Raw genomic sequence first — 66,906 nt, forward strand, 5'->3', positions numbered from 1 at the left:
ATTTTTTTTGAAAAATTATCTTGAGCTAATAATAATTGGTTAAAATGAATGCTTCTTATCTCCAGAAAAATAGCAAGCGGGGCTAGAGGTTGAGATTAGAAGTGTTTGCATTTACACTGAATAGGGTTTCAGGGTACGGTTTTAGTCCAAGTGTAACGTGGAGGTTAAGTTTTCCATGGTATGAAAACCAAGGGCTCAAAACAGCAAAGACCTAGGAAGTCATTACAGATTCATTTGGAAAAAAAACTGCTTTATATATCATTTGATTTTCACCTTTTAATTTTTTTTCTTTTTTGCATTATATAGGGCTGTCTAGGTTGGCCAAACTATTTCAAAGATCTATCTTTAGGAATGAACTCAGGAGCCTGTATTTTTTCACATTGTGAAATTGACTATAAAGAACTTAGTACTTCTTGTCACTCACTTCGTGGGAACAAGTGCCAGTTTGGACTATTGAACAAGTGGGATCTGTAGCTCATGACCTAGTAGGTTGATGAGAGTTTGTGCATATTTAACTGAGGGTTAACATGACAATAACTCATCTTCCAGATAAAAATTAAGAGATTTCTATCAAAAGTCAAATGGATAAAGAAACTGTGATGTGTGTGTGTGTGTGTAATAAAATATTATTCAGCCTTATGAAAAGAGATTCTGACATTTGTCATAACATGGATAAACCGAGAGGACATTATGCTAAGTGAAGTAAGCCAGACACAGAAAAAAATATTGCACGATATATGGAAGCTAAAAATTGTCAAATATGTAAAGGTAGAGAATAAAACAGTAATTACCAGAGGTGAGGGAGGTGGAGAGATGTAGGCCATAGGATCCAAAGTTACAAATGTGTAAAATCAACAAGTGTAGTGATCTAACATACAACATAAAGATTATAAAGTTTTACTGTAGGTATTTCTGTTAAATTAATAGATTTTAGTTGCTCTTGCCACCAAGAAAGGGTATCATGAGATGATACATATATTAAATTACTTAACTATAGTAACCATTTTACTATTTATATGTATCCCATAACATCATATTGTATAACTTAAAAATACATAATAAAATTTATTTTTTAAAAAAGATGTTAATTACCTATAAATGAATTAATCTATTTGCCTATAAATGAAAATACATTTAAATTCTAAATGTATTTAAGCCAAGACACAATATGAAAATATTTCTAGATAAGTGCATTTGAAATGCAAAAACACGAGTAAACATATGTACAAATATGCTTACATATATATATATGAGTAAACATATTTTACCCAAGAAATATGAGAATGAGGAAGAATGAAGTACACAAACTGAGAAATTAATTTAGCAGCCCAAGCAAGAAAGAGGTTCAGTGGACAATACTGTGTCATTTTCTGGTGAAAGGAAGCAAACAATTTAAACTACCAAAATAACTGTTTTCTTGACACTAAATTCTAAGTATATATGGGGGAAAATGTATCTTCAACTTCTGTTATTAAATAAATACAGACATGCTTTTCAAATGGATGGTATTTAAATAGATTCTCCAGAAAAGCTGAGTGTCACATCAAATCAAATTTCAGTACAGGCATTTCTGTGGGAACAAGGGAATCTAGTTCCGGAAGACTAAATGATCATTCAATAGGGGACTAAAACTTAGAGTACTTGGAGGAGGGAGTTCATGAGCTCCTTTAGTATGTTTTTCTCAAATTTGAACCCTAGGCGTATACTATGAGTTTATTTTGGTTAATTAATAAGGAAGGGTTGGGGAGGGAACAAAAATCCACTAAGAAGCATAAAATAAGATTAGAAGCTTTTCACTTCTGTCCCAAGTATCAATATTTCCCCATAAAACTTCATATTCTTTATCTTCAAGGGTACCACAGATTGGTTTGGGTGTAGTCTGGGGACGGAAACAGCCTTTATCATGCAGAGAATAAGAGCATGGTTAATTTGAGAAGCAGTATTAAGGATTGAAGCTGAAATTAAGACCCAAACAAACAGTTGATCAGAAACATTACTCCAAAAGTACAGAAGGGAGTGTAAGTAGCCAGTATGAGGTGATTAAATACGTGATAGGTCAGAGAACAATCGGGTGCATAACAGAGTATGGTAGACGTCGGCCGGACATACTGTTAGGGAAGCTCGCAAGTTTTATATGGAGCTCACTGGTATTTTCTATATATAGGCCACTGATCGGTTTTATAATTTTCAATTTTTGTGGGTACATAGTAGGTGTATATATTTATGGGGTACATGAGATAATTGGATACAGGCAGGAAATGCATAATAACATCATGGTAAATGGGGTATCCGTCCTCTCAAGCATGTATCCTTTGTGTTACAAACAATCCACCAACTCTTAAAGGCAATCAAGTTTCCTTCATATATCAGCCAATAAGGAAACTCATAAATATTTACTTTGAATGTATATTCACATATTTAGTTTAAATGTATATTTCTCTTTCTAGACTGTGAGCTTCATGAGGAAAGAGGCTGTCTTATTTATCACTAAATACCCAGTGAGAATCACATGGCTTTACAATTATAAGATAGTAGAAAATGTTTGTTGAAGGACAAACATTTTACTCATATGTGTAGGACATAGGCTATGATGTCCTGAAGGCTGGGCTTAGCTTGGAAAGTAGACTATAGTACTATAGAAAGTATGCATAATTAGGCTTAGGCTTCGTGGGTTCCAAAAGAAAGCATCATCCCAAGAGGTAGCATCCAGAGAGCAAGTATTCTAAGAGACCTAGATGGAATCTGCCCGACTTTTTTGGCACATAGAGTGAAATCCATGGTACTCTATGGGTTGAAACCATCACAAGATAGTCCAGATTCAAGGAGTGGGGGATAATGCTCACCTCTTGATTGGGGGAGTCTCTATATCTGTGTTCATGTTTAAGAAGTGCCTCCAATTGTACCATGTTTAAAAAAATATATTTCTGGGTGATGTAAAATATTTTGTTTATGTCTCATATATTTTCTCGTACCTTTGTAGTCATCTATTTTGTATTATTGTTATATCAAAAACAATATATTATTAGGTTTTTTAATTTATTCAATATTAGACACTGCCTTTTGATTGCTTCACATTAATACAGCAGGTACTGATCCACGTGCCCAGGCCTGAGCACTATTTTAGTTGTGACTTTGATTAGTTATTTGCTTGTTTTTTTCTGCATGCATTGTTTTATGAAGGCTCTGCGTTTTCTGAAGCTAGTTGTCTGGACAGCCAGTAGAAGTCTAAGTTTGTATGTGCAATTGAGGAGGTGACCTCAAGTTCTAAGCCTGACTTATCCTACCTTGATCACATCTCTGCCTTGGGGATCTCTAGGGAAATACAGAGAAAATTAATGGGTATAAACAGAATCATCTACCTCAGCCTATCCCTCTGTCTTGGGTCCTTTTCCTTTTCATACAGAATGCCAAGCACTCTGTATATGTCTGCAAGGATTTCTCAGGCAGTTATTTCAGATGTGGAGTGTGGGTATGAGATCTTTCAATATCTTGACTTCTTCTTTGTTGCTTCTTTGGTTGGGTTTGGAGAGGAAGCCCATACTGGTTTAACATCCTGTCTTAAAATCCTTGATTTCATAGAGGTAAATTTATCTAATTTTTAAAATACTATTACTATTTATTTTATAGAGGCATTGTCTTGGTATGTTGTACAGACTGGTCTTGAAGTCCTGGGCTCAAGAGATCCTCCTTCCTTTCTATTCCAAAGTGATGTTATTACAGGTCTGATCCACTGTGCTAAGCCTTATCTGATATTTTAAAGCAGATATAAATGCAATGTTATATTATGCAAATACTCCTTAGCTTAGAAAATCTAGTCAGTATAAATGAGGGCAAATCTCTCTTACCAGTGCACAGTGCTTTATGGGTTTATAGCACTATAATAGTAATTATTAGTCCATAGAATAGTATCATTACATAGTTATAAATAAGTAAATAAAGAAGTAGAATTACTTGTCTGTGACTGGAGCTGGTAAGAAACACAGATGGGGTTCAAATACAAATCCTTTGACTCCCCAAATTTTAATTTACTACACTCTGTCAGTGCTAGCCTTAGCAGCAATTTGCTGAGTCACAAAAATAAAACCACTGATATGGTTTGACTCTGTGTCCCTAACCAAATCTCATCTTGAAATGTAATCCCTAGATGTCAAGGGAGAAAAGTGATTGGACTGTGGGGGTGGTTTCCCCCATGCTGTTCTCATGATAGTAAGTGAATTCTCATGAGTTGATTGTTTTATAAATGGCAGTTTTTCCTGTGCTGTCTCCTCTCACCTGTTGCCTTATGAAGAGAGTGCCTCCTTCCTTTTTCTCCATGATTGTATGTTCCTTGAGGCCTCCTGAGCCATGCAAACTACAAGTCAATTAAACCTCTTTCCTTTATAAATTATCCAGTCTTGGGTATTTCTTTATAACAGTATGAGAACAGAATAATACAGTAAACTTGTACTAGGAGTTTGAGGTACTGCTACAAAGATACCCCAAAATATAGAAGTAACTTTGGAACTGGGTAAGAAGTTCCAGTCAGAGGAACTTTGACTGAGGCAGAGGTCGAAAGTTGAGAGACAGAGGTTGGAACAGTTTGGAGGGCTCAGAAGAAGACAGGACGATATGGGAAAGTTTGAAACTTCCTAGAGACTTGTTGAATGGTTTTGACCAAAATACTGATAGTGATCTGGACAATGAAGTCCAGACTGAGGTGGTCACAGATGAAGATGAGAAACTTATTGAGAACTAGAATAAAGATCACCCTTGCTATGCTTTACCAAAGACACTGGCAGCATTTTGCCCTTGTCCTAGAAATCTGTGGAACTTTGAACTTGAGAAAGACGATGTGAAATTGGAACTTATGTTTAAAAGGAAAGCAGAGCATAAAAGTTTGGAAAATTTGCAGCCTTACCTGCTTGGAGAAATCCAAGCAGGCTGCATAAATTTGCATAAGTAATGAGGAGCTGGATATTAATCACCAAGACAATGGGTAAAGTGTCTCCAGGGCATGTCAGAAATCTTGGCAGCAGTCCCTCCCATCACAGGACTGGAGGCCTAGAAGGGAGAAATAGTTTCATGGCCAGTTCCAGGGCCCTGCTGCTTTGTGTAGCCTCAGAACTTGCGGCCCTGTGTCCCATCCAATCCAGCTCCAAGCATGGCTAAAGGGGCCAAGGTACAGCTTGAGGCCATTGCTTTAAAGCGTGCAAGCCCCAAACCTTAATGGTTTCCATGTGGAGTTGGGCCTGTGGGTACACATAAGTCAAGAATTGAGGTTGGGGAACCTCTACCTCCCATATCTTCCTGTCTTCTTCTGAGCCCTCCAAACTGTTCCTCAGGCTGTATGGAAATGTCTAGATGTCCAGGCAGAAGTCAGCTTCAGGGATAGAGCCTTCATGGAGAAACTCTGCTAGGGCGGTACGGAAGGAAAATGTAGGGTTGGGGCCCCCATGCAGGGTCCCCACTGGGGCACTGCTTACTGGAGTTGTGAGAAGAGGGCCACTGTCCTCCAGACCCCAGAATGGTAGATCCATTGACAGCTTACACTATCTACCTGTTATAGGTGCAGACATTCAATGCCAGCCTGTGAAGGAGCTGCCCAAAGCTGTGGGAGTCCACTCCTTGCATCAGGGTGCCCTGAATGTGAGACATAAAATTAAAGGAGGTCATTTTGGAGCTTTAGATTTAATGACTACCCTGTTGGATTTTGGATTTAAATGGGCCCTGTAGCCCCTTTGCTTTGGCCAATTTCTCCCAATTGGAATGGGAACATTTACCCAATGCCTGTACCCTGTTGTATCTTGGAAGTAACTAATTTGCTTTTGGTTTTACCAGCTCATAGGCAGAAATGACTTGACTTGTCTCAGATGAGACTTTGGAGTTGGACTTTTGAGTTAATGCTGGTATGAGTTAAGACTCTAAGAAATTGTTGGGAAGGCATGATTGGTTTTGAAATGTATAAAGGATATGAGATTTTGAAAGGGTCAGGGCCGAATGATATGGTTTGGTTCTGTGTCCCCACCACAGTGTCATTTCTAATTGTAATTCCCACATGTGTAGTCAAACTGTTGCTGTTTGCTGATGATATGATTGTATACCTAGAAAACCCTGAAGACTCATCCCAAAAGCTCCTAGAACTGGTAAATGCATTCAGCAAAGTTTCAGGATACAAAATTAATGTACAAAAATCAGTAGCTCTGCTATACACCAACAGTAACCAAGCTGAGAATCCAATCAGTAACTCAACCCCTACCACAATAGCTGAAAAAAAAAAATTAAAATGCTCAGGAATATACCCAACCAAGGATGTGAAAGACTTCTATAAGGAAAACTACAAAACACTGCTGAAAAAAATAACAGATGACACCAACAAATGGAAACCCATCCCATGCTCATGGATGGGTAGAATCAATATTGTAAAAATGATTATACTGCCAAAAGCTATCAAAAAATTCAATCAAATGTCTATCAAAATACCATCATGACTCTTCACAGAACTAGACAAAACAATCCTAAAATTCATATGGAACCAATAAAGAGCCTGCCTGCATAGCCAAAACAAGACTAAGCAAAAAGAACAAATCTAGAGGCATCACATTACCTGACTTCAAACTATAATATAAGGCAATAGTCACCAAATCAGCATGGTACTAGTATAAAAATAGGCACATAGACTAATGGAACACTATGGAGAACCCAGAAATAAAGCCAAATACTTACAGCCAACTGATCTTTGACAAAACAAACAAAAACATAAAGTGGGGGAAAGGACACCCTATTGAACAAATGGTGCTGGGATAATTGGCAAGTCACATGTGGAAGAATGAAACTGGATTCTCATCTCTCTTCTTATACAAAAATCAACTCAAGATGGATCAAAGGCTAAAATCTATGACCTAAAACCATGAAGATTCTAAATCATAACAACGGAAAAAACCCTTCTAGGCATTGGCTTAGGCAAAGGCTTCATGGCCAAGGACTCAAAAGCAAATGCAACAAAAACAAAGATAAATAAATGGGACTGAAATAAAGTAAAATGCTCTGCACAGTAAAAAAAAATAATAATAATCAGCAGAATAAGCAGACAACCCAAAGAGTGGAAGAAAATCTTCACAATCTGTACATCTGACAAAAGACTGATATCCAGAATCTAAAAGCACTCAAACAAATCAGCAAGAAAAAAACAAAAAATACCATCAAAAAGTGGGCTAAGTACATGAATAGATAATTCTCAAAAGAAAATATACAAATGCCAACAGGCATATGGAAAAATGCTCAACATCACCAATTATCAGGAAAATGCAAATAAAACTTGCAATGTGATACCACCTCACTCCTGCAAGAATGGCCATAATCAAAAAATCAAAATATAATAGATGTTGACATGGATGCAGTGAAAGGGAACACTTTTACACCATTAGTGCAAATGTAAACTAGTACAACCACTACGGAAAACAGTGTAAAGATTCTTCAAACTTAAAGTAGATCTACTGTTTGATCCAGCGGTCTCACTACTAGGTATCTACCCAGAGAAAAAGAAGTCATTACACAAAAAAGATACCACACATGCATGTTTATAGTAGCACGATTTGCAATTGCAAAAATACAGAAATGCCCAAATGTCCATCAATCAATGAGTCTATTTTAAAAAGTGGAATACTACTGAGCCAAAAAAAGGAATGAAATAATGGCACTCACAGCAACCTGATTGGAATCGAAGACTATTATTCTAAGTGAAGTAACTCAGGATTGGAAAACCAAATATTATATGTTCTAACTCATATGTGGGAGCTAAGCTAAGAGGATGCAAAGTCATAATAATGATACATTGGACTTTGGGGACTCAGGGAAAGGGTAGGTGGTGGTGAAGGATAAAATAATACACACTGAGTACAGCATACAATGCTCAAGTGACGGGTGTACCAAAATCTCAGAAATCACCACTAAAGAATTTATTCATGTACCCAAACACCATCTGCTCCCCAAAAATCTATTGAAATAAATAATAAACAAAATTATGGCGGTTAGTAAGACAGGATTTGAAGACAGATTTTCTGACTTTCAATTCTTACTCTGCTACCTACTAATTGTATAACCTTGACTAAGCATAAGGAAATGTAATACCTCTATGTTTCAGTTTCCTACTCAATAAAATTGTTGGAAGGATTAAATAAATAAATGTAAAATGCTTAGAAAAGTGGCACATGGTAAGCATTTAATAAGTATTAGTGTTATGGAATAAAAGCAAAACTGTACATATGAGAAAATTCATGGTCCAAAGAAGTTGTATTATCAAGGAAGAATGAATGAAAACAAATGAACTTGAGATGAAATTCAGAAAGTTAAAAGTACTAACAAAACAAAACCATAGGAACTGATATTGTTTGGCTCTGAGTCCCCACCCAAATCTCATCTCAAATTATAATCCTCACATGTCCAGGGAGGGACCTGGGGGGAGGTAATTGGATCATGGGGATGGTTTCCCCCATGCTGTTCTTGTGATAGTGATGGAGTTCTCATGAGAGCTGATGGTTTAAAAGTGGAAGTTTTCCCTGTACTCTCTCTCTTCTGCTGCCATGTAAGACATGTCTTGCTTCCCCTTTGCCTTCTACCATAATCATAAATTTCCTGAGGCCTCCCCAGTCATGTGAAACTGAGTCAAATCAACCTCTTTTCATTATAAATTGCCCAGTCTCAAGTAGTATCTTTATAGCAGTGTAAAAATAGACTAAACCCCAGCACTTTGGGAGGCCAAGGCGAGTGGATCACTTGAGGTCAGGAGTTCAAGACCAGCCTGGCCAACATGGCGAAACCTCATATCTACTAAAAATACCAAAAAATAGCCAGGCTTGCTGGCTGATGCCTGTAATCCCAGCTATTCAGGAGGCTGAGGCAGGAGAATCACTTGAACTTAGGAGGTGGAAGTTGCAGTGAGTCAAGATTGTGCCACTGCACTCCAGCCTGGGCAACAAGAGTGAAACTCCATCTCAAAAAAAAAAAAAATACTGATACAGAGAATTGGTACTGGCAGAGTGGGGTACTGCTATAAAGATAGCCTGAAAATGTGGAAGCAGCTTTGGAATTGGGTAACAGGCAGAGGCTGGAACAGTTTGCAGGGCTCAGAAGACAGGAAGATGTGAGAAATGTTGAAAATTCCTAGAGACTTGGTGAATGGCTTTGACCAACATGTCAATAGTGTTATGGATGATAAAGTCCAGGCTGAGGTGTTCTCAGATGAAGATGAGGAACTTTTTGGAAACTGGAGCAAAGACCGCTCTTGCTATGCTTTACCAAAGAGACTGGTGGCATTTTTCCCCTACCCTAGAGGGGCAAATTTCTGTCAAACTTTGAACTTGAGAGAGATGATTTAGAGTATCTGGCAGAAATTTCTAAGCCGCAAAGCATTCAAGAGGTGAGCTGGCTTTTTCTGAAACATTCAGTCATATGCATTTACAAATAGATGGTTTGAAATTGGAACTTATGTTTTAAAGGGAAGCAGAGAGTAAACATTTGGAAAATTTGCAGCCTGACCACGTGGTAGAAAAGAAACACCCATTTTCTGGGGAGAAATTAAAGCTGACTGCACAAATTTGCATAAGTAATGAGGAGCCCAATGTTAATCACCAAGACAATGTGAAAAATGTCTCCAGGGAATTTTAGAGATCTTAATTTCAGCTCCTCCCATCACCAGCCAGGAGGCCTAGGAGAGAAAAATGGTTTTGTGAGCTGAGCCCACACCTCTGCTGCTCTGTCCATCCTCAAAACTTGGTTCCCTGCATCCCAGCCACTCCAGCTCCAGCCATGGCTCAAAAGGAGCTAACATACAGTTCAGGCTTAAGCCTTAATGGCTTCCACATGGTGTTGGGCCTTTGGGGGCACAGAAGTCAAGAAATGAGGCTTGGGAACTTCTCCCTAGATTTCAGAGGATATATGGAAATGCTTGGATGTCTAGGTAGAAGTCTGCTGAAGTGGCAGAGCCCTCATGGAGAAGCTCTGCTAGGGCAGTGTGAAAGGGAAATGTGGGGTTGGAGCTCCCACACAGAGTCCTCACTGGGGCACTGCCTAGTGGAGCTGTGAGAAGAGGCCCACTGTCCTCTAAACCCCAGAATGGTAGATCCACCAACAGCTTACACCACATACCTGGTGAAGGTGCAGACACTCAATGCCAGCCCATGAAAGTAGCTGGGAGGTGGGCCGTATCCTACAAAACCACAGGAGAAGAGCTGCCCAAGACCACGGGAACCCACCTCTTGCATCAGCGTGACCTGGATGTGAGACATGGAGTCAAAAGGTATCATTTTGGAGCTTTAAGATTTAATGGTTCCCCTGCCGGGTTTCAAATTTGCATGGGACCTGTAGCCTTTTTGTTTGGGCTAACTTCTCCTATTTGGAATGGGAACATTCACCCAGTGCCTCTACCCCATTGTATCTTGGAACTAACTAACTTGTTTTTGATTTTACAGGCTCATAGACAGAAAAGGCTTGCCATGTCTCAGATAAAATTTTGGACTTGGACTATGGGGTTAATGCTGGAATGAGTTAAGACTTTGGGGGACTGCTTGGAAGACATGATGGCATAATTGGTTTTGAAATGCAAAAAGCACATGAGATTTGGAAGGGGCTGGGGTGGAATAATATGGTTTGCATCTGTGTCCCCACCCAAATCTCATCTCAAATTGTAATCCCCAAGTGTCAAGGGAGCGACCTGGTTTGAGGTGATTGGGTCTTGGGGTTTGAGGTGATTGGTTTCACCAATGCTATTCTTGTGATAGTGAGGGAGTTCTCACAAGATCTGATGGTTTAACAGTGGCAGTTTCCTCTGCACTCTCTCTCTGTCCTGCTGTCATGTAAGATGTGCCTTGCTTCTTCTTCACCTTTGGTCATGATTGTAATTTTCTTGAGGCCTCCCCAGCCATGCGGAACTGTGAGTCAATTAAACCTTTTTTTTTAAATTAATTTCCTAATCTCAGTTATTTTTTATGGGAATGTAAAAATAGACTATTTCAGGAACTATGAGTAATGAATTATTAACTTTAAGAACATAAATTATTGGATTGGGAGTATAGATGAAAATTAATTCAAGCACTGGCACATTGAAAAGATAATTGAAACAGACAATTTTGGAAAATCCAATTATGAATCAGAAACAGAAAATAAAATATACGCTATCACAAATTAGGAAAGAAATAAAATTACTAATAATGATAGTGATTAGTTGCTCATTTTCCATCTTGTCATTTGCCTCTAGGAAAATTAAGTTATTTGTCTGGAGATTAAAGCCAAGTGACAAGACTCAAAGTCATGTAGTAGAAACATGGTTTCCTTATAATTCTGTGAGTTAATGACAATGTAAGCAGCTGACTGACTCTCAGAGGGAAATAAAATGGCAGAGAGATGGGAAAGTAGGAATCAAAGATCAGGTGCTTGGGAAGTCCTTAGGAATGCAACATTATTTGGAATAGAAGCTTGGACTTGGTAAACTTGGCAAGTGTTCTCACTTATTCTTATGTACATCTCCTCTGTCTTTCCCTAATTGTGAATAAATATTACTTTTGAAAAAGCCATCCTGGTTCAGCTAGATTAAGGGAAGCAAAGGAACATGGTTGGGCCAGGGACTGAGAGAAGTGGTATCACAATTTTGAGTGTTGGATATGATGGCAATTTTAAAGAATCCTAAGAGTTTAGGTGAAATTGACAGGGTCTTGGAAAACAAAATTTCTTTTTAATTAGGACATTATTTGATTGTCATTTTCATAATGTAATTGTTTCCAGTACCCAGAAGTGTGCTTGGCACATAGTAAATGCCGAATACATTTCTGCTGAATGAGTGAGGCCTTCCTTATAAAGGCAAACCGGATAATTCTTTTATCTTACCCTAGTAAAGGTCTCACAGTGAAGATAACTTTATGGCAGAAGTGAGGCAAAGGTGTTTCCAGGTTGCTGTTGTTTTTTTAACAAGGTTGCCCTACTCAGTCCATTAAGTATTTCTGCTCTCCGCATCCACTGGTCTTTTGCCTTTGGTGATAATTATCAGGCACATGTGTGTAAATAGGATTATAAGTAACTAGAACTTTATTTACCAAACACATCTAATCAGAGAAGACTCTGGCTGTGGCAATCAGTGAAAAGTGTCATCCTCCTGTGATTTTCCAGGCAACAATAACAACAGCACTAATAGCTCACAGTTATTAGTGCATCCACCAGCATTCAGAGTAGCAATTTCAAACCAAGTGTGATGGTAAAGGGACTTTGCAGATTGTGCTGATATTTTCACTAATAACCTACGATTAAAAGTTAATTCAGGCCTGTAACCTTGCCTACTCTTGAGATTACTAGGCAATATTTCTGGCCAAAAATTAAAATGCACATTTGCAGTCCTTACAAAGATGTGGGAAATATCATGACTTATTTTAAAAGACATGGGCTTAAGAACCAAGTAGTCCTGGTTCAAATACTTTCTGTGCCACTTAGTAGGTATCTGACTTTGGGAAAGTTATTTTTTTTTTCTCTCTGAACTTTTTAACTGAAAACATCACTGAATAAGGAAAATAATATCTATCCTGATAAGCAATAGAAGATAGTGGTTAAAAGTATAGACTCTGTGCATGCCTCACCCATTGCAACCAGTGCACACATGTACCATCAGGGGCATTAAGGACAGGGTCACTGTGATCACTTCCATCAGTGTCCACATGTGTTATTCAGGGTTCTGGGGATGAATTTGTTCTGTTTGCTGGTGCCAGTGCACACCATCCAAAGAGCAGAGGATGGGTCCACTCTGCCCACACTGATGCCTATGTGCATCTCATGGGGGCCTGAAGACTTGCCCGCCCAGCTTGCCACTAATACCACCACTGGCATCTATCTTCATGCACCACCCAGGGGCCAGAGAACTGGGATTTCCAGCCCACTGCTGCCATTGCTAGTGTCCATGTGTAGCACTATGGGGCTTTCATGTCGGCCTGCCACTGCTTCTGCCATCATCAATGCCACATATGCCATTCAGGGGCCCAAGGAGCCCTCCACCCACCCAGCCCACAACTGTCACTGCTGGCACATAAGCAAGTTTTCTTGAGGCTCAAGGACCAGCCTGCCTAGCCTGCCTGGCATTGCCATCCCTAGGAAAGCCTCACCATAGCCTCTAATAACAAGTGCAGCCTAAGCCATTGAGAAACAGACACCGCTGACAGTGATTGTAGCTGAAGAAGTCATACAGAAACTACCTTACTATACCTACCCAGAATCAAAGCCAAAGTAGTCTACCAAGCCAACGCTATAAATAGATATATAGAAAAATGTATTTTCCTATGGAAACCATTGCATAAAATTGGAAAAAGTGACTATTACACCAGATGCACATATATGAACATAAGTACACAAGAAACATGAAAAGGAAATATGTAACTTCTAGAAGAACACAGTATGTCTCCTGTAATAGAGCCTAATGCAAAGGAAATCTATTACATGTCTGAAAAAGAATTCAAAATAATAATTTTAAAGAAATTCAGTAAGATACAACAGAATGCACATAAACAATACAGTTGTCCCTTGAACAACATGGGTTTGGACCATGTGGGTACACTTATACATGAATTTTTATTTAATAAATGCAGTCAATCTTCCATATCTGAGGTTTTGCTTCTACAACCAAATGCAGATTAAAAATACAGTATTTTGGGGTTGCAAAATCCACATATATGGAAGGCTGACTTTTCATATACATGAGTCTGTAATGCTGACTACAGGATTTGAGTATGTGTGGATACTGGTAGATGCTGGAGATCCTGGAACCAAACCCACATGTATACTGAAGCACAAGTAAACAAATAAATAATAATAAATTTGTGAACAAGATGATAAATTCAACAAATAGATGTCATAAAAAAGAACCAAACAGAAATCCTGGAACTGAGGAATTCAATGAGTAAAACAAAAAAAATACAATGCAGAATAGACTACCTCAAGCAGGAGAAATAATTTCTAAACTCTTAGACTGATCTTTTGAAATAACTCAATCCAACCAAAAGAAAAAAAAATAAAGAAAAAAGAAAAAAAAAGAATGAAGAAAGCCTACATGACATATTTGACACTATAGAGCACACAAATGTTTAAATTTCAGGAGTTCCAGAAGGGCAAGAGATGGGCAAAATCATTGAAAACTTATTAGTAAAATAAGAGCTGAAAATTTCCAAGTCTTGTAAGAGATACATACATCCAGATACAGAAAGTTCAAAATCAACCAAGTATATTTAATTCAAAAAGATCTTCTCCAAGGAACATTGTAGTAAAAATATCAAAAGTCAGAGACAAAGAAATAATTTTAAGAACAGCAAGAGAAAACCATCATGTCACATATAAAGGAATCCTCGTCAGACTAATACAGTATTTATCATCAGAAAACCTTACAGACCAGGAAAGAAAGAAATGATATATTCAAAGTGCTGAAAGAAAAATAAAACTGCTAGCCAAGTTTACTGTACCAAGTAAAGCTATACTACAGAAATAAAGGAGAAATCAAATATTTCCTAGACAAGCGTAAACTGAGGGCATTTATCACCAATAGACAAACCCTGTAATAGGTGCTTAAGGGATTCCTACATGTAAAAGTTAAAGGATGGCATCTACCATCATGAAAACACAGGAGAGTATAAAACTCACTGGTACAGAAGATACACAAATGAGAAAGAGAAAAGAGTCAAATGTTACCACTACAGAAAACCACCAAACCAGAATAATAAACACCAAGAAAGGAAAAAGAAACAAGGATAAACAAAATAATCAGAAAGCAATTGAGAAATCATCAAGAATAATTCCTCAGTTCTCAATAATAACCTGAATTTTGTAACGGGATTAAATTCTGTACTTAAAAGTTACAGACTGCCTGAATGAATTCTTTTTTAAAGACCTAACTACATGTGGCCTACATGAAACTCACCTCACCTGTAAAGGCACCTATACATTAAAAGTGAAGGGATGAGAAAAATATATTCCACATAAATGGAAACCAAAAGTTAGCAAGAGTAGGTATACTTATTTCAGATAAAACAAACTGTAAGTCACAGAATGTAAAAGAGACACAAAATGTCATTATATAATAATAAAGGGATTATTTCAGCAATATAATAATTCTAAATACATATGCACCTAACACTGGAGCACCCAGGTATATAAAGTGAACATTATTAGATCTAAAGGGAGAAATAGACTGCAACACAATTATAGTTGGGGACTTCTATCAGCATTGGAAAATCATCTTGACAGAAAATCAACATAGAAACATTGGGATTTATACTGCACTTTAGACAAAATAGACCTAAAAGGTATTTACAGAAAATATCATCTAACAGCTGCAAAAGTGCACATTCTTCTCATCAGAACATGGAACATTCTCCAAAGAGAAACCACATATTAGGCCAAAAAACAAGTCTCAACAAAAATTTTTAAAATGGAAATTATCTTCTCAAACCACAGTAGAATAAATCTAGAAAATAAAACCAGGAGGAACTTTGGAAACTGTACAAATGCATACAAATTAAACAACTTGATTCTAAATGACCTATGGATCAATAAAAAAAACTAAAAATAAAATCAAACAAATTGTGAAAACAAAAGAAAATAGAAACACAGCATATTAAAACCTATATGATACAACAAGAGCAGTGCTAAGAAGGAAGTATATAGTAAAAAAAAAAACACTATATCAAAAAAGTAGAAAGATTTTAAACAAATAACTTGAGGATACACCTCAAGGAACTAACCAAACACAAGATTATTAAGGATACACATCAGGAACAAACCAAACCCAAAATTCCTAAAAAGAAAGAAATAATAAAGATCAGAATGAAATTCAATGAAATAGAACATTTTTAGAAATACAAAAAAATCAATGTAACAAATAGAGTTGAAAAAAACCCCACAAAATTAATGAACCACTAACTAGATTAACCAAGAAAAGGGGGAAAAGATCCAAATAAATGAAATCAGAAATGAAAAAGGAGACATTTCTACTGAAAAGCACAGAAACATAAAGATTATTATAGGGTATTATTAACAACTATATGCTAACAAATTGGAAAGCCTAGAGAAAAATAAATTTCTGGACACTTAAAACCTACCAAGTTTGAATCAGAAAGAAATAGGAAACCTGAAGCCAAAAATAATGAGTTACAAAATGTAATCATTCATAAAAAGTCTTCTAACAAAAACAAGCCCAGGATCAGATGGTTTTATTGCTAAATTATCCCAAACTTATAAATAATTAACATCAATTCCTCTCAAACTATTCCATAAAACTGAGGTGGAGGAAATTCTCCCTAACTAATTCTATTAGACCAGAATTACCATGATACTAAAACCAGTCAAGAACATAAAAAAACAAAAATAGACAAATAAACAAATATAAAAAAACTACAGGGCAATATTCCTCATGATTCCTGATGAACACAAATGCATTTTTTTTTTTTACAAAATATTAACAAAGTAAATCCAGTAACACATCAAAAAGATAATACACAATTATAAGGTGGAATTAAATCCAGGGATGTAAAATGGTTCAACATAAGCAAATCAATAAATGAGATACATCATACCAATATAATGGACAAAACCAATACCATTTATCTCAAAAGATACAAAAAAAATTTGATAAAATTCAACATCCCTTCGTGATAAAACTCTCAATAAATAAGTCATAGAAGGAACATGCTTCAAAATAATAAAGGTCATATAAGACAAACCCACAGCTAACATTACACTGAATGGTAGAAAGCTGAAAGCCTTTCTTTTAATAATTGAAACAAGACAAAAATGTCAATTTTACTGGTCTTACTTAATATGGTATTGGAAGTCCCAGTCAGAGAAATCAGTCAAGAGAAAGAAAAAAGAAATGCATCCAAATTGTAAAAGAAAAAAAATCAGTCTTTCTTTTCCGAAGACATGCTCTTATATAGAGAAAAATCTTAAGTCCTGACAAAACACTCATAACTGATAAATTCAGTAAAGTTGCTGCATACAAAAGCAACATACAAAACTCCAATAGTTTATACATCAGTAATCACATTAGCTGAAAAACAAATAATGAAAACAATCTGATTTACAATAGCTACCAAAAAAAAAAAACCACTGAGAAATAAATTAAACCAAGAAAGTGAAAGACCGCTGCAACAAAAACCACAAATCACTGGCAGAAGAAATTGAAGAGAACACAAACAGAAGGAAAGACATCCCATGCTAATGATTCAAAAAATAAATATTGTTAAGATGGCCATACCACCTGATATGGTTTTGTTATGTCCCTACCCAAATCTTATCTTGAATTGTAATTACCATACCACAATGAGAGGGACCTGGTGGGAGGTAATTGAATGATGGAGGCAGGTTTCTCATGCTGTTCTAATGATAGTGAATAAGTCTCATGAGATTGGATGGTTTTATAAAAGTCAATTCCCCTGCCGCTGCTCTTTTGCCTGCCACCATAATATGTGCCTTCGCTCCTCTTTTGCCTTCTGCCATGATTGTGTGGCCTCCCCAGCCATGTGGTACTGTGAGTCCATTAAACCTCTTTTTGTTTACAGATTACCCAGTCTGAGGTATTTCTTCATAGCAGTATGAAAATAGACTGGTACAGTGAATTAGTACTGGTAGATTGGGGTACTACTATTATGATACCCAAAAATGTAAAGGCGACTTTGGAACTGGTTAACAGGCAGAGGCTGCAACAGTTTGGAGGGCTCAGAAGAAGACTGGAAAATGTGGGAAAGTTTGGAACTTCCTAGAAACATAGAGGACTCAGAAGACAAAAAGATGTGGAAAAGTTGGAAACTTCCTAGAGACTTGCTGAATGACTTTGACCAAAATGCTGATAGTGGTATGGACAATAAAGTTCAGGCTTAGGTGGTCTCAGATAGAGATGAGAAACTTGTTTAGGAACTGGAGCAAAGGTGACTCTTGTTATGCTTTAACAAAGAGACTGGTGGCTTTTTGCCTCTGCCCTAGAAATCTGTGAAACTTTGAACTTGAGATAGATTATTTAGGGTATTTGGCAAGAGAAATTTATAAGCAGCAAAGCATTCAAGAAAAAGCAGAGCATAAAAGTCTGGAAAATTTGCAGCCCAATGATGCAAGATAAAAGAAAAACCCATTTTCTGGGAAGAAACTCAAGCCAGTTGCAAAAGTTTTCATAAGTAAAGACGTGCAGAATGCTAATCACCAAGACAATGGGAAAAATGTCTCCAGGGCATGTCAGAGACCTACACGGCAGCCCCTTCCATCACAGGCCCGGAGACCTAGGAGGGAAAAATGATTTCATGGGCAGGGTTCGGGACCCCCATGCTGTGTGCCCTGCATCCCCTTGGGACTTGGTGCCCTGCATTCCAGGCGCTCCAGCCATGGCCAAAAGGGGTCAATGTACAGTTCAGTCCATTGCTTCAGAGGGTCCAAGACCCACACCTTGGCAACTTCCACATGGTGTTGGGTCTGTGGGTACAGATAAGTCAAGAATTGAGGTTTGGGAACTTCTGCCTAGATTTCTAAGGATGTATGAAAATGCCTGGATGTCCAGACAGAAGTCTGCTACAGGGGTACAGCCTTCATGGAGAACCTCTGCTAGGGCAGTTCAGAAAGGAAATGTGGGGTGCGAGCCTCCACACAGAGGCCCCACTAGGGCACTGCCTCATGGAGCTGTCAGAAGAAGGCCACCGTCCTCCAGATGCCAAAATTGTAGATCCACTGACAGCTTGCACCATGTGCCTGGAAAAACTGCAGACACTCAATGCCAGCCTGTGAAAGCAGCCAGGATGTGGGCTGTACCCTGCAAAGCCATAGGGACAAAGCTGCCCAAGACCATGGGAACCCACCTCTTGCATCAGGATGACCTGGATGTGAGAAATGGAGTTAAAGGAGATCATTTTGGAACTTTAAGATTTGACTGCCCCACTAGATTTTGTACTTGCATGGGGCCTGTAGCCCCTTTGTTTTGGCCAATTTCTCCCATTTGCAATGGATGTATTTACCCAATGCCTGTACGTCCATTGTATCTAGAAAGTAACTAACTTGCGCTGGGTGCAGTGGCTCATGCCTGTAATCCCAATACTTCGGGAGGCAGAGGAGGGTGGATCACCTGAGGTCAGGAGTTTGAGACCACTCTGGCCAACATGGCAAAACTCTGTTTCTACTAAAAATACAAAAATTAGCTGGGTGTGGTGACATGCGCCTGTAATCCCAGCTACTCAGGAGACTGAGGCAGGAGAGTCACTTGAACCTGGGAGGCGGAGGTTGTAGTGAGCTGAGATTGTGCCACTGCACTCCAGCCTGGATGACAGAGCAAGACTCTGTCTCCAAAAAAAAAAAACAAAAAGTAACTAACTTGCTTTTAATTTTATAGGCTCATAGGTGGAAGAGACTTGCCTTGTCTCAGATGAGAGTTTGGTCTGTGGACTTATGAGTTAATGCTGGAATAAGTTAAGACTTTGGGGGACTGTTGGGAAGGCAAGATTGGTTTTGAAATGTGAGGACATGAGATTTGGGAGGTGCTGGTGTGGAATGACATGGTTTGGCAGTGTCCCTACCCAAATCTCATATTGAATTGTAGTTCCCATAATCCCCACTTGTAATAGGAGGCACCCAGTGGGAGGTAATTGAATAATGGGGGCTGGTTTTCCTATGCTGCTCTCATGATAGTGAATTAAGTCTCACAAGATGTGATGATTTTATAAAAGACCATTTCCTTGCATACCCTCTCTTGCCTGCCTCCATATAAGATGTGCCTTTGCTCCTCTTTTGCTTGTTGCCATGATTGTGAGGCCTTCTCAGTCATGTGGAACTGTGAGTCCATTAAACCTTTTTTTCTTTATAAATTACCCAATCTCAAGTATTTCTTCATAGCAATATGAAAATGGACTAATACACTACCCAAAACAATTTACAGATTCAATTCATTCCCTAATGAAGTACTAGTTTTGTCACAAAAATAGGAAAAACAATTATAAAATTTGTAGGGAACCACCAAAGGCCCCAAATAGTCAAAGTAATACTGACCAAAAAGAACAAAACTGGAGGCATGAAACTACCTGACTTCAGAATATACTTCAAAGGTATAGTAAGGAAAACACAATGGTAACTAGACCCTTAGTCTCACCACATACAAAAGTCAACTTAAAATGGAGTAGAAACTTAAATATAAGACCCAAAATTACATAACTAGTAGAAAAAAAACATAGGGCAACACTTCAGGGCATTGGTCTATGTAAATATTTTATGGCTAAGGCTTAAAAAAGATAGGCACCTACTAATCCATCATCTAGGTATTATTAAGCCCAGTGTGCATTTGCTATTTTTCCTCATGCTCTCCCCTCTCACTCTCCACCAACAGGCCACAGTATGTGTTGTTCCCCTCCCCATGTGTTGTGCCCATATGTTGTCATTGTTCAGCTTCCACTTATAAGTAGGAATGTGTGGCATGTGGTTTTCTGTTCCCATGTTAGTTTGCTGAGGATAATGGCTTCCAGCTTCATCCATGTCCCTGCAAAGGACATGATCTCATTCCTTTTTATGGCTGTATAGTATTCCATTTATGGTACATAGTATATGTACCACATTTTCTTTATGCAGTCTATCATCGATAGACATTTGGGTTGATTCCATGTCTTTACTATTGTGAATGGTGCTGCAATGAACATACACGTGCATGTATCTTTATAATAGAATGACTTATATTTCTTTGGGTATATACCCAGTAATGGGATTGATGGGTCAAATGGATGGCACATGCTTACCTATGTAACAAACCTGCACATCTTGCACATGTACCCTGGAACTTAAAAAATAAAAAAATTTAAAGTAAAAAGATAGGCAACAAGAACAATAAGGAGATTTTTCAAAAACCTAAAAATAGAACTACCATATGATCCAGCATTCTCACCACTGGGTATTTCTTTAAGGGAAAGGAATTAAATATATCAAAGGGATACTTGCACCCTTTGATGTTTATTGAAGGACTATTCACAGCAGCAAAGACATGGAAACAACCCATATGTTCATTAATGGATGAATCAGTAAAGACAATGTGGTATATATACGTAGTATAATACTATTCAGCCATAAAAAATAATGAAATGCTGCCATTTGCAGCAGCATGGATGAAACTGAAGGTCACTATGTTAAATGAAATAAACCAGGAACAGAAAGATAAATATTGCATTTTTCCATATGCGGGAGGGAAAAATTGATTTTATTGAGGTAGAAAGTAGAATAATAGCTACCAGAGCCTAGAAAGGGTAGAGGGTTAAAGAGAGTTTGTTTAATGTCTACAAATGTAAAGTTAGATAGGAAAAAACAAGTTATAATGTTAAATAGCACAGTATTATCGTGTATTTCGAAATAGCTAAAAGAGAAGAGTTGAAATGTTACCAACACAAAAAAATGATAAATGAGGTGTTGGATACCCTAAATATCCCGATTTGACCATTTTACATTGTATGTAACATGTTACATTGTAACATGTTACATGTAACATGTTACATGTAACATTTTACATTGTATGTAACAAAATATCACACGTACCCCATAAATATGTACAAATATTATGTATCAATTAAAAAGTATAGATTCCGTGTTCCACTTCTGCTTAAGGCATGGGGATTGAATTAACACACTCACATCTTAATGATAATAAAGATTCAGATAAACTAGAAAATTATAACTTTTCTTGAGTCCATCAGAGAGCTGATATTGCAAACAAAAAGGGATGCTTCTTTCTCCTCAAGGAGAGATGAGATACACACACTGTCTCATTCAAGACAGAGCACCGGAAGAATGTATTACTTTCATTAAAGTAGGTAAGAAAAAATCAGGAACATTCTGAATGAATTAATTAAAGCTGAGTGTTTGTTAGTGTGACAGTAACAAACGCTTGGGACAAACAGACACAAGATGAATTAACATTAGCTTTCAGGCTCTTTTTTTTTTTTTTTTCTTGGATCTCCAATATTTTCTCAAGAGAAAGATTGGAGGCAGGGCAGGGGACCAGAGAGAACCTCCCGTGTTGATGCAAGCATACAACAAGGGATCAGATGCCACTACTGGAAAGGTACGAAGTCCTGCACCAACCACTGCTTGAATCTTTTTTCAAAGTACTTAACCTGCTGGTGAAAGGGCAATAAACGGTGTCATCCTCAGGGCACAGGTAAAGACAGATTGTTACTAGAGGAAGGGCAGAGGAAAAGTAAAACTCTTCATGTCTAGAGGAAGGGTAGGTAATAATACATGGCCCAGGATTACTTATCAATCCCATTAGAAGTCTCCTGCTGCTGAAAGGTGGAGTGAAATTTATCTCCCACACAAAACTCATAATACAAGATTCAGGTTTGGCTGCCATAAGGCATGTGGCTCGGAAAACTGAGAAACACACCTCTGAAGACCAGGTTCACAGGGCTTAACTGAGACTGAGTTTGAACAAGAACAATAGAGAACTCTCTCTCCAGATCCCTAAACTATCAAGCATAAATAACCAGCAAGAGCAGTCTACCACTAGTTTACTGGCAAAATTATGCAGAGAGACTCCCTGTATACAGAAGACATATAGAGATATCAGAAAGCTAAGGATAGAGCACAAACTTTGAGAAAACCTCTACAGAAACTCCCAGCACTCAATCTCAAGACAAGCTAATGATAGAGGATGTTGCCAGTGAATACCCACAAGGTAACCATAGCAAAAATAAAACCTAAAACCTCAACCTAACTCCTGACTAGATTAATTCAGTTCCCCACATGAATTTCCTGAAAAGGACGTATAAATTTCCAGATATAAATGCTATTCGCCTTGGTCTTTCTTATTCTACATATGAAGATGTTTGTCTTTCAACTAAAAAATTACAAGACAGAAAAAACAAGCAAAAACATCCCATTTTGAAGAGAAAACCCAATATAATCAAATTCAGAGATACAGATGTCGAAAGAAGCAAAGATTTTAAAATAACCAATATGAATATGATAATCTAATAGAAAATGGGGGCAACATGCATAAACACCTAGAGAATTTCAGCAGAAACATGGAAATTGTGAGAAAGACACAAATAGAAATTCTAGAGAAAAAAGAGCATAATATCAGCGATAAGGAATTATTATGAGAGATTTATAAGCTGACATTACATAGCCAAAGAAATAATCATGGAACATCAAATAGATGAATATAAATTATCCAACCTGCATGTAAATATTTAAAAAAGCATGTAAAAAGGGAGGAGAAATGAATATCCAAGAGCTCTGAAGTGATCTAAAAAAATCTAACATACACGTTATAAGTGTAGTTGTAATTCCAGGAAAAGAAAAAAGGAACAATGCAAATGAAATATTTGAAGACACAATTGGTCAAGAATTTTCCAGAAATAAAGGCAGACATTCAATCCACAAATGCAAGCAGGATACATAACTCCATCTCTCTGTTTCTTTTTCTCTCATTTCCCATCTCTTTCTCTCTGTCTGCTACAAACCAAAGAGAAAAATCAAATTACACTCAGAGTAAAAAATATGAGAATTGTTACAGACTTCTCCCCAGAAACAATGAAAAAAAGAAAGAAATAAATAGTCATTTTTGATGTATAAATACAATAAAACTGTCAATCTAGAATTCTATGCTTATTGAATATTTTTAATAAGGAAGATGAAATCAAATATACTTTTAGAAAAACCGCTGAGAGATTTTCTATCAGGACAGATGCACTACAAGCAATGATAAAGGAAGTTCTGAAAGCAGAAGGAGCATGATATCAAGCAGGAATTTGAATCTACACAAAGAAATGAAAAGCTCCAGAGAAGATAAAAACATCATTATATAAAACATTATTTCTTATATTTGACTTTACTAAAAGTAACTGAATTTTTAAAGTAACAGTAGTAACAATATATTGTGCTGTACAAATAAAACAAGTAATAGCACAAACAATAACAGGTAAAAACTGGATCTACGTGGTGTCTTTCTTGCTATTAATACATATGAAGTAGAGTAACATTAATACATATGAAGTAGAATAACATTTGAATATACACTGTGATATGTTAATTGTGTGCATAGTAAAACTTAGAAAAATGACTGAAAACATAGGTATAAAAAATGACCTAATCGTGTAGTTAAAGCAGAATCATAAAGAAAATTCATTTAGTATCTGCAGAAATGGTAATATAAAATAAGTAACAAATGGAACAAGTAGAAAACAACTAGTAAGTTCGTAGAGGTATATTCAACTATATCAAAAACTGGATTACATATAAATTGTTAAAATATCCCAATTTATTTATTTATTTGTTTTTTTTTATTATACTTTAGGTTTTAGGGTACGTGTGCACAATGTGCAGGTTTGTTACATATGTATCCATGTGCCATGTTGTTTTGCTGCACCCATTAACTTGTCATTTAGCATTAGGTATATCTCCTAATGCTGTCCCTCCCCCCTCTCCCCACCCCACAACAGTCCCCGGGGTGTGATGTTCCCCTTCCTGTGTCCATGAGTTCTCATTGTTCAATTCCCACCTATGAGTGAGAACATGCGGTGTTTGGTTTTTTGTCCTTGCGATAGTTTACTGAGAATGATGTTTTCCAGTTTCATCCATGTCCCTACAAAGGACATGAACTCATCATTTTTATGGCTGCATAGTATTCCATGGTGTATATGTGCCACATTTTCTTAATCCAGTCTATCGTTGTTGGACATTTGGGTTGGTTCCAAGTCTTTGCTATTGTGAATAGTGCCGCAATAAACATACATGTGCATGTGTCTTTATAGCAGCATGATTTATAGTCCTTTGGGTATATACCCAGTAATGGGATGGCTGGGTCAAATGGTATTTCTAGTTCGAGATCCCTGAGGAATCGCCACACTGACTTCCACAGTGGTTGAACTAGTTGACAGTCCCACCAACAGTGTAAAAGTGTTCCTATTTCTCCACATCCTCTCCGGCACCTGTTGTTTCCTGACTTTTTAATGATGGCCATTCTAACTGGTGTGAGATGGTATCTCACTCTGGTTTTGATTCGCATTTCTCTGATGGCCAGTGATAATGAGCATTTTTTCATGTGTTTTTTGGCTGCATAAATGTCTTCTTTTGAGAAGTGTCTCTTCAAATATCCCAATTTAAGTGAAAGAAGTTTCCAGATAGGACACAGAATAAGACATAACTAAAGGTTATATGGAAGAATGTTCTTTTAAATATAAAGATGTAGATAGTTTAAAATTTAAAAGATGGAAACATATTTACCATAAAACCTCAAGTTAAAAAATAACTGGTTTGGCCACATTAATATAAGACGAAGTAGATTTTTTGTAAAAAAAGAATAATACTAGGGAGAAACATGGATATTACCTATGAATAAAAAACATCGGTTTACCCAGAAAACATAATGATCTTAAACATTAGGCACCTACCAACACGTGTGGTGCTGCAGCTGCTCCCTGGCCGGTCATTTCAGAAACTGTAGTGACACTGAAAGTGAAGGAGAGATTTTTAATTCCTTAGTGCAATACTTTGGTGATAATTGGGGGGAAAAGTTAAAGCGATGCCATTAGTTGAAGAATCTTCTTTACTGGAAGATTCATCAGTGACTTTTCCTGTGGTAATAATAGGAAATGGACCCTCAGGAATATGCCTTTCTTATATGTTATCAGGCTACAGACCATATTTATCATCAGAAGCAATACACCCAAATGCAATCTTAAATAGTAAATTAGAAGAAGCAAGACATCTTTCCATTGTTGATCAGGACTTAGAATACTTGTCTGAGGGCCTTGAGGGCTGATCATCCAATCCAGTTGCAATACTTTTCAACACACTTCTTCATCCAGATGCTGACTTTGGGTATGATTATCCATCTGTTTTGCATTGGAAATTAGAGCAACATCATTATATCCCTCACTTAGTTCTTGGTAAAGGTCCACCTAGTGGGGCTTGGCATAATATGGAAGGCTCCATGTTGACAATCAGCTTTGGAAGTTGGATGGAACTACCTGGACTTAAATTTAAGGACTGGGTATCAAGTAAATGAAGGAACCTAAAAGGGGATCGAGTCATGCCAGAGGAAATAGCTCGCTACTACAAACGTTATGTAAAAGTCATGGGTCTTCAGAAGAATTTCAGAGACAATACTTACATAACTTCCGTATCAAGACTCTACAGAGATCAAGATGATGACAGTCAAGACAGAGATATTTCAACAGAGAAGTCAAACCTTATCAACAGAAACTGGGAAATTAGGGGTTATCAGCGAATAGCTGATGGTTCTCATGTTCCCTTCTGCCTCTTTGCTGAGAATGCAGCACTGGCAACTGGAACGTTGGATTCTCCTGCCCATCTGGAAATTGAAGGGGAAGATTTTCCTTTTGTGTTTCATTCAGTGCCTGAATTTGGAGCTGCTATAAACAGAGGAAATTTGTGTGGCAAAATGGATCCAGTGTTAATTGTAGGTTCTGGGCTTACTGCCGCTGATGCAGTACTGTGTGCTTACAACAGTAATATCCCTGTGATTCATGTGTTTCGCAGACGAGTAAGTGATCCAAGCTTAATTTTCAAACAGCTTCCCAAAAAGCTGTATCCTGAATATCATAAAGTCTATCATATGATGTGTACTCAGTCATATTCTGTAGACTCAAGTCTTTCATCTGATTATACCAGCTTTCCTCAGCACCATGTGCTTTCCTTTAAGCCGGACATGAAATGTGTTCTCCAAAGCGTTTCTGCATGGAAGAAAATATTTAAGCCGTCTGCAGCAGTAATATTGATAGGTTCTCATCCTATTCTGTCTTTTCTGAAGGATCAAGGGTGTTACCTAGGCCGTAAGTCAAGCCAGCCAATCACATGTAAGGGTAATCTTGTGGAAATAGATACATATACCTATGAGTGTATTAAAGAAGCCAACCTTTTTGCATTGGGTCCTTTGGTTGGAGACAGTTTTGTTGGATTTTTAAAGGGAGGGGCACTGGGTGTTACACGCTGTTTAGCTACAAGACAGAAGAAAAAGCAGCATTTGTTTGTTGAAAGAGGAGGAGGAGATGGGATAGCTTAAAGCAAGTTTACAAGTAATTAAAATGGACAGTTTGCAGTTAAAGATTTTTAATGGTGGTTTTGCAGTGTACTGGCTTGAATTTTCTGGACTTGAGTTAACTGAAGGAGAGCCTCAAACTATAGTAACTTCATTTTTAAAAGTTACTAGAATTTGGTATCCTGATTTATATTGTAATGTTTCAAAGGTGTCACTGTCAGACAAATGGAAACACTGCCAACTTGGTGTATCTTAAGCTTTCATTTAACTAAAACGTTATTTTCTTCCAAAAAAAAAAATACATGAATGAAAAACGGATAATTGAAGAAGAAATAGACAAATCCACAATGATAGTTGAAGATCTCAAGACTCTTCCCTCAGTTACTGATAAAAACAAGTAGGAAGCACGTAAGTAAGGATATACAAGACTTAACAACCTCGTCAGTGGATCTAACCTATTTGGCATTTGTAGATCAAGCTACACAGTAGCACCAGACTATGCATTCTCTTTAAGTACACAGGTAACATTCACAAAGATAAACCATGATATGAGCCATAAAGCAAAACGTTACAAAAATAGAAAATATAAAAATCATGTTCAGTACTATTTTAGAATGCTTAAAAAGAAACCAATGAACAAAAATAAAAATCTAACAAACAAAAAATCACTGACTCTACCAAATGCTGATGAAGATGTGGGGCACCATGGTTGATGGAATTGTGGAATGCTACATCTACTCAGGAAAAAAGTTTAGCATTTCTTATAAAGTTAAATATATACTTGCTGTGAATTATATAACTCACTACTGGATGATGATGAGAAATAATAATGTAAATATCCACAAAAATCTGTACAAGAATGTTTATTTTATTTTTATTATAATTTCCAAAGCTTAGGAAAAAACTGAAGTTTGTCAATTAGTGATTGGATTTTTAAAAATTCTGATAAATCCCTACAGTGGAATACTATTTAGCAGTGAATAGGAAGGAAGAAGTAGGTTCTGGCCAGAAGATAATAAGGTAAACATATCTGTACATAACATACAAGCATAGGAAGATTTTGAAATGTGGAAGGAAGAATGTGGCAGAATACAAAGGGGACTTTGGGACTTCAGGAACTACATGGCACTTATTTACATGAGTTTTCTAATTAGCTTTCATATATCTTAAAAGAGTACTACAGCAGTCTCCAATCTGGTACCAGCAACAGGCACAGGAAAAAAGAAACATCTTGACGAAAAACCTATTTTCCTTAACCAAAAGACCAGAAAAAGGATGGCCCAACATAGCAGAGAACATTTTGCAACACCCATCCTATTCCCACCAAACACCAGAGAAAAAGCTTCTCTTCCAGACACACAATTTCAGTGAAATTGCCAAGAAGGCAGCTAATCTTGCACCCAGACCGGGACCCCACCAATATAGTCTGGATATTTGTTCCACCCAAATATCATGTTGGGATGTCATCCCAAGTGTTGGAGGGGGGGCCAAGTAGGAACGTGTGAATCATGGGGCCAGATTCCTCATGCTTTGATGCTATCCTCTTGACAGTGAGTGAGTTTGCATGAGACCCGATAGTTTAAAAGTATGGAGCACCTCCCACCTCCTCTCTTGCTCCTGCTTTCACCATGTGATGTGCCTGCTCCTGCTTCACGTTTTAGCATTATTAGTAAAAGCTTCCTGAGGCCTCCCCAGAAGCCAAACGGATGTCAGCACCATGCTTCCTGTGCAGCCTGCAGAATCATGAACCAATCAAATCTCTTTTTAAGATAAATTACCCACCCTCAGGTATTTCTTCATAGCAATGCAAGAATGGCCCAGTATACATCGCAAATCAAGATGTAACTTTCTTTTGTCTTGATAGTGTTCCTGAAACTCAGGGGCAGTAGATCTTGCATCTCCTGGCCGGTAGAGGTGGGTTCTACTACAATTCTCCCAACAACAGAGTTGTGTGCGTAATGGCAATAGCACTCAGATGCTAGATGAGCTTCTAAACTCATATGGTAGCAATCAGACTTCATGAAGCTGTGCAAGGCAGTGTAATTATTCACCATCATACTGCACCACCACTCATTTTTGTTAGTGGGGACTAGCGGAGAGCTGAGCTTCTACTCCCACCACACATCAGTGAGACTGAACAAAACAGTTGTCTTGTTTGCTTTGTAATCATCCCTGGTGTTAGTGGAACCCACTGAGGAGCTGAACTGCTATACCTGCCTGATATCAGTGAGGCAGAATGGGGTGTTAAAAGATGGGGTTTATTAGCACTCCACTTTCTTCCTTCCCCTCCTTTGGTGTCAGCTGTATTCACTAGGGTGTTTAGCTTCCAGAACCAAAAATTATTGGTAAGTAATATTCTGTGGTATAGATGTACCACAGTTTGTTTAAATATTCATTTACCTGAGACTGGAACTGATTTCAACAAAGCAGTGAGAGTCAGCCCTTTACTTATCTCCTTCTTGGGGACAGAAGGACTCATCAGGGAGCTGAACTTACATTCCTATTTGGAGGCAAGGTGGTGGTGTGAGTTAGTGACCCGCTTTCACTGAGATGATATCAGCAAGGCTGAGCAGAGAGCTGAGCCTTTCCTCCACGTGTCTTTAATAAGACAGTGGGAGTCAGCATGCAGATTTGGTCAGAGTGGTGTTGGTAGGGCCCATCCAATAATTGAACATGCACAAAATCAACAGGGGCCAACATAACATGAATCACATGTTGAGGCTAACTGACAACAACTTTAAATCAGCCATCACAAAAACACTTCAATGAGCAACTACTAATTTTAAAGAACCTCACAAAAAAGATGTTATAAAGAACAAATGAAAATTATAGAAGTGAAAAATACAGTAACCGAAATTAGAAAAAAAAAAAAACTCACTGAATAGGCTCATCTATCAAGTTGCTGTGTGCATCATAGTTATTTTTGTTTATTTGTTTGTTTTATTGGTAAGTAATATTCTGTGCTATAGATGTACCACAGTTTGTTTAAATATTCATTTATTGGAGAATAGTTGTTTCCAACTTTAGATTATTATTAATACAATACAACTGGTATAGTCATTCCTGTATAGGTTTTTCTATGAAGTTACATTTTCTTTCTTTTTGGAATAAGTGCTGAAGAAGAAAATTGCTGGATCACATGGTGATGGCATGTTAAGTTTTGTAAGAAACTGTCATACACCTTTCCTGTTGGGAGTACGATTTGACAAGCCCACCAGCAATCTAAGAGTGCTACAATTTCTCTGCATTCTCAACAGCATTTGTTGTTGTCATTGTGTCAATTTGTAATGTATTTATGGATTATTATAATGCACATGATCACATTGGTGTTTACGTCTGTATTTCCCCGATGGTTGTTATTGCTGAACATCTTTTTATGTGCCCATTTTCTATTTTTGTATCCCCTTCGTTGAAATGTGTATTCATGCCTGCTGCCCATTTTCTTTCCTTTTTTGATGTTTGCAGGGTCAGGTTTTAATTAACTTGACCACAAAGCACAGGTTTCCAGGTTCACATAAATACATTTTTATTTTATAATTAATTTTTCCTTCTCTTAAACATTTTGGATAGGATTGACAGGACAAAATCTTTCCTGTTTGAGCAACAGCTTCCTTAAAAGTACCTTGTTGTCTTTTTTTTAATGGTTGATCGTATATATATATATATATATATATATATATACACACACACGTATAGTATTTTCTATATGTAGTATATATTTTCATATATATATACCATATGTACTCTATACTACATATTTTTCTATATATATACTATATACTATACATACATAGTATTTTCTATATTTACTGTGTGTGTGTGTGTGTGTGTGTGTGTAGTATTTTCTTCCTCCTACCCACCAACCACAAGCCTTGTTGCCTCCTAAATCTCAGCGATTTTTCTACAGTTAAATCATGTTTTTAATTTTAGTATTAACACAGATCCACTTTGTTGGTTTCTCTAAATGGTATTTTTTTCTCTTGTGTGTTATTACAGTCCATTTTGGCTTTTGTTTCTTTCTTTTGAAATAAATATGGGTGCTCTATGTGTCCCCTACTTACAAAATGCTGGATCTGGGATTTGAATCTTTGGCATTAGGATGTTCCATCAGGGCTTATATGTACGCATTTTCCCTCCTTGTACAGAGGTTTTGGTCTGCTTTATGACAGAAGGATTAAAATTTCTCCATTCTATCACTTTGTCCATCTTTGGTTTTATAATATATACAATCAAGCATTATATTGATAATTTATCACAACAACCATACTACCTCCAAACTTCATTTAAAACTACCTCCCACATACCCTGAACTTTGTTTCTGGTAAATAACTTTATCCTGGATTTCTTTGTTATATCTGTCTGACAGAGTATTACAACAGAGTTCCTTCCTCGTGAATGTTAACAATATGCTTAGCCTGTAGTTGTAGGTAAAGAACATTAAATTCTGAAGCTCCTTGTCATAGATTCACCTGATAATTTCAAATTTATAATCATAAAAGCCTAGAGGAAATTTTACAGCCACCCTGTACTGGTTTCTGGGGAATTTTTTCTGTGTTCAGCAGCACATCAATAGTCTCTGGCTTATCCACTCCTTGGACAATCAGAAAAAGAATAGCAATCATAATTGATAATGAAGAAATGCCTAGCCAATCACTTCAAACTGACATCACTAGAAAGGTTCTTGCCATCTCTCCTCACCCAGGCTCTGGCCCATTAGTAGTACTTGAGGAGACAGAATAGTACTCTGAAAATTAATCATTCCATCGGCCATATCCCTTTTACACAAGCTTCTGGAATCATGTGTGCCAACATACTTCTGAGCTGCATAATTCATGGCTATACTATTTAAATAAGCCTGAGGGAAATGATAGTGGTAAGTCCTCTCAAACAACAGAACTTAATACTGAAGCTAGGTTCTACAAGGGCCCAGGCCAGTGTGCAGATGTCTGGAGGGAACATCTAATTGCGAATATGGGAGTAATGTATCTCTTTAGTAACATTGTTTACTTCATCTTTTATTGACGTTGATCTATTAATGTGATACTGTACTATGTTTATAGCAGACGTTGCCATCAGGAGAATCTGGGTGAACGGTATAAGGCATCTCTCTATTTCTCACAGTTGCCTGTGAATCTACAACTATCATGAAAAAATAAAATTCAAGCTACTTTGAAGTATCGTTTTAGTGCTGATACTCGACAAAAATAATAAAGAATAACATAAAAAAGAATATAATGCTGATGTATGCAAAAACATCATTGATGACACTCAAAATTATGCTGAATGGAAGAAGCTAGATAAAATTAAGTACATAATCTGATTCCATTAATATGCAACTCTAGAATTGTACACTAACCCGTAGAGGCAGAAGGCAGATCAGTGATTGGGAATTGGGAAGAAGTGGGAGGAAAAAACACAAGGGGGCAAAAAAAAAAAAAAAGAAAACACATGATGTGGTGATGGATAATGTTCTTATTTGAATTGTGGCGATGGTTTCACAGGTGTATATGTGCCAACTCTAATTAATTGTATATTATAGTCAATTATATCTCATTAAAGCTGTTTAAAACAAAACCAAAGGATGCTGGACACTAGGACCAAAGTGTGAAGTATTTGAAGAAAAAAAGTCTTCTACCTTTGACCTAATTAGTGTATTTAAAACCAAATGAGGAATGCTTTTTAATGCCCCCTCCTCAGTAGAACAGTAGAACACATTTTCAGTAATAACCATAAATTAAAACAAGAAATAATAAGGATTAATAAAGATGTATGGTGTGTTTCTAGTGAGCATTATATATATGTATATATGTGTTAGTAAAAGTAAAATATAAAATGGTATTTTAAGAAAACCAAAAATTATGCAAAAGCAACAAATTAGTCAATTAATAAATTATCCAAATATGTAACATTTGATTTCCTTGAATTGGTCTGTAGTTTTAAAATAACTATTAAACAATTAAAGAAGAATAAATTCTACTTTTAAAGATATAGTTCAAATTTACAAAGTATTTTTTGTTTAAATGAAGATTTGAACTTCTCAAACAAACATTTATACCTTGCCATTCATACTTTGTTTTATTAACTAAGGCATCATCCAAACAAGTCATCACATGGAATGACAGCACATGAAAAACTCAGATTATTTATTCCTTTATTTTAAAATCAATCACTGTACTATTATTGTTTTAGAAATATTGTTTAAATGCTGGTGTATGTGTGTCATACAGGACCATGGATTATGGCCTAGAGTGCACTGCAAGAAATACCCCATCCTTAGGAGCTTGCTTTAGAAAGAAACAGCAACAACTGTGTCAGGTGATATCTGAGGCCAATGGTATAACAGGAAATTATCTGCATTAATTTCCTTGTAGAATACAATAAGTATTCATTAAAATATAATGAGAAATTGTGCTGTTTTTAGACCACTCCCATAGACACATGATTAAAACGTATTGACCACAGCAATCTTTTAGAAAGTGGACCAACAAAACAAAATATTTTTGAGAAGGAAAGATAGTTGTTCTAAGAAGCTGGACTGGAAAAAAAAAAAGAGTACATATCTTATGATTCCATTCTTATAAACCTCCAGAAAATAGAAACAGATAGTGACAGAAAGCAAATTAGTGGGTTATTTTTAGAATGATGGTAAAGGTAGGGGCAGGGAAGAATTGCCAAAGGGCATGAGAAAACTTTAGGGGGTCATGGGTATGTTCACTCTTGTAGTTGTGATGGTTTAACAAGTGCAGATGTGACAAAACTCATCAAACTGTATACTTTTTAAGCATGTGCAGTTTGTCATATGTCAATTACACTTCAGTAAAGCTGCTGAAAAATGATATTCTCTTTAGGGATAAAAACAACTTTGGAAAAATAAAAATAAAAGATGGAGAGAGAGAGAGCTATCTTGTTTGAAAATTCTCTGTAGACAATGCTCTCATTCACTGCCTGCACTAGAGGTAGACCACTCCCATTGCCCTGCTCCTCCCTAAGTTTTTTAAGAAGGTGGGCTAGTCAGTGTTGGATTTGTGGCATCTAGTAACCATTATTTCAGGTGCTGCTGGTAACTTTCAGAGATATTTGGCCCTTTGAAGGGCATTTAGTTGCTTATATCATAGTGTGGGGTGTACCTCATACCTACCATTATGAGGTAGATGGCCTGCAGGTTATTTCTATGTCTGTTTTTGGGGATAGTACTGCCACCCACACACTTCACACCATAGAGATTCTGCCAATCAATACACTGAAGTCAGGTCCCTCTTTCCCCACCAAAACACACACAGATAGAAACACCAACCCCTTAACTCTTTGTGTATTAAAGTGTTCAGGAAATTTATCTTCAGTGCTTAGTCCTGAGCCAGTCCTTATCCCCCGGTTTCCAGCTGTGGACCTGTTGGCCTGGCCTCAAACCCCACAGAAGCCACCTCCCTGCCTTCTCACACACACCTCCCTCTTCCCGTCACTCCTTCCTTCCCCACCATCAGAGAAGTCACAGGGACATATCCTTTTGATTCAGGTTGATTTTATTTTCATGGTTTTAACCCGTTGGTGTAGAATTCACTGACTGTATGATTGATGACTTTTCAGTGGCAGACCTCTAGAGACATCACAGAGCTGAGGTCTCTCTTTGGTCTTTGTCAGCCTCTTCTTTCTTCATTTTTGGTCTTCTAGCTTTCTTAGGTTTTCTTGCAGGGGTGTTAGTTTCACAGGCTTTTTTGCTCGAGCTCCCTCGAAGGGGTCTTTTTGCCTTCATGGTGGTCTTTAGGCCCTGTAGGGAGATCACAGTCAGGCCAGAGGGCATTAGTTTTGGGAAAGAAGGTGGGAAATGCATAGGAATAGGCTTCATGAGAAGGGTGTGAGTCGAGGAGGGGGTTTGAGTGAGGCAAGGAAAGGATAAGAGTCTTGGGGTGGCGGAATCAGTGGGGCAAAGAGAAGGGGCTTGGTCAGGATCATCATCTCACCTTAACGCCACTTCTGGATCTTCGTTGACAGGGAGTCTTCCCCCTCTTCCTCCCTTTGGTACTTGAGGTTGATGGGCTCTGTTTGTCCACATCTTCATTAGGCTTCTGGGGTTCACTGGTCACCTTTCCCATACTGAAGTGTCCCAGTGGTCTACTCAGAGCTCCTGATCTGAGTATCCTATGTATACCCCTCCCAGCACAATGAGGGGCCACACCCTTCAACGTTGATTGGTCCGCAAGGCACTGTCCCAGCCAATGAGAGCTAAGGCACACTAAGACATCACAAAGCACTACTCTTGTCACCTCTGTGTGTGTGGGGGGGAGGTACCTGGGGAGTCTTAGTCATCAGAATGTACCACTCCTGCCACCTCTGTTTTGGGTGGGGGGTGATATAAAGGCAAGGATAGCCTGGTGGTAGAAAAGAGGCTTTTCTATAACAGCCTCTTCTAGGCCTTCCCAACATGAACTACCACCCCTCCTCATATACCCATGTTCAATTGTGGTGGCCCACATAGCAGACAGTTTCCTTTAATCTATTCCCCAAGGCCACACCTACTCATTGGTTTATTGTGAAGTCTCCCTCCCTTAGTCATTAGCTGTTATTTTTGATATTTTACCTAAAATCCCTCTAAAAACAATATGGCTATCTTTCAATGTCAGTGGAGAGGTGAGTAATTCTACAAACAAAAGACAGTTCCCACAAATAAACATCTTTCTACCTATCACATTTGGCATTAAAGGCAGCTTATTTTCATTAATTTCTGCTAGCCCTGCAATTGATAGGGATTAGAATTAACTGTCTATTTATGAAGGTTGCTTTTATCTTTACTTTTATCCTATTCTTGGACTCTGACCACATTATCATTATTGATTTTTGAAAGGTTATTTCTCTATTTTATTGGATTTTTCTTTCTACCTTCCTAGTTTCTTTTACTAATTTCCTTCCCACCAAAAGACACCTACATGTGACACAGGTGATGTGTTTGAATGATTTGCTTTCCTATGTTTTTATTCTTGTTAAACATATCGCTTTGCTAAATATGTGCATGTGTGAAAGTGTAACATTTTACTTAAGCTGCTATATGCATCTCTTGTTCATTGCTTTTAATGTTGCTTCGTGCTTGTTCATTTTCTTCCCCCTTTGAGTGTAACCTATGTTGATGCTGTTCCTTACTGCTACTAATGATGCTGCTATGAAACTCGTTAGTAGCTCATGACCCTTTGTAGAATTCTGCCTCTATTTCTTTAAGGTGTATGTTCAGGAACAGAATTTCTAGGTAATAGACATATATAATTGTCTTATTTCAGGCTGCTACAAAAGAATCCTATAGACTGGGTAGCTTAAACAATAAACATTTATTTATCACAGCTCTAAAGGTTGGAACTGAAAAATCAGGGTGTCTCTGGTACCAATTTACTGTATTAGTCCATTTTCATGCTGCTCATGAAGACATACCCAAGACTGGGAAATTTAGAAAATAAAGCAGTTTAATAAGCTTACAGTTCCACGTGGCTAGTTGCCTCACAGTTATGGCACAAGTTGAAAGGCACGTCTCACATGGTGACAGGCAAGAGACTTATTAAATTACAAATTCATTCTCTTTGTTAGTTGCAGGACTAATTATACCGCCTATATAATTTTATTAAATTTATTTTTGGTAGTTTGTGTTTTTCTAACGAATTGATCAATTTTTTCTATATTTTTGAATTTATGAGCATACAGTTATTCACATTATTCTCTTATCCATTCAATGCCTGTAAAATCTGTAATGCTATTTCCTGTTTCATCCCTGATATTGTTTATTCGTTGTCTTCTTTTTTTTTAAGCTGTCAGTTGTGCTTAAGTTTTATCAATTTTGTTGACGGTTCTCAAGAAATAGCTTTTTGTTTCATTGATTTTCCTATTTTGTTCCTGCTTTTAATTTCATTGATTTTTGTTTTTATCTCTATGATTTACTTCCTTCTGTTTGCTTTGGGTTTATTTTTCTCTTCCTTTTCTATATTCTTTAGGTAAGAAATTAGGTCTCCAATTTCAGACATTTCCTTGTTTCTAATGTAAGAATTTAATGGTGTAAATTTCTCTCTCAGTACAACTTTAGCTGTATTCCACATGTTTTAACATGTATATTTTCATTTTTACTTAGTTCACATATTTTTTATTTCCCTTGAGACTACTTCTTCACCCATGATTATTATGAATTATTTAGAAATGCACAATTTAATTTCCAATTGTTTAGTTTTTTGTATTTTGTTATAGTTGCTGCTTTGATTCCATTTTGGTCATAGAATGTGTTGTCTGCACAACACATTTCAATTCTTTTAATTATTTATCAACAATTTTAATTATTTTAAGTTTGGTAAGGTTTGTTTTGTAGTCCATCACATGGTCTATCTTGGTACATGTTCTGTGGACACATGAAACAAATATATATTCTGCTGCTGTTCAATGAACTGTCCTATATGTGTCAATTAGATACTGTTGATTGTTGCATTTTTCAGCTATTCTATTATTGAGGATATTATGTCTAGAATTTCTGTCAGTTGCTGAGTGTGTAAATCCAACTATAATTGTAAATAAGTCTATTTCTTCATTCATCTCTATTAGTTTTTGCTTCACGTATTTGAAAGCTCTATTGTTTGGTTGATACACAGTCAGTATAGGTATATATTTGTGGTGGATTGATACTTGCATAATCATGTAAAGTCCTTCTTTGCCTTTATTTATTGTCTTTGCTGTGATCTCTACTTTACATCATATTAGTATAACTATTCCTACTTTCTATTTTTAATCGTGGTAAAATACACCTAACATCAAATTTCTATCTGAACCAATTTTTATTGTACAATATTGTACAGTTCAGTTGTGTTAAGTATATTCACACAACGAATCCAAGAACTATTGTCATATTGCAAAACTGAAACTCTATACCCATTGCACAACTCCTCAATTCCTCCTCTTCTAGACCCTGACAAAAACCATTCTACTTTTTGTCTCTTTGCATTTAACTAGTCTAGCTACCTCATATAATTATAATTTTATAGTATTTGTCTTATTGTGACTGGCTTATTTTATCTAGCATAATGCTCTCAAGGTTCATTTATGTATAATGCCAGAATTTTATTCTTTGAAAAGGCTGAATAATATTTTACTGTATGTATATACTTCAATTTGTCTATCTATTGATGAACCCTTGGGTTGCTTCTACTTTTTGCCTATTGTAAGGTTGCTATGAACATGGGTGTACTGATATATCTTCAAGACTCTGCTTTTAATTGTGTTGAGTATATACCCGGAAGAGGAATTGCTGGCTCATGTGAGAATTCTATTTTTACTTTCCGAGGAACTACCATACCGTTTTTCATAGTTGCCACACCATTTTACAGTACTACCAACAATGCACAAAGGTTCCAGTTTTTCTGCTTCTTTGTCGGCACTTTTAATTTTCTGTTACTTTGATAGTAGCAATCCTAATGGTTATAAAGTGGTATCTCATTGTGATTTTTATTTGTATTTACTTAATAATTGGTACTGTTCAGAATCTTTTAATGTGTTTGTTGGTTGTTTGTATATTTTCTTTCCAGAAATGTCTATTTAATTCCTTTGCCTGTTTTTAAGTGAGGTTGTATTTCATCGTTAAGTTGGAGTTCTTTTCATATTCTGGATATTAACCCCTCATCAGTTATATGCTTTGCAAATTTTTCCCCTATACAGCAGGTTGTCTTTCGCTCTGTTGATTGTGTTCCTTGATGCACTTAAGGTTCTTAATTGTCATACACACTCAAATTTATCTATTTTTTTGTTGCCCTTTATTTTTGTGGAAGAGCAAAAAAATTCATATCTAATAACAGAAGCTTTTCTTCTAACTTTTCTTCTAAGGGGTTTACAGTTTTAGCACATACATTTAAGTCTTTCATCAATTTTCCGTTGATTTTTTTATAGAGTAAGGACCCAACTTCATTCTTTCGCATGTGAATATCCAACTTTCTCAACATCATTTATTGAAAAGACTGTCTTTCCCCATTAAGTGGTCTTAGCACCCTTGTCAAAAATAACTTGACCATATATATGGAAGTTTATTTCTGGCCTTTCTATTCCATTTCACTGGTCTGTAAGACTTCCTTTATGCCAATACCACACTGTTAAATTACTGTAACTCTGTAATAAGTTTTAACATGAGGAAGTGTGACATCTCCAGCTTTTTCTCAAATTTGGTTTGACTATTAAGGATCCCTTTAGATTCCATATAAATTTTAGAATAAATTTGGTATCTAAAAAATCATTGGAAAATTTGATAGGAATTACATTAAATTTGTAGATCTCTTTTGCTGGCATTTCCATCTTAACCACATTAATTATTCAACTCACGAACATGAATGTCTTTCCATTTATTTGTGTCCTCCTTAATTTGGGGGGGTCAATATTTTGCAGTTTTCAGTGTAAAAGTATTTTGCCTTCTTGGTGAAGTTTATTTCTAAGTATTTTTTTCATGCTGTTATGAAATGGAATTGTTTCCTTAATTTCTTTTTCTTATTGTTGATTATGGACCTAGAGAAATGCACCTAATTTTTTCAAGCTGATTGTATGTTCTGCAACTTCACTGAATTTGTTGATTCATTCTAAAAGAGTTTTTGTGTGGCACTTTTAATGTTCTCCATATACAAGATCGTGTAGTCTTAGAAGAAAGATACTCTTACTTTTTCCTTTCCTATTTGGATACCTTTCCTTTCTTCTTCTTATCCAATTGCTAGTCACTCTTGCTTTTTAAAATTAATATATTCAAGGCACATATTTTCCATTATTTTACTTTCATTCTATCAATGTCACATAGTGTGTTTATTTTAGACAGCATAATTTTTTTTTCTTTGAGACAGACGTGAGATTTTTTTGCCCAGGCTGGAGTGCAGTGGCCCAATCTCAGCTCACTGCAGCCTTCGCCTCCTGGGTTCGAGCAACTCTCCTGCCTCAGCTTCTCAAATAGCTGAGACTACAAGCACTCACCACCATGCCTGGTTACTTTTTGTATTTTTAGTAGAGATGAGTTTCATCATGCTGGCCAGGCTGGTCTCGAACTCTTGACCTCACGTGATCCGCCTGCCTTGGCCTCCCAAAGTGCTGGAATTACAGGCATGAGCTAACGTGTTAGGCCGGACAGCATATTGTTGAATTATTTTTCATCCACACAATTAGTTTATGTATTTTAATTACTATACAAAGACTATTTACTTTTAAGGTAATTATTTATATTGATAGTAAAGCTAAAGTGTGTCATTTTATTTATTTGCTTTCTCTTTATGTTCCCTGCTTGTCATTCTTCCATTTTTCTTTGCATACCTTCCTGAGACTTACCTGATATTTTTTAGAGTTGTATCTTGACTGACTTACAGTGTTTTTGAGTATATCACATTGTGTAGTTTTCTTAGTTGTTACACTAGATATTACAATATGTAGTTAATAACAGTCTACAGGTATCAACATTTTACCACTTTGAGTGAAGTGTAAAATCCTTACTTGATTTACATCTGTTTATCCTCCAACATTAAAAATATAATCATATGAAGTCTTTATATACATTGAACGATATGTGAAATATTGTTTTAATTTTTGCTTCACCATAAAATATAAGTTAAGAAACTCTCAAAGGCAAGGATATTATATGATATTTATGCCCATTTTTATTTATGCTGATGTTTTTTCTTTTTGAAGTTCCCAGCCTTCTTTTATCATTTTCTATTTTATGGATCTTCCTTTAGCCAATCTTTAAGAATAGATTTGCTAGCAAAAACATATAGTTTTTCCTCATCTGACAATATCTTATATTCCCCTTTATTCTAGAAGAATATTTTTGCTGGAAACAGAATTTATACTTGGCAATTTTTACAACACCTGAAATGCCCATTTCCACTTCAAACTGGCCTTCATAGTTTTAGAAGAGAAATTCATTGTCATTCAAATGTCTGTGTTCCCATAATAATGTGTCTTTTGTCTCTGGCTGCCCTGAAGAGTTTTTCTTTGTCTATAGATTTGAAACAGTAAATTATGGTATGTCTTGGAATGTTTTTGTGTGTGTTTATTCTATTTGGACTTCTCCTAGGCTCCTGAATCTGTAGGTTTATGTGTCCCTGTACATTTGAGAAGATATATGCATTATTTCTTCAAACACTTTTTTGGTTCCACTTTGTCTCTGATCTCTTTTTGAGATACTGATGATATAAATTTCGCTTTATTGTTATCCCACAGGGTGCTGAGTAGCTTTTCATTTGTTTTCTTTCTGTTTCTCCGATTGGGTAAATACTATTGATCTGTCCTCAAGTTCACTCATCCTTTCCTTGTCATCTTGACTCTGGATGAGCCCATTCAGTGAGGTTTTTATTTTTTTTTCTAATTTCAGTTATGGTATTTTTCACTTCTATAATTTTCATTTGTTTTTTATAACATCTTTTTGTGGAATTCTTTAAAATTAGTAGCTGTTTGTTGAAGTATATTTGTAATAGCTGATTTAAAGTTGTTGTCAGTTAGCCTCAACATGTGATTCATGTTATGTTGGCCCCTGTTGATTTTGTGCATGTTCAGTTATTGGATGGGCCTTACCAACACCACTCTGACCAAATCTGAATGCTGACTCCCACTGTCTTATTAAAGACACATGGAGGAAAGGCTCAGCTCTCTGCTCAGCCTTGCTGATGTCATCTCAGTGAAAGTGGGTCACTAACACATACTACCACCTTTCCTCCAAATAGGAGTGTAAGTTCAGCACCCTGATGTGTCCTTCTGTCCCCAAGAAGGAGATAAGTAAAGGGCTGACTCTCATTGCTTTGTTGCTGCTTTTTGCTTGTGGAAGCTAAACACCCCAGTGAGCACAGCTGACACCAAGGGAGGGGAAGGAAGAAAGTGGAGTGCTAATAAACCCCATCTTTTAACACCCCATTCTGACCACACTGATATCAGGCAGGTGTAGCAGTTCAGCTCCCCAGTGGGTTCCACTAACACCAGGGATGATTACAAAGCAAACAAGTCAACTGTTTTGTTCAGTCTCATTGATGTGTGGTGGGAGTAGAAGCTCAGCTCTCCGCCAGTCCCCACTAACAAAAATGAGTGGTGGTGAAGTATAATGGTGAAAAATTGCACTGCCTTGCACAGCTTCATGAAGTCTGATTGCTACCATATGAGTTTAGAAGCTCATCTAGCCTCTGAGTACTATTGCCATTACGCACACAACTCTGTTGTTGGGAGAATTGTAGTAGAATCCAGTTCTGCCGGCCAGGAGATGCAAGATCTACTGCCCCTGAGTTTCAGGAACACTATCAAGACAAAAACAAATCACATCTTGATTTGGCAACATCAAATTATATCCCTCACTTAGTTCTTGGTAAAGGTCCAACTAGTGGGGCTTGGCATAATATGGAAGGCTCCATGTTGACAATCAGCTTTGGAAGTAGGATGGAACTACCTGGACTTAAATTTAAGGACTGGGTATCAAGTAAACGAAGGAACCTAAAAGGGGATCGAGTCATGCCAGAGGAAATAGCTCGCTACTATAAACGTTATGTAAAAGTCATGGGTCTTCAGAAGAATTTCAGAGAGAATACTTACATAACTTCCGTATCAAGACTCTACAGAGATCAAGATGATGACAGTCAAGACAGAGATATTTCAACAGAGAAGTCAAACCTTATCAACAGAAACTGGGAAATTAGGGGTTATCAGCGAATAGCTGATGGTTCTCATGTTCCCTTCTGCCTCTTTGCTGAGAATGCAGCACTGGCAACTGGAACGTTGGATTCTCCTGCCCATGTGGAAATTGAAGGGGAAGATTTTCCTTTCGTGTTTCATTCAGTGCCTGAATTTGGAGCTGCTATAAACAGAGGAAATTTGTGTGGCAAAATGGATCCAGTGTTAATTGTAGGTTCTGGGCTTACTGCCGCTGATGCAGTACTGTGTGCTTACAACAGTAATATCCCTGTGATTCATGTGTTTCGCAGACGAGTAACTGATCCAAGCTTAATTTTCAAACAGCTTCCCAAAAAGCTGTATCCTGAATATCATAAAGTCTATCATATGATGTGTACTCAGTCATATTCTGTAGACTCAAATCTTTCATCTGATTATACCAGCTTTCCTCAGCACCATGTGCTTTCCTTTAAGCCGGACATGAAATGTGTTCTCCAAAGCGTTTCTGGATTGAAGAAAATATTTAAGCCGTCTGCAGCAGTAGTATTGATAGTTTCTCATCCTATTCTGTCTTTTCTGAAGGATCAAGGGTGTTACCTAGGCCGTAAGTCAAGCCAGCCAATCACATGTAAGGGTAATCCTGTGGAAATAGATACATATACCTATGAGTGTATTAAAGAAGCCAACCTTTTTGCATTGGGTCCTTTGGTTGGAGACAGTTTTGTTCGATTTTTAAAGGGAGGGGCACTGGGTGTTACACGCTGTTTAGCTACAAGACAGAAGAAAAAGCAGCATTTGTTTGTTGAAAGAGGAGGAGGAGATGGGATAGCTTAAAGCAAGTTTACAAGTAATTAAAATGGACAGTTTGCGGTTAAAGATTTTTAATAGTGGTTTTGCAGTGTACTGGCTTGAATTTTCTGGACTTGAGTTAACTGAAGGAGAGCCTCAAACTATAGTAAAAACTTCATTTTTAAAAGTTACTAGAATTTGGTATCCTGATTTATATTGTAATGTTTCAAAGGTGTCACTGTCAGACAAATGGAAACACTGCCAACTTGGTGTATCTTAAGCTTTCATTTAACTAAAACATTCTTTTCTTCCAAAAAAAAAATACATGAATGAAAAACGGATAATTGAAGAAGAAATAGACAAATCCACAATGATAGTTGAAGATCTCAAGACTCTTCCCTCAGTTACTGATAAAAACAAGTAGGAAGCACGTAAGTAAGGATATACAAGACTTAACAACCTCGTCAATGGATCTAACCTATTTGGCATTTGTAGATCAAGCTACACAATAGCACCAGACTATGCATTCTCTTTAAGTACACAGGTAACATTCACAAAGATAAACCATGATATGAGCCATAAAGCAAAAAGTTACAAAAATAGAAAATATAAAAATCATGTTCAGTACTATTTTAGAATGCTTAAAAAGAAACCAATGAACAAAAATAAAAATCTAACAAACAAAAAATCACTGACTCTACCAAATGCTGATGAAGATGTGGGGCACCATGGTTGATGGAATTGTGGAATGCTACATCTACTCAGGAAAAAAGTTTAACATTTCTTATAAAGTTAAATATATACTTGCTGTGAATTATATAACTCACTACTGGATGATGATGAGAAATAATAATGTAAATATCCACAAAAATCTGTATAAGAATGTTTATTTTATTTTTATTATAATTTCCAAAGCTTAGGAAAAAACTGAAGTTTGTCAATTAGTGATTGGATTTTTAAAAATTCTGATAAATCCCTACAGTGGAATACTATTTAGCAGTGAATAGGAAGGAAGAAGTAGGTTCTGGCCAGAAGATAATAAGGTAAACATATCTGTACATAACATACAAGCATAGGAAGATTTTGAAATGTGGAAGGAAGAATGTGGCAGAATACAAAGGGGACTTTGGGACTTCAGGAACTACATGGCACTTATTTCCATGAGTTTTCTAATTAGTTTTCATATATCTTAAAAGAGTACTACAGCAGTCTCCAATCTGGTACCAGCAACAGGCACAGGAAAAAAGAAACATCTTGATGAAAAACCTATTTTCCTTAACCAAAAGACCAGAAAAAGGATGGCCCAACATAGCAGAGAACATTTTGCAACACCCATCCTATTCCCACCAAACACCAGAGAAAAAGCTTCTCTTCCAGACACACAATTTCAGTGAGGCCAAGAAGGCAGCTAATCTTGCACCCAGACCTGGACCCCACCAATATAGTCTGGATATTTGTTCCACCCAAATATCATGTTGGGATGTCATCCCAAGTGTTGGAGGCGGGGCCAAGTAGGAGCGTGTGAATCATGGGGCCAGATTCCTCATGGTTTGATGCTATCCTCTTGACAGTGAGTGAGTTTGCATGAGACCCGATAGTTTAAAAGTATGGAGCACCTCCCACCTCCTCTCTTGCTCCTGCTTTCACCATGTGATGTGCCTGCTCCTGCTTCATCTTTTAGCATTATTAGTAAAAGCTTCCTGAGGCCTCCCCAGAAGCCAAACGGATGTCAGCACCTTGCTTCCTGTGCAGCCTGCAGAATCATGAACCAATCAAATCTCTTTTTAAGATAAATTACCCACCCTCAGGTATTTCTTCATAGCAATGCAAGAATGGCCCAGTATACATCGCAAATCAAGATGTAACTTTCTTTTGTCTTGATAGTGTTCCTGAAAGTCAGGGGCAGTAGATCTTGCATCTCCTGGCCGGTAGAGGTGGGTTCTACTACAATTCTCCCAACAACAGAGTTGTGTGTGTAATGGCAATAGCACTCAGAGGCTAGATGAGCTTCTGAACTCATATGGTAGCAATCAGACTTCATGAAGCTGTGCAAGGCAGTGTAATTATTCACCATCATACTTCACCACCACTCATTTTTGTTAGTGGGGACTAGCAGAGAGCTGAGCTTCTACTCCCACCACACATCAGTGAGACTGAACAAAACAGTTGTCTTGTTCGCTTTCTAATCATCCCTGGTGTTAGTGGAACCCACTGGGGAGCTGAACTGCTATACCTGCCTGATATCAGTGAGGCAGAATGGGGTGTTAAAAGATGGGGTTTATTAGCACTCCACTTTCTTCCTTCCCCTCCTTTGGTGTCAGCTGTATTCACTAGGGTGTTTAGCTTCCAGAACCAAAAATTATTGGTAAGTAATATTCTGTGGTATAGATGTACCACAGTTTGTTTAAATATTCATTTACCTGAGACTGGAACTGATTTCAACAAAGCAGTGAGAGTCAGCCCTTTACTTATCTCCTTCTTGGGGACAGAAGGACACATCAGGGAGCTGAACTTACATTCCTATTTGGAGGCAAGGTGGTGGTATGTGTTAGTGACCCGCTTTCACTGAGATGATATCAGCAAGGCTGAGCAGAGAGCTGAGCCTTTCCTCCACGTGTCTTTAATAAGACAGTGGGAGTCAGCATGCAGATTTGGTCAGAGTGGTGTTGGTAGGGCCCATCCAATAACTGAACATGCACAAAATCAACAGGGGCCAACATAACATGAATCACATGTTGAGGCTAACTGACAACAACTTTAAATCAGCCATCACAAAAACACTTCAATGAGCAACTACTAATTTTAAAGAACCTCACAAAAAAGATGCTATAAAGAACAAATGAAAATTATAGAAGTGAAAAATACAGTAACCGAAATTAGCAAAAAAAAAAACTCACTGAATAGGCTCATCTATCAAGTTGCTGTGTGCATCATAGTTATTTTTGTTTATTTGTTTGTTTTATTGGTAAGTAATATTCTGTGCTATAGATGTACCACATTTGTTTAAATATTCATTTATTGGAGAATAGTTGTTTCCAACTTTAGATTATTATTAATACAATACAACTGGTATAGTCATTCCTGTATAGGTTTTTCTATGAAGTTACATTTTCTTTCTTTTTGGAATAAGTGCTGAAGAAGAAAATTGCTGGATCACATGGTGATGGCATGTTAAGTTTTGTAAGAAACTGTCATACACCTTTCCTGTTGGGAGTACGATTTGACAAACCCACCAGCAATCTAAGAGTGCTACAATTTCTCTGCATTCTCAACAGCATTTGTTGTTGTCATTGTGTCAATTTGTAATGTATTTATGGATTATTATAATGCACATGATCACATTGGTGTTTACATCTGTATTTCCCCGATGGTTGTTATTGCTGAACATCTTTTTATGTGCCCATTTTCTATTTCTGTATCCCCTTCATTGAAATGTGTATTCATGCCTGCTGCCCATTTTCTTTCCTTTTTTGATGTTTGCAGGGTCAGGTTTTAATTAACTTGACCACAAAGCACAGGTTTCCAGGTTCACATAAATACATTTTTATTTTATAATTAATTTTTCCTTCTCTTAAACATTTTGGATAGGATTGACAGGACAAAATCTTTCCTGTTTGAGCAACAGCTTTCTTAAAAGTACCTTGTTGTCTTTTTTTTAATGGTTGATCGTATATGTATATATATATACACACACACGTATAGTATTTTCTATATATAGTATATATTTTCATATATATATACCATATGTACTCTATACTACATATTTGTCTATATATATACTATATACTATACATACATAGTATTTTCTATATTTACTGTGTGTGTGTGTGTGTGTGTGAAGTATTTTCTTCCTCCTACCCACCAACCACTAGCCTTGTTGCCTCCTAAATCTCAGCGATTTTTCTACAGTTAAATCATGTTTTTAATTTTAGTATTAACACAGATCCACTTTGTTGGTTTCTCTAAATGGTATTTTTTTCTCTTGTGTGTTATTACAGTCCATTTTGGCTTTTGTTTCTTTCTTTTGAAATAAATATGGGTGCTCTATGTGTCCCCTACTTACAAAATGCTGGATCTGGGATTTGAATCTTTGGCATTAGGATGTTCCATCAGGGCTTATATGTACGCATTTTCCCTCCTTGTACAGAGGTTTTGGTCTGCTTTATGACAGAAGGATTAAAATTTCTCCATTCTATCACTTTGTCCATCTTTGGTTTTATAATATATACAATCAAGCATTATATTGATAATTTATCACAACAACCATGCTACCTCCAAACTTTATTTAAAACTACCTCCCACATACCCTGAACTTTGTTTCTGGTAAATAACTTTATCCTGGATTTCTTTGTTATATCTGTCTGACAGAGTATTACAACAGAGTTCCTTCCTCGTGAATGTTAACAATATGCTTAGCCTGTAGTTGTAGGTAAAGAACATTAAATTCTGAAGCTCCTTGTCAGAGATTCACCTGATATTTTCAAATTTATAATCATAAAAGCCTAGAGGAAATTTTACAGCCACCCTGTACTGGTTTCTGGGGAATTTTTTCTGTGTTCAGCAGCACATCAATAGTCTCTGGCTTATCCACTCCTTGGACAATCAGAAAAAGAATAGCAATCATAATTGATAATGAAGAAATGCCTAGCCAATCACTTCAAACTGACATCACTAGAAAGGTTCTTGCCATCTCTCCTCACCCAGGCTCTGGCCCATTAGTAGTACTTGAGGAGACAGAATAGTACTCTGAAAATTAATCATTCCATCGGCCATATCCCTTTTACACAAGCTTCTGGAATCATGTGTGCCAACATACTTCTGAGCTGCATAATTCATGGCTATACTATTTAAATAAGCCTGAGGGAAATGATAGTGGTAAGTCCTCTCAAACAACAGAACTTAATACTGAAGCTAGGTTCTACAAGGGCCCAGGCCAGTGTGCAGATGTCTGGAGGGAACATCTAATTGCGAATATGGGAGTAATGTATCTCTTTAGTAACATTGTTTACTTCATCTTTTATTGACGTTGATCTATTAATGTGATACTGTACTATGTTTATAGCAGACGTTGCCATCAGGAGAATCTGGGTGAACGGTATAAGGCATCTCTCTATTTCTCACAGTTGCCTGTGAATCTACAACTATCATGAAAAAATAAAATTCAAGCTACTTTGAAGTATCGTTTTAGTGCTGATACTCGACAAAAATAATAAAGAATAACATAAAAAAGAATATAATGCTGATGTATGCAAAAACATCATTGATGACACTCAAAATTATGCTGAATGGAAGAAGCTAGATAAAATTAAGTACATAATCTGATTCCATTAATATGCAACTCTAGAATTGTACACTAACCCGTAGAGGCAGAAGGCAGATCAGTGATTGGGAATTGGGAAGAAGTGGGAGGAAAAAACACAAGGGGGCAAAAAAAAAAAAAAAAGAAAACACATGATGTGGTGATGGATAATGTTCTTATTTGAATTGTGGCGATGGTTTCACAGGTGTATATGTGCCAACTCTAATTAATTGTATATTATAGTCAATTATATCTCATTAAAGCTGTTTAAAACAAAACCAAAGGATGCTGGACACTAGGACCAAAGTGTGAAGTATTTGAAGAAAAAAAGTCTTCTACCTTTGACCTAATTAGTGTATTTAAAACCAAATGAGGAATGCTTTTTAATGCCCCCTCCTCAGTAGAACAGTAGAACACATTTTCAGTAATAACCATAAATTAAAACAAGAAATAATAAGGATTAATAAAGATGTATGGTGTGTTTCTAGTGAGCATTATATATATGTATATATGTGTTAGTAAAAGTAAAATATAAAATGGTATTTTAAGAAAACCAAAAATTATGCAAAAGCAACAAATTAGTCAATTAATAAATTATCCAAATATGTAACATTTGATTTCCTTGAATTGGTCTGTAGTTTTAAAATAACTATTAAACAATTAAAGAAGAATAAATTTTACTTTTAAAGATATAGTTCAAATTTACAAAGTATTTTTTGTTTAAATGAAGATTTGAACTTCTCAAACAAACATTTATACCTTGCCATTCATACTTTGTTTTATTAACTAAGGCATCATCCAAACAAGTCATCACATGGAATGACAGCACATGAAAAACTCAGATTATTTATTCCTTTATTTTAAAATCAATCACTGTACTATTATTGTTTTAGAAATATTGTTTAAATGCTGGTGTATGTGTGTCATACAGGACCATGGATTATGGCCTAGAGTGCACTGCAAGAAATACCCATCCTTAGGAGCTTGCTTTAGAAAGAAACAGCAACAACTGTGTCAGGTGATATCTGAGGCCAATGGTATAACAGGAAATTATCTGCATTAATTTCCTTGTAGAATACAATAAGTATTCATTAAAATATAATGAGAAATTGTGCTGTTTTTAGACCACTCCCATAGACACATGATTAAAACGTATTGACCACAGCAATCTTTTAGAAAGTGGACCAACAAAACAAAATATTTTTGAGAAGGAAAGATAGTTGTTCTAAGAAGCTGGACTGGAAAAAAAAAAAGAGTACATATCTTATGATTCCATTCTTATAAACCTCCAGAAAATAGAAACAGATAGTGACAGAAAGCAAATTAGTGGGTTATTTTTTAGAATGATGGTAAAGGTAGGGGCAGGGAAGAATTGCCAAAGGGCATGAGAAAACTTTAGGGGGTCATGGGTATGTTCACTCTTGTAGTTGTGATGGTTTAACAAGTGCAGATGTGACAAAACTCATCAAACTGTATACTTTTTAAGCATGTGCAGTTTGTCATATGTCAATTACACTTCAGTAAAGCTGCTGAAAAATGATATTCTCTTTAGGGATAAAAACAACTTTGGAAAAATAAAAATAAAAGATGGAGAGAGAGAGAGCTATCTTGTTTGAAAATTCTCTGTAGACAATGCTCTCATTCACTGCCTGCACTAGAGGTAGACCACTCCCATTGCCCTGCTCCTCCCTAAGTTTTTTAAGAAGGTGGGCTAGTCAGTGTTGGATTTGTGGCATCTAGTAACCATTATTTCAGGTGCTGCTGGTAACTTTCAGAGATATTTGGCCCTTTGAAGGGCATTTAGTTGCTTATATCATAGTGTGGGGTGTACCTCATACCTACCATTATGAGGTAGATGGCCTGCAGGTTATTTCTATGTCTGTTTTTGGGGATAGTACTGCCACCCACACACTTCACACCATAGAGATTCTGCCAATCAATACACTGAAGTCAGGTCCCTCTTTCCCCACCAAAACACACACAGATAGAAACACCAACCCCTTTAACTCTTTGTGTATTAAAGTGTTCAGGAAATTTATCTTCAGTGCTTAGTCCTGAGCCAGTCCTTATCCCCCGTTTCCAGCTGTGGACCTGTTGGCCTGGCCTCAAACCCCACAGAAGCCACCTCCCTGCCTTCTCACACACACCTCCCTCTTCCCGTCACTCCTTCCTTCCCCACCATCAGAGAAGTCACAGGGACATATCCTTTTGATTCAGGTTGATTTTATTTTCATGGTTTTAACCCGTTGGTGTAGAATTCACTGACTGTATGATTGATGACTTTTCAGTGGCAGACCTCTAGAGACATCACAGAGCTGAGGTCTCTCTTTGGTCTTTGTCAGCCTCTTCTTTCTTCATTTTTGGTCTTCTAGCTTTCTTAGGTTTTCTTGCAGGGGTGTTAGTTTCACAGGCTTTTTTGCTCGAGCTCCCTCGAAGGGGTCTTTTTGCCTTCATGGTGGTCTTTAGGCCCTGTAGGGAGATCACAGTCAGGCCAGAGGGCATTAGTTTTGGGAAAGAAGGTGGGAAATGCATAGGAATAGGCTTCATGAGAAGGGTGTGAGTCGAGGAGGGGGTTTGAGTGAGGCAAGGAAAGGATAAGAGTCTTGGGGTGGCGGAATCAGTGGGGCAAAGAGAAGGGGCTTGGTCAGGATCATCATCTCACCTTAACGCCACTTCTGGATCTTCGTTGACAGGGAGTCTTCCCCCTCTTCCTCCCTTTGGTACTTGAGGTTGATGGGCTCTGTTTGTCCACATCTTCATTAGGCTTCTGGGGTTCACTGGTCACCTTTCCCATACTGAAGTGTCCCAGTGGTCTACTCAGAGCTCCTGATCTGAGTATCCTATGTATACCCCTCCCAGCACAATGAGGGGCCACACCCTTCAACTTTGATTGGTCAGCAAGGCACTGTCCCAGCCAATGAGAGCTAAGGACACTAAGACATCACAAAGCACTACTCTTGTCACCTCTGTGTGTGTGGGGGGGAGGTACCTGGGGAGTCTTAGTCATCAGAATGTACCACTCCTGCCACCTCTGTTTTGGGTGGGGGGGTGATATAAAGGCAAGGATAGCCTGGTGGTAGAAAAGAGGCTTTTCTATAACAGCCTCTTCTAGCCTTCCCAACATGAACTACCACCCCTCCTCATATACCCATGTTCAATTGTGGTGGCCCACATAGCAGACAGTTTCCTTTAATCTATTCCCCAAGGCCACACCTACTCATTGGTTTATTGTGAAGTCTCCCTCCCTTAGTCATTAGCTGTTATTTTTGATATTTTACCTAAAATCCCTCTAAAAACAATATGGCTATCTTTCAATGTCAGTGGAGAGGTGAGTAATTCTACAAACAAAAGACAGTTCCCACAAATAAACATCTTTCTACCTATCACATTTGGCATTAAAGGCAGCTTATTTTCATTAATTTCTGCTAGCCCTGCAATTGATAGGGATTAGAATTAACTGTCTATTTATGAAGGTTGCTTTTATCTTTACTTTTATCCTATTCTTGGACTCTGACCACATTATCATTATTGATTTTTGAAAGGTTATTTCTCTATTTTATTGGATTTTTCTTTCTACCTTCCTAGTTTCTTTTACTAATTTCCTTCCCACCAAAAGACACCTACATGTGACACAGGTGATGTGTTTGAATGATTTGCTTTCCTATGTTTTTATTCTTGTTAAACATATCGCTTTGCTAAATATGTGCATGTGTGAAAGTGTAACATTTTACTTAAGCTGCTATATGCATCTCTTGTTCATTGCTTTTAATGTTGCTTCGTGCTTGTTCATTTTCTTCCCCCTTTGAGTGTAACCTATGTTGATGCTGTTCCTTACTGCTACTAATGATGCTGCTATGAAACTCGTTAGTAGCTCATGACCCTTTGTAGAATTCTGCCTCTATTTCTTTAAGGTGTATGTTCAGGAACAGAATTTCTAGGTAATAGACATATATAATTGTCTTATTTCAGGCTGCTACAAAAGAATCCTATAGACTGGGTAGCTTAAACAATAAACATTTATTTATCACAGCTCTAAAGGTTGGAACTGAAAAATCAGGGTGTCTCTGGTACCAATTTACTGTATTAGTCCATTTTCATGCTGCTCATGAAGACATACCCAAGACTGGGAAATTTAGAAAATAAAGCAGTTTAATAAGCTTACAGTTCCACGTGGCTAGTTGCCTCACAGTTATGGCACAAGTTGAAAGGCACGTCTCACATGGTGACAGGCAAGAGACTTATTAAATTACAAATTCATTCTCTTTGTTAGTTGCAGGACTAATTATACCGCCTATATAATTTTATTAAATTTATTTTTGGTAGTTTGTGTTTTTCTAACGAATTGATCAATTTTTTCTATATTTTTGAATTTATGAGCATACAGTTATTCACATTATTCTCTTATCCATTCAATGCCTGTAAAATCTGTAATGCTATTTCCTGTTTCATCCCTGATATTGTTTATTCGTTGTCTTCTTTTTTTTTAAGCTGTCAGTTGTGCTTAAGTTTTATCAATTTTGTTGACGGTTTTCAAGAAATAGCTTTTGGTTTCATTGATTTTCCTATTTTGTTCCTGCTTTTAATTTCATTGATTTTTGTTTTTATCTCTATGATTTACTTCCTTCTGTTTGCTTTGGGTTTATTTTTCTCTTCCTTTTCTATATTCTTTAGGTAAGAAATTAGGTCTCCAATTTCAGACATTTCCTCGTTTCTAATGTAAGAATTTAATGGTGTAAATTTCTCTCTCAGTACAACTTTAGCTGTATTCCACATGTTTTAACATGTATATTTTCATTTTTACTTAGTTCACATATTTTTTATTTCCCTTGAGACTACTTCTTCACCCATGATTATTTTGAATTATTTAGAAATGCACAATTTAATTTCCAGTTGTTTAGTTTTTGTATTTTGTTATAGTTGCTGCTTTGATTCCATTTTGGTCATAGAATGTGTTGTCTACACAACACATTTCAATTCTTTTAATTATTTATCAACAATTTTAATTATTTTAAGTTTGGTAAGGTTTGTTTTGTAGTCCATCACATGGTCTATCTTGGTACATGTTCTGTGGACACATGAAACAAATATATATTCTGCTGCTGTTCAATGAACTGTCCTATATGTGTCAATTAGATACTGTTGATTGTTGCATTTTTCAGCTATTCTATTATTGAGGATATTATGTCTAGAATTTCTGTCAGTTGCTGAGTGTGTAAATCCAACTATAATTGTAAATAAGTCTATTTCTTCATTCATCTCTATTAGTTTTGCTTCACGTATTTGAAAGCTCTATTGTTTGGTTGATACACAGTCAGTATAGGTATATATTTGTGGTGGATTGATACTTGCATAATCATGTAAAGTCCTTCTTTGCCTTTATTTATTGTCTTTGCTGTGATCTCTACTTTACATCATATTAGTATAACTATTCCTACTTTCTATTTTTAATCGTGGTAAAATACACCTAACATCAAATTTCTATCTGAACCAATTTTTATTGTACATATTGTACAGTTCAGTTGTGTTAAGTATATTCACACAACGAATCCAAGAACTATTGTCATATTGCAAAACTGAAACTCTATACCCATTACACAACTCCTCAATTCCTCCTCTTCTAGACCCTGACAAAAACCATTCTACTTTTTGTCTCTTTGCATTTAACTAGTCTAGCTACCTCATATAATTATAATTTTATAGTATTTGTCTTTTTGTGACTGGCTTATTTTATCTAGCATAATGCTCTCAAGGTTCATTTATGTATAATGCAGAATTTTATTCTTTGAAAAGGCTGAATAATATTTTACTGTATGTATATACTTCAATTTGTCTATCTATTGATGAACCCTTGGGTTGCTTCTACTTTTTGCCTATTGTAAGGTTGCTATGAACATGGGTGTACTGATATATCTTCAAGACTCTGCTTTTAATTGTGTTGAGTATATACCCGGAAGAGGAATTGCTGGCTCATGTGAGAATTCTATTTTTACTTTCGAGGAACTACCATACCGTTTTTCATAGTTGCCACACCATTTTACATACTACCAACAATGCACAAAGGTTCCAGTTTTTCTGCTTCTTTGTCGCACTTTTAATTTTCTGTTACTTTGATAGTAGCAATCCTAATGGTTATAAAGTGGTATCTCATTGTGATTTTTATTTGTATTTACTTAATAATTGGTACTGTTCAGAATCTTTTAATGTGTTTGTTGGTTGTTTGTATATTTTCTTTCCAGAAATGTCTATTTAATTCCTTTGCCTGTTTTTAAGTGAGGTTGTATTTCATCGTTAAGTTGGAGTTCTTTTCATATTCTGGATATTAACCCCTCATCAGTTATATGCTTTGCAAATTTTTCCCCTATACAGCAGGTTGTCTTTCGCTCTGTTGATGTGTTCCTTGATGCACTTAAGGTTCTTAATTGTCATACACACTCAAATTTATCTATTTTTTTGTTGCCCTTTATTTTTGTGGAAGAGCAAAAAAATTCATATCTAATAACAGAAGCTTTTCTTCTAACTTTTCTTCTAAGGGGTTTACAGTTTTAGCACATACATTTAAGTCTTTCGTCAATTTTCCGTTGATTTTTTTATAGAGTAAGGGTCCAACTTCATTCTTTTGCATGTGAATATCCAACTTTCTCAACATCATTTATTGAAAAGACTGTCTTTCCCCATTAAGTGGTCTTAGCACCCTTGTCAAAAATAACTTGACCATATATATGGAAGTTTATTTCTGGCCTTTCTATTCCATTTCACTGGTCTGTAAGACTTCCTTTATGCCAATACCACACTGTTAAATTACTGTAACTCTGTAATAAGTTTTAACATGAGGAAGTGTGACATCTCCAGCTTTTTCTCAAATTTGGTTTGACTATTAAGGATCCCTTTAGATTCCATATAAATTTTAGAATAAATTTGGTATCTAAAAAATCATTGGAAAATTTGATAGGAATTACATTAAATTTGTAGATCTCTTTTGCTGGCATTTCCATCTTAACCACATTAATTATTCAACTCACGAACATGAATGTCTTTCCATTTATTTGTGTCCTCCTTAATTTGGGGGGGTCAATATTTTGCAGTTTTCAGTGTAAAAGTATTTTGCCTCCTTGGTGAAGTTTATTTCTAAGTATTTTTTCATGCTATTATGAAATGGAATTGTTTCCTTAATTTCTTTTTCTTATTGTTGATTATGGACCTAGAGAAATGCACCTAATTTTTTCAAGCTGATTGTATGTTCTGCAACTTCACTGAATTTGTTGATTCATTCTAAAAGAGTTTTTGTGTGGCACTTTTAATGTTCTCCATATACAGGATCGTGTAGTCTTAGAAGAAAGATACTCTTACTTTTTCCTTTCCTATTTGGATACCTTTCCTTTCTTCTTCTTATCCAATTGCTAGTCACTCTTGCTTTTTAAAATTAATATATTCAAGGCACATATTTTCCATTATTTTACTTTCATTCTATCAATGTCACATAGTGTGTTTATTTTAGACAGCATAATTTTTTTTCTTTGAGACAGACGTGAGATTTTTTTGCCCAGGCTGGAGTGCAGTGGCCCAGTCTCAGCTCACTGCAGCCTTCGCCTCCTGGGTTCGAGCAATTCTCCTGCCTCAGCCTCTCAAATAGCTGAGACTACAAGCACTCACCACCACGCCTGGTTACTTTTTATATTTTTAGTAGAGATGAGATTCATCATGCTGGCCAGGCTGGTCTCGAACTCTTGACCTCACGTGATCCGCCTGCCTTGGCCTCCCAAAGTGCTGGAGTTACAGGCATGAGCTAACGTGTTAGGCCGGACAGCATATTGTTGAATTATTTTTCATCCACACAATTAGTTTATGTATTTTAATTACTATACAAAGACTATTTACTTTTAAGGTAATTATTTATATTGATAGTAAAGCTAAAGTGTGTCATTTTATTTATTTGCTTTCTCTTTATGTTCCCTGCTTGTCATTCTTCCATTTTTCTTTGCATACCTTCCTGAGACTTACCTGATATTTTTTAGAGTTGTATCTTGACTGACTTACAGTGTTTTTGAGTATATCACATTGTGTAGTTTTCTTAGTTGTTACACTAGATATTACAATACGTAGTTAATAACAGTCTACAGGTATCAACATTTTACCACTTTGAGTGAAGTGTAAAATCCTTACTTGATTTACATCTGTTTATCCTCCAACATTAAAAATATAATCATATGAAGTCTTTATATACATTGAGCGATATGTGAAATATTGTTTTAATTTTTGCTTCACCATAAAATATAAGTTAAGAAACTCTCAAAGGCAAGGATATTATATGATATTTATGCCCATTTTTTTTATGCTGATGTTTTTTCTTTTTGAAGTTCCCAGCCTTCTTTTATCATTTTCTATTTTATGGATCTTCCTTTAGCCAATCTTTAAGAATAGATTTGCTAGCAAAAACATATAGTTTTTCCTCATCTGACAATATCTTATATTCCCCTTTATTCTAGAAGAATATTTTTGCTGGAAACAGAATTTATACTTGGCAATTTTTACAACACCTGAAATGCCCATTTCCACTTCAAACTGGCCTTCATAGTTTTAGAAGAGAAATTCATTGTCATTCAAATGTCTGTGTTCCCATAATAATGTGTCTTTTGTCTCTGGCTGCCCTGAAGAGTTTTTCTTTGTCTATAGATTTGAAACAGTAAATTATGGTATGTCTTGGAATGTTTTTGTGTGTGTTTATTCTATTTGGACTTCTCCTAGGCTCCTGAATCTGTAGGTTTATGTGTCCCTGTACATTTGAGAAGATATATGCATTATTTCTTCAAACACTTTTTTGGTTCCACTTTGTCTCTGATCTCTTTTTGAGATACTGATGATATAAATTTCGCTTTATTGTTATCCCACAGGGTGCTGAGTAGCTTTTCATTTTGTTTTTTTTTCTTTCTGTTTCTCCGATTGGGTAAATACTATTATCTGTCCTCAAGTTCACTCATCCTTTCCTTGTCATCTTGACTCTGGATGAGCCCATTCAGTGAGGCTTTTATTTTTTTTTCTAATTTCAGTTATGGTATTTTTCACTTCTATAATTTTCATTTGTTTTTTATAACATCTTTTTGTGGAATTCTTTAAAATTAGTAGCTGTTTGTTGAAGTATTTTTGTAATAGCTGATTTAAAGTTGTTGTCATAGCCTCAACATGTGATTCATGTTATGTTGGCCCCTGTTGATTTTGTGCATGTTCAATTATTGGATGGGCCTTACCAACACCACTCTGACCAAATCTGAATGCTGACTCCCACTGTCTTATTAAAGACACATGGAGGAAAGGCTCAGCTCTCTGCTCAGCCTTGCTGATATCATCTCAGTGAAAGTGGGTCACTAACACATACCACCACCTTCCTCCAAATAGGAATGTAAGTTCAGCTCCCTGATGTGTCCTTCTGTCCCCAAGAAGGAGATAAGTAAAGGGCTGACTCTCATTGCTTTGTTGCTGCTTTTTGCTTGTGGAAGCTAAACACCCCAGTGAGCACAGCTGACACCAAGGGAGGGGAAGGAAGAAAGTGGAGTGCTAATAAACCCCATCTTTTAACACCCCATTCTGACCGCACTGATATCAGGCAGGTATAGCAGTTCAGCTCCCCAGTGGGTTCCACTAACACCAGGGATGATTACAAAGCAAACAAGTCAACTGTTTTGTTCAGTCTCATTGATGTGTGGTGGGAGTAGAAGCTCAGCTCTCCGCTAGTCCCCACTAACAAAAATGAGTGGTGGTGAAGTATAATGGTGAATAATTGCACTGCCTTGCACAGCTTCATGAAGTCTGATTGCTACCATATGAGTTTAGAAGCTCATCTAGCCTCTGAGTACTATTGCCATTACGCACACAACTCTGTTGTTGGGAGAATTGTAGTAGAATCCAGTTCTACCGGCCAGGAGATGCAAGATCTACTGCCCCTGAGTTTCAGGAACACTATCAAGACAAAAACAAATCACATCTTGATTTGGCAACATCAAATTATATCCCTCACTTAGTTCTTGGTAAAGGTCCACCTAGTGGGGCTTGGCATAATATGGAAGGCTCCATGTTGACAATCAGCTTTGGAAGTAGGATGGAACTACCTGGACTTAAATTTAAGGACTGGGTATCAAGTAAACGAAGGAACCTAAAAGGGGATCGAGTCATGCCAGAGGAAATAGCTCGCTACTATAAACGTTATGTAAAAGTCATGGGTCTTCAGAAGAATTTCAGAGAGAATACTTACATAACTTCCGTATCAAGACTCTACAGAGATCAAGATGATGACAGTCAAGACAGAGATATTTCAACAGAGAAGTCAAACCTTATCAACAGAAACTGGGAAATTAGGGGTTATCAGCGAATAGCTGATGGTTCTCATGTTCCCTTCTGCCTCTTTGCTGAGAATGCAGCACTGGCAACTGGAACGTTGGATTCTCCTGCCCATGTGGAAATTGAAGGGGAAGATTTTCCTTTCGTGTTTCATTCAGTGCCTGAATTTGGAGCTGCTATAAACAGAGGAAATTTGTGTGGCAAAATGGATCCAGTGTTAATTGTAGGTTCTGGGCTTACTGCCGCTGATGCAGTACTGTGTGCTTACAACAGTAATATCCCTGTGATTCATGTGTTTCGCAGACGAGTAACTGATCCAAGCTTAATTTTCAAACAGCTTCCCAAAAAGCTGTATCCTGAATATCATAAAGTCTATCATATGATGTGTACTCAGTCATATTCTGTAGACTCAAGTCTTTCATCTGATTATACCAGCTTTCCTCAGCACCATGTGCTTTCCTTTAAGCCGGACATGAAATGTGTTCTCCAAAGCGTTTCTGGATTGAAGAAAATATTTAAGCCGTCTGCAGCAGTAGTATTGATAGGTTCTCATCCTATTCTGTCTTTTCTGAAGGATCAAGGGTGTTACCTAGGCCGTAAGTCAAGCCAGCCAATCACATGTAAGGGTAATCTGTGGAAATAGATACATATACCTATGAGTGTATTAAAGAAGCCAACCTTTTTGCATTGGGTCCTTTGGTTGGAGACAGTTTTGTTCGATTTTTAAAGGGAGGGGCACTGGGTGTTACACGCTGTTTAGCTACAAGACAGAAGAAAAAGCAGCATTTGTTTGTTGAAAGAGGAGGAGGAGATGGGATAGCTTAAAGCAAGTTTACAAGTAATTAAAATGGACAGTTTGCGGTTAAAGATTTTTAATGGTGGTTTTGCAGTGTACTGGCTTGAATTTTCTGGACTTGAGTTAACTGAAGGAGAGCCTCAAACTATAGTAACTTCATTTTTAAAAGTTACTAGAATTTGGTATCCTGATTTATATTGTAATGTTTCAAAGGTGTCACTGTCAGACAAATGGAAACACTGCCAACTTGGTGTATCTTAAGCTTTCATTTAACTAAAACATTCTTTTCTTCCAAAAAAAAAAATACATGAATGAAAAACGGATAATTGAAGAAGAAATAGACAAATCCCAATGATAGTTGAAGATCTCAAGACTCTTCCCTCAGTTACTGATAAAAACAAGTAGGAAGCACGTAAGTAAGGATATACAAGACTTAACAACCTCGTCAGTGGATCTAACCTATTTGGCATTTGTAGATCAAGCTACACAATAGCACCAGACTATGCATTCTCTTTAAGTACACAGGTAACATTCACAAAGATAAACCATGATATGAGCCATAAAGCAAAAAGTTACAAAAATAGAAAATATAAAAATCATGTTCAGTACTATTTTAGAATGCTTAAAAAGAAACCAATGAACAAAAATAAAAATCTAACAAACAAAAAATCACTGACTCTACCAAATGCTGATGAAGATGTGGGGCACCATGGTTGATGGAACTGTGGAATGCTACATCTATTCAGGAAAAAAGTTTAACATTTCTTATAAAGTTAAATATATACTTGCTGTGAATTATATAACTCACTACTGGATGATGAGAGAAATAATAATGTAAATATCCACAAAAATCTGTAAAGAATGTTTATTTTATTTTTATTATAATTTCCAAAGCTTAGGAAAAAACTGAAGTTTGTCGATTAGTGATTGGATTTTTAAAAATTCTGATAAATCCCTACAGTGGAATACTATTTAGCAGTGAATAGGAAGGAAGAAGTAGGTTCTGGCCAGAAGATAATAAGGTAAACATATCTGTACATAACATACAAGCATAGGAAGATTTTGAAATGTGGAAGGAAGAATGTGGCAGAATACAAAGGGGACTTTGGGACTTCAGGAACTACATGGCACTTATTTCCATGAGTTTTCTAATTAGTTTTCATATATCTTAAAAGAGTACTACAGCAGTCTCCAATCTGGTACCAGCAACAGGCACAGGCAAAGAGAAAAATCTTGACGAAAAACCTATTTTCCTTAACCAAAAGACCAGAAAAAGGATGGCCCAACATAGCAGAGAACATTTTGCAACACCCATCCTATTCCCACCAGAGAAAAAGCTTCTCTTCCAGACACACAATTTCAGTGAGGCCAAGAAGGCAGCTAATCTTGCACCCAGACCTGGACCCCACCAATATAGTCTGGATATTTGTTCCACCCAAATATCATGTTGGGATGTCATCCCAAGTGTTGGAGGCGGGGCCAAGTAGGAGCGTGTGAATCATGGGGCCAGATTCCTCATGGTTTGATGCTATCCTCTTGACAGTGAGTGAGTTTGCATGAGACCCGATAGTTTAAAAGTATGGAGCACCTCCCACCTCCTCTCTTGCTCCTGCTTTCACCATGTGATGTGCCTGCTCCTGCTTCACTTTTGGCATTATTAGTAAAAGCTTCCTGAGGCCTCCCCAGAAGCCAAACGGATGTCAGCACCTGCTTCCTGTGCAGCCTGCAGAATCATGAACCAATCAAATCTCTTTTTAAGATAAATTACCCACCCTCAGGTATTTCTTCATAGCAATGCAAGAATGGCCCAGTATACATCGCAAATCAAGATGTAACTTTCTTTTGTCTTGATAGTGTTCCTGAAATCAGGGGCAGTAGATCTTGCATCTCCTGGCCGGTAGAGGTGGGTTCTACTACAATTCTCCCAACAACAGAGTTGTGTGTGTAATGGCAATAGTACTCAGAGGCTAGATGAGCTTCTAAACTCATATGGTAGCAATCAGACTTCATGAAGCTGTGCAAGGCAGTGTAATTATTCACCATTATACTTCACCACCACTCATTTTTGTTAGTGGGACTAGCGAGAGCTGAGCTTCTACTCCCACCACACATCAATGAGACTGAACAAAACAGTTGTCTTGTTCGCTTTGTAATCATCCCTGGTGTTAGTGGAACCCACTGGGGAGGTGAACTGCTATACCTGCCTGATATCAGTGAGGCAGAATGGGGTGTTAAAAGATGGGGTTTATTAGCACTCCACTTTCTTCCTTCCCCTCCTTTGGTGTCAGCTGTATTCACTAGGGTGTTTAGCTTCCAGAACCAAAAATTATTGGTAAGTAATATTCTGTGGTATAGATGTACCACAGTTTGTTTAAATATTCATTTACCTGAGACTGGAACTGATTTCAACAAAGCAGTGAGAGTCAGCCCTTTACTTATCTCCTTCTTGGGGACAGAAGGACACATCAGGGAGCTGAACTTACATTCCTATTTGGAGGCAAGGTGGTGGTATGTGTTAGTGACCCGCTTTCACTGAGATGATATCAGCAAGGCTGAGCAGAGAGCTGAGCCTTTCCTCCACGTGTCTTTAATAAGACAGTGGGAGTCAGCATGCAGATTTGGTCAGAGTGGTGTTGGTAGGGCCCATCCAATAACTGAACATGCACAAAATCAACAGGGGCCAACATAACATGAATCACATGTTGAGGCTAACTGACAACAACTTTAAATCAGCCATCACAAAAACACTTCAATGAGCAACTACTAATTTTAAAGAACCTCACAAAAAAGATGCTATAAAGAACAAATGAAAATTATAGAAGTGAAAAATACAGTAACCGAAATTAGAAAAAAAAAAAACTCACTGAATAGGCTCATCTATCAAGTTGCTGTGTGCATCATAGTTATTTTTGTTTATTTGTTTGTTTTATTGGTAAGTAATATTCTGTGCTATAGATGTACCACAGTTTGTTTAAATATTCATTTATTGGAGAATAGTTGTTTCCAACTTTAGATTATTATTAATACAATACAACTGGTATAGTCATTCCTGTATAGGTTTTTCTATGAAGTTACATTTTCTTTCTTTTTGGAATAAGTGCTGAAGAAGAAAATTGCTGGATCACATGGTGATGGCATGTTAAGTTTTGTAAGAAACTGTCATACACCTTTCCTGTTGGGAGTACGATTTGACAAACCCACCAGCAATCTAAGAGTGCTACAATTTCTCTGCATTCTCAACAGCATTTGTTGTTGTCATTGTGTCAATTTGTAATGTATTTATGGATTATTATAATGCACATGATCACATTGGTGTTTACATCTGTATTTCCCCGATGGTTGTTATTGCTGAACATCTTTTTATGTGCCCATTTTCTATTTCTGTATCCCCTTCATTGAAATGTGTATTCATGCCTGCTGCCCATTTTCTTTCCTTTTTTGATGTTTGCAGGGTCAGGTTTTAATTAACTTGACCACAAAGCACAGGTTTCCAGGTTCACATAAATACATTTTTATTTTATAATTAATTTTTCCTTCTCTTAAACATTTTGGATAGGATTGACAGGACAAAATCTTTCCTGTTTGAGCAACAGCTTCCTTAAAAGTACCTTGTTGTCTTTTTTTTAATGGTTGATCGTATATTATATATATATACACACACACGTATAGTATTTTCTATATATAGTATATATTTTCATATATATATACCATATGTACTCTATACTACATATTTTCTATATATATACTATATACTATACATACATAGTATTTTCTATATTTACTGTGTGTGTGTGTGTTGTGTGTGTGTGTAGTATTTTCTTCCTCCTACCCACCAACCACAGCCTTGTTGCCTCCTAAATCTCAGCGATTTTTCTACAGTTAAATCATGTTTTTAATTTTAGTATTAACACAGATCCACTTTGTTGGTTTCTCTAAATGGTATTTTTTTCTCTTGTGTGTTATTACAGTCCATTTTGGCTTTTGTTTCTTTCTTTTGAAATAAATATGGGTGCTCTATGTGTCCCCTACTTACAAAATGCTGGATCTGGGATTTGAATCTTTGGCATTAGGATGTTCCATCAGGGCTTATATGTACGCATTTTCCCTCCTTGTACAGAGGTTTTGGTCTGCTTTATGACAGAAGGATTAAAATTTCTCCATTCTATCACTTTGTCCATCTTTGGTTTTATAATATATACAATCAAGCATTATATTGATAATTTATCACAACAACCATACTACCTCCAAACTTTATTTAAAACTACCTCCCACATACCCTGAACTTTGTTTCTGGTAAATAACTTTATCCTGGATTTCTTTGTTATATCTGTCTGACAGAGTATTACAACAGAGTTCCTTCCTCGTGAATGTTAACAATATGCTTAGCCTGTAGTTGTAGGTAAAGAACATTAAATTCTGAAGCTCCTTGTCAGAGATTCACCTGATATTTTCAAATTTATAATCATAAAAGCCTAGAGGAAATTTTACAGCCACCCTGTACTGGTTTCTGGGGAATTTTTTCTGTGTTCAGCAGCACATCAATAGTCTCTGGCTTATCCACTCCTTGGACAATCAGAAAAAGAATAGCAATCATAATTGATAATGAAGAAATGCCTAGCCAATCACTTCAAACTGACATCACTAGAAAGGTTCTTGCCATCTCTCCTCACCCAGGCTCTGGCCCATTAGTAGTACTTGAGGAGACAGAATAGTACTCTGAAAATTAATCATTCCATCGGCCATATCCCTTTTACACAAGCTTCTGGAATCATGTGTGCCAACATACTTCTGAGCTGCATAATTCATGGCTATACTATTTAAATAAGCCTGAGGGAAATGATAGTGGTAAGTCCTCTCAAACAACAGAACTTAATACTGAAGCTAGGTTCTACAAGGGCCCAGGCCAGTGTGCAGATGTCTGGAGGGAACATCTAATTGCGAATATGGGAGTAATGTATCTCTTTAGTAACATTGTTTACTTCATCTTTTATTGACGTTGATCTATTAATGTGATACTGTACTATGTTTATAGCAGACGTTGCCATCAGGAGAATCTGGGTGAACGGTATAAGGCATCTCTCTATTTCTCACAGTTGCCTGTGAATCTACAACTATCATGAAAAAATAAAATTCAAGCTACTTTGAAGTATCGTTTTAGTGCTGATACTCGACAAAAATAATAAAGAATAACATAAAAAAGAATATAATGCTGATATATGCAACAACATCATTGATGACACTCAAAATTATGCTGAATGGAAGAAGCTAGATAAAATTAAGTACATAATCTGATTCCATTAATATGCAACTCTAGAATTGTACACTAACCCGTAGAGGCAGAAGGCAGATCAGTGATTGGGAATTGGGAAGAAGTGGGAGGAAAAAACACAAGGGGGCAAAAAAAAAAAAAAAGAAAACACCTGATGTGGTGATGGATAATGTTCTTATTTGAATTGTGGCGATGGTTTCACAGGTGTATATGTACCAACTCTAATTAATTGTATATTATAGTCAATTATATCTCATTAAAGCTGTTTAAAACAAAACCAAAGGATGCTGGACACTAGGACCAAAGTGTGAAGTATTTGAAGAAAAAAAGTCTTCTACCTTTGACCTAATTAGTGTATTTAAAACCAAATGAGGAATGCTTTTTAATGCCCCCTCCTCAGTAGAACAGTAGAACACATTTTCAGTAATAACCATAAATTAAAACAAGAAATAATAAGGATTAATAAAGATGTATGGTGTGTTTCTAGTGAGCATTATATATATGTATATATGTGTTAGTAAAAGTAAAATATAAAATGGTATTTAAGAAAACCAAAAATTATGCAAAAGCAACAAATTAGTCAATTAATAAATTATCCAAATATGTAACATTTGATTTCCTTGAATTGGTCTGTAGTTTTAAAATAACTATTAAACAATTAAAGAAGAATAAATTTTACTTTTAAAGATATAGTTCAAATTTACAAAGTATTTTTTGTTTAAATGAAGATTTGAACTTCTCAAACAAACATTTATACCTTGCCCTTCATACTTTGTTTTATTAACTAAGGCATCATCCAAACAAGTCATCACATGGAATGACAGCACATGAAAAACTCAGATTATTTATTCCTTTATTTTAAAATCAATCACTGTACTATTATTGTTTTAGAAATATTGTTTAAATGCTGGTGTATGTGTGTCATACAGGACCATGGATTATGGCCTAAAGTGCACTGCAAGAAATACCACATCCTTAGGAGCTTGCTTTAGAAAGAAACAGCAACAACTGTGTCAGGTGATATCTGAGGCCAATGGTATAACAGGAAATTATCTGCATTAATTTCCTTGTAGAATACAATAAGTATTCATTAAAATATAATGAGAAATTGTGCTGTTTTTAGACCACTCCCATAGACACATGATTAAAACGTATTGACCACAGCAATCTTTTAGAAAGTAGACCAACAAAACAAAATATTTTTGAGAAGGAAAGATAGTTGTTCTAAGAAGCTGGACTGGAAAAAAAAAAGAGTACATATCTTATGATTCCATCTTATAAACCTCCAGAAAATAGAAACAGATAGTGACAGAAAGCAAATTAGTGGGTTATTTTTTAGAATGATGGTAAAGGTAGGGGCAGGGAAGAATTGCCAAAGGGCATGAGAAAACTTTAGGGGGTCATGGGTATGTTCACTCTTGTAGTTGTGATGGTTTAACAAGTGCAGATGTGACAAAACTCATCAAACTGTATACTTTTTAAGCATGTGCAGTTTGTCATATGTCAATTACACTTCAGTAAAGCTGCTGAAAAATGATATTCTCTTTAGGGATAAAAACAACTTTGGAAAAATAAAAATAAAAGATGGAGAGAGAGAGAGCTATCTTGTTTGAAAATTCTCTGTAGACAATGCTCTCATTCACTGCCTGCACTAGAGGTAGACCACTCCCATTGCCCTGCTCCTCCCTAAGTTTTTTAAGAAGGTGGGCTAGTCAGTGTTGGATTTGTGGCATCTAGTAACCATTATTTCAGGTGCTGCTGGTAACTTTCAGAGATATTTGGCCCTTTGA

The 66,906-nt window shown here is 36.7% G+C and overlaps 2 protein-coding genes and 3 pseudogenes across 2 annotated transcripts; 3 read left to right on the top strand and 2 right to left on the bottom strand.

Moving 5' to 3' along the window:
* The first annotated feature begins 25,513 nt into the window (after window positions 1-25,513).
* LOC100583383 lies at window positions 25,514-27,031 on the top strand (annotated as a pseudogene).
* Window positions 27,032-34,513: 7,482 nt separating this feature from the next.
* Window positions 34,514-35,125, bottom strand: LOC115833279 (uncharacterized protein CXorf51A-like). Its single transcript, XM_030807045.1, has 2 exons — window positions 34,966-35,125; window positions 34,514-34,772 (listed from the first exon to the last, which is right to left on the bottom strand). The coding sequence occupies exons 1-2, from the start codon at window positions 35,095-35,097 to the stop codon at window positions 34,611-34,613; spliced, it is 294 nt and encodes a 97-aa protein (XP_030662905.1). The 5' UTR covers window positions 35,098-35,125; the 3' UTR covers window positions 34,514-34,610.
* A 7,224-nt stretch (window positions 35,126-42,349) lies between these two features.
* On the top strand, window positions 42,350-43,582 carry LOC115833321 (annotated as a pseudogene).
* A 7,350-nt stretch (window positions 43,583-50,932) lies between these two features.
* LOC115833280 (uncharacterized protein CXorf51A-like) lies at window positions 50,933-51,544 on the bottom strand. Its single transcript, XM_030807046.1, has 2 exons — window positions 51,385-51,544; window positions 50,933-51,191 (listed from the first exon to the last, which is right to left on the bottom strand). Exons 1-2 carry the CDS (start codon window positions 51,514-51,516, stop codon window positions 51,030-51,032), a joined length of 294 nt encoding a protein of 97 aa, XP_030662906.1. The 5' UTR covers window positions 51,517-51,544; the 3' UTR covers window positions 50,933-51,029.
* A 7,214-nt stretch (window positions 51,545-58,758) lies between these two features.
* Window positions 58,759-59,876, top strand: LOC115833337 (annotated as a pseudogene).
* Window positions 59,877-66,906: the final 7,030 nt, after the last annotated feature.

Source organism: Nomascus leucogenys, chromosome X, assembly GCF_006542625.1.
Source record: "Nomascus leucogenys isolate Asia chromosome X, Asia_NLE_v1, whole genome shotgun sequence".
Lineage (NCBI taxonomy): Eukaryota > Metazoa > Chordata > Mammalia > Primates > Hylobatidae > Nomascus > Nomascus leucogenys.

Excerpts from the sequence above, each read along its gene's own strand:
- LOC115833280 (XM_030807046.1), bottom strand. The coding sequence starts at position 51,516 with ATGGGAAAGGTGACCAGTGAACCCCAGAAGCCTAATGAAGATGTGGAC. Across the intron at positions 51,192-51,384 it reads GATCCAGAAGTGGCGTTAAG|GGCCTAAAGACCACCATGAA; the intron begins GTGAGATGATGA and ends ATCTCCCTACAG.
- LOC115833279 (XM_030807045.1), bottom strand. The coding sequence starts at position 35,097 with ATGGGAAAGGTGACCAGTGAACCCCAGAAGCCTAATGAAGATGTGGAC. Across the intron at positions 34,773-34,965 it reads GATCCAGAAGTGGCGTTAAG|GGCCTAAAGACCACCATGAA; the intron begins GTGAGATGATGA and ends ATCTCCCTACAG.